This window comes from Astatotilapia calliptera, chromosome 6 (assembly GCF_900246225.1).
Source record: "Astatotilapia calliptera chromosome 6, fAstCal1.2, whole genome shotgun sequence".
In the NCBI taxonomy this organism is placed as follows: Eukaryota; Metazoa; Chordata; class Actinopteri; order Cichliformes; family Cichlidae; genus Astatotilapia; species Astatotilapia calliptera.
This window is the reverse complement of record NC_039307.1, coordinates 23422463-23494551: the sequence shown is the minus strand read 5'-3', so window position 1 is coordinate 23494551 and position 72089 is coordinate 23422463. Positions and strand designations below refer to the sequence as shown.

Sequence of the window (72089 nt, the reverse complement as noted above, 5' to 3'; positions counted from 1 at the left end):
CGCATCTAACCTCACTGCACTCTTTCCAGAATATATTCTTCTCTTTTTTTCCCCCACTTGTTGATAAAAGTGTCATAGTTTCATCATAGTTTTTCTCCTAGTGAATTCGTTTTTATTTACTTATGGTCTTGTTTTTGTCAACAACAAAAAAAGGTGTTGACAAAAGCATTGGTCAACAAAATTAACACTGATATTCTCTTTTTCATATTCCCTCTCAGCAAGTTTGCTGCATCTGACTTTATGCATAAAACCATGACTACAGTGTTTACTTGCTTTTCAAATAATTAATTAATTTATTGCTTAAAATGATGGATTTAGGAGACTCTGTTCTATAGATCTACTGCCATACTTTAGTTTAAAATGTTGTCGTAGCATTTTGGCCAGCTTGTTCCACTGTAAAGTATCACCAGTGTAATGCTTTTCTCAGCATTGCAGTTCAGTTTCAGTCTGCCCAAGTTCACATTTAAAACATCTCTTTTCTCTGCTCATGGAAATCAGTAATCCAGTGTCTTAAATTATTAGAAAATATTTTGTAAGATTAAAAAAACATTTTTACTATACATAAATGTCAACTTTTGAATAGTATGTTCATTCACACTCAGTACTTGGCTAGAGACTCGAATTACTGCATCACTGGCATGGAGATGATCAGCTTGAGGCATTGCTGAGGTCTTATCCAAGTCCAGATTGCTTTGGTAGAAACCTTCAGCTCATTTGTATTTTAGGGACAGATGTTTCTCATCTTCCTCTTCACAATATATCTGTAACGTTCAAGGTTCAGGTTAGGCAAGGTGGCTGACCAAGCTGATCAAGTACAGTAATAATATGGCCAGAAAACCATTTGGTATTAGTTTTGGTTCTGTGGCCAGGTGCTAGGTTCTGCTGGAAAAGAAAATCAGCATCACCATAAAGCTTATCATCGGATGGTTGTGTTGATAGATGGCTGTGTTGACACTGAGGTTGATAAACACAGTGGACCAACTAACCAACACCAGCAAATGACATGGCACCCCAAATCATCACAGACTGCAGAAACTTGTACTGGACTTCAAACATGTTAAATTCTGGGCATCTGCACTCTTCCTCTCGACTATAGGACCCTGAATTTCCAGTTCTTGACAGGAATTGTAGCCCCTTAGCTTGAGATGTGTGATGACGCTTGAGGCACTGATTCAGTTCGTTCCTTGTGAAACTCTCTTGAGTTCTTGAATAGACTTTTCTTGACAATCCTTCCAAGGTTGCAGTCATCCCCATTGTTGCTGTACCTTCTCCTATAACTTTTTTCCCTTTCATTCAACTTTTCATTATTTGCTCTAATACAGCAATCTGTGATCAGGCAGCCTTTTCACCAGTGACCTTGTCCTCTAGCTTACGTTCCTTGCAGAGGATGTCAGTGATCATCATCTAAACACCTGTCAATTAGCAGCCTTCTCCATGATTGTGGTTATGTGTACTGAACTACATGAAGAGATAAATGGCGTTTGTACAGTTTGACTAATAATTTACTCATACTCTGATTTTCATGAGCTGCAAGCTGTAATAATGAAAATGAAAACAAAAAAAGGATTCAGATGTTTCCACTTACCTGTGACGAATAAGACGAATAAGTTGTTTCCATTTCATTAGAGATGCTGAAAAGCAATAAATCATTTTTTAAAAAGTTTATACTACAAAGACAACATCTTTTTTTTAATATCAAACTATGCTTATGCCTTTTCTTTGTAACAAATTTAAGTTCTAATAACAAATTAGTTACATTGGGTATTTACAAATGATATGTATGGAGATATCATATCTGGGTGTATGGTAATTCGGGTGCACTAATGTTACTAGCCAGGTGTACCAGTTGTAATCTTCCAAATCGTGGATATAATTCACAACATACATAAACCAACAATATTACTAACAACACATCTGGTTTTATGATCACTCTACTTGTCTGGCTGGATATGTGGACATAATTAAACGGACAACAGATATAGACTTTATGTTAATAGCTGATGTAAATGTGGTCTTCATATCTATTAATACTTATTTAGGAACAAATACAATGTCAACACATTATTATTATTTTTAGAAATATTGTCATTTAATGGTAAAATCACTGCAGCAGTGGCGTCTGTGATATGACAGTGTCAACCAGATGTAGACACTTAAAAAAAGCAAAAAATCTGACAAACTGAGTCACATCCAGAATGTGACCTATGGGTTTAACTAGGTGTTTCTAAAAGATATTTGTGTTTGCTAAAGTTGTTTGTTCACCCTCGCTGACAGATGAGCAAGGCAACAATGTTTACACACATTAACTCAAAAGTAAAGGCATCCTGACAATTCCTTTTTATGAAAGGTGAAACTCCGAATTTGAATCACTTGTCAGTGAATGTATTTGTTAAATGTATGTAAGCATAGGCAGATATGAAGTTGGTTTGTTAGGTAGACAAGAAATGTATACATGTTCAGGGTATGAGAGGGTCAGTGAATCCACGGTAATGTGCAAAGCTCTTGACTAGCCCTTCATTTCATTAAATTTTCCTAGGGAAATTTGGAAATTGCTTCAGCAGTTTATTGAAACATGCCAACATTACATAGAAATATGGCATATAAAGCAAAAACATACGTTGTACAGTTCTAAGGACCTGAAGGGCAATATTTGGTATGGCCATCTTTACTGTTAAATGCTGTGTAGTCTCTCTTTCTTGTCTCTTTCAGGCTTTCTTGCATTTCTGCATTCATAATTGCATCGGTTTTAACAAGAACAACAACACTGACAACCTCAAACCATGACAGAGCCTCCACCGTGTTTACAAACACTGTTGTGCCTCTCTCCTGACCTCCTCGATACATACTGATGATCATTTCAACCAAAGATTTAAAATTCAGCGTCATCATCTTAATTTTCAGATCATTTCTTGTGTAATTTGGCATGCCTCAGTCTTTTCTTCCTGTTTCTTTTTTTTAAGAATGGCTTCTTGACAGCCACCCTTCCATTGACACCATTTCTGATGGGCTTCTGAAAACTCAAGACTTTTGGACAATAATTCAATTCAGTTCAGTTCAATTCACTTTTATTTATACAGCGCCAAATCACAACATAAGTCGCCTCACTTTATATTGTAAGGTAGACCCTACAATAACACATACAGAGAAAAACCCAACGATCAAATGACCAAGCACGAGCAAGGCAACAGTGGGAAGGAAAAACTCCCTTTTAATAGGAAGAGAACTCCGGCAGAACCAGGCTCAGGGAGGGGTGGCCATCTGCTGCAACCGGTTGGGGTGAGAGAAGCATGCTGTGGAAGACAGGCAGAGATTAATAACAAGTATGATTGAATGCAGAGAGGTCTATTAACACATGTTGACTGAGAAAGGTGACTGAAGAAGAAATACTCAATGCATCATGGGAATCCCCCAGCAGCCTACACCTATTGCAGCATAACTAAGGGAGTATACAGGGTCACCTGATCCAGCCCTAACTATATGCTTTAGCAAAAAGGAAAGTTTTAAGCCTAATCTTAAAAGTAGCGATAGTGTCTGTCTCCTGAATCCAAACTGGAAGTTAGTTCCATAGAAGAGGGGCATGAAAACTGAAGGCTCTCCCTCCGATTCTACTTTTAAATACTCTAGGAACAACATGCAAGCCTGCAGTGTGAGAGCGAAGTGCTCTATTGGGGTGATATGGTACTATACCCCACAAAGCAAAACTGGTATGGCCTGGATCTGGCCCACACAATGTGCTTACATATGGCCCACATACCACAAAGAATGATGGCCCTTTGGTGGCCCAGATCTGGTTTGCCAGAGGTGGCCCACACATGGGCCAGCACAAGGCCAGTTGCAGACACACTGGTGGTCCTGTGCTAGCCCATATGTGGATTACCTTTGGCAAACCTGATCTGGGCCACCAAAGGGCCATCATTTTTTGCGGTATGTGGGCCATGTGTAAGTTGTCTGCAGCCACGGGCCAGTTGCAGACACACCACTGGCCCTGTGCTGGCCCAGGACAGTTTCAGCTCTGGCCCCAGATGTCAGCCTAATGTGTACTTTAATCAAGCCATGTAATAACAACATGTGCCGGAACATAGTAGTGCAAAAATAAAATGACGAAAATCTGTTCAGACAGTGAATGGACCGATTCTTATATAGCGCTTTTCTACTCTCCCGGATTACTTAAAGTGCTCTATACAACATTCTATATTCACCCAATCGCACACTTTCTCTAAACTGAGTGCTTCCTAACTACATTCACATTCTTGACATGCAGACTGAAGGAGCCCGGGATCGAACCACTAACCTTCCAATCAGTAGGTGACCTGCTCTAACTCTGCTTTACCTCCAGTAAACCCTCACTAGGTTTTGAATAAAGTGTACACTCACAAACCTGTCAAACCTGCATTTGAAACATTGGCTACCATAGTTGTATAGTATTGCAACATGGCATTTGGGTCTTCTAACTAAAATAGGAAAATAGGAACATACATAGTGCCGTCATTGCCAGACCTGGCCCACATCTGGTTGACATGGTCTCTGCATTGACACCAGTCAGTCAGAAGTGCCAGCTTGATGCTGGATCTGGGGAAGACCTGTTTTCTATGAGCCTGGGCCTAGAAGTAATAAATGCATAAACTAGTTTTTCAGCATCACTCTGACACAGGATATTTCTAATTTTAGAAAGGAAGAAAGCAGTCCTCCATATTAGTTTAATATGTGTATTGAAGGACATATCCTGGTCCAAAATGACTCCAAGGTTCCTCACAGTAAAGCCCAAGGTAATGCCATTGAGAGTAAAAATTGTGTTACATACCATATTTCTAAGATTTTCAAGGCCAAGTACAATAAACTCAGTTTTATCTGAATTTAGAAGCAGAAAATTAGAGGTCATCCAGTTCTTCATGTCTTGAAGACATTCTTGTAGTTTAACTAATTGGTGTGTGTTATCTGACTTCATGGATAGATAAAGTTGGGCGTTATTTGTATAGCAGTGAAACTGTATCCTATCTCTCTAACTTCACGTCTCAGAACAGAATCGCCAATTACCGGAGTTTGATCCATGAACAGGTTAGACACATGAACAGGTTGGTGGTGTACCAGAGGCTTCTGTTCAGAACTACGCTTCGTCCTCACCGTCACCTAACCATCCTGTTTCCCCAGCTGCTAGGGACAGTCTGCTGGGAGACAGCTAGCGGGGCACCAGCTACAGGGACCCTGCTAGCTACGGGTTTTCGAGGGTGCAAAGCCAAGTCTCCAATTAGGTGATCCATGAAAGTGCAGGGGGGACAGGTGAAGAGGCCACGCTGCTAGCAAGTCGGCTATAAGCTAAGTTAAGATAGCAAAACCCTAAAGAAACAGTAAGTGAATACTTTGACTATACATTAGCGAGTGAATACACAGAGCGTGTGCTTTGGATGAAGCACGCGAAGATTACACAATGAAATAAGAAGTTATGTCTAAGTTTTTAATTAAATTGTTACGCAGATAAGATAAGCTACTCAAAAACACCAGTGTGTTGGACCAGGAAGTGATATTCTACCGCAGAGAGAGCGAACACCAAGTGACAGCGCCACCCCAGGAAAGACCAAATAAGCAAATGCTAAGCAAAGTTTAAAAAAAGAGAAAATATATATATATATTTTTTCAAAACTATTTCTCCGTTTCCTCAAAGCAACATCAAAGAGCCAAAGCAGTACATTAGACTGCCTCAAAACCAGTTGTTTTCCTATTTCCACCTCTGAAAATCTATGAAAGTTTCCTGTGGTATCTGGGACAGCATGATGCTACTTGCCGCATAAAGTGAGGCGGCACTGTCACAAATAGCAGCAGTATTTCACACCCTATTTCGAAGTTGTGTTTTGAACTTGGTTTTTACTTGCTTATTTGTTTGCTTATTTGTTTTTTACTCTTTATTCTAGTTGTTGGCCTGGTTCAAACACTAAAAGCTACTTTGTTAGTTTTAGGAAAATATGTTTTGGGTAAAAAAACAAAAAAAACCTGCTAATTCACAGCATTAAGCCTGCAATTTGAAAAATGGCACTTACCCTTGGGTTTAAAATGTGGTTCCAAGGGATCCTCTATGAACTTCCATATTTGACAACTTGGGAATGAGAGACCCATCTCACTGTCACCAAAAAACCCCCAGTGCATCATGGCACCGATGCCAAAGGACAGCTTGTGCTTAATTTGGAGATGCCAGAAGCTTTGACAAAGCTGCAGTAATTGATACCCTGGGAATGAGAACGGCAGAGGTGGGACCAAGTCATTGTTTTGCAAGTCTCAAGTAAGTCTCAAGTCTTTATCCTCAAGTCTCAAGTCAAGTCTCAAGTAATGTCAGGCAAGTCAGAGTCGAGTCTCAAGTCACTGGTGTAAAAGTCCGAGTCAAGTCACAAGTCTGAAATTTTGAATTTCAAGTCCTTTCGAGTCATTAAAAAAAACGAAAAAAAGCATGTTGCAGTTATGCTAAATGTAAATATTAGACCATGTAATTTTTAAATCTGTGTTTTTCTCAACACATGACAAAATAGTGAACTTAGAAAATATACACAAATTGTGAAATTGCACCTCTTTAAAATGCAGCTCAATTAAACCTAGCTCCAAGAATAATTTTCACTGACAGTTCTGAGATAAGCTGCATGTCATTCTTGGATGCGGTTGTAGGACCGGCTTTAAAATCGCATGACAAAAATATCATACACATTAAAAAAAAACTGTATCACCAACGTAGCCTGGACAACATTTGCTAGTTAGATGAAGTCAGCTATCTCATCGTAGCATATTTATATGCATATTTATAATCATACGGTTCTTGGAGTGAGTGCATACACTCATGAAGTTTAGTAACTTCAGGTCACTGCAACAAGCCCAGGTACAGTTTACCGCCAGATGGCTACAGGACCTTGAAATGCACCGTGTAGAACGAAAGACCATCGTACGTATCATAAGTTTACCAGTCTCACAAATCGTCTTCATAAATACACATTCCTTAACCGTTTATTAATAGGACCTTTGAGCTCAACGATAATTAATTAGTAGTGGAAATAATTTCTGGTACGCGTTACAGAAATGTAGCAGTGACAATAATATTGTATGCTGTAATCGTACTGGGCAATTAGTGATACAAAACAACTGTTTTACCCTGTGAATAAAAGTATATGTTTTTGTCAATGTACCATAATAACAGAAGCGAAACGCAATATTGTGTCAGGACAATTCACTATTTATGCACAATAAATAAAGGAGCATAGCGCCACAATTTCTGTTCAGCGCCAGACTTGCTTGTAACCTATATCACCAATTATGTTATGAAAATGACGTATTAACTACAACAGCAGACTGACCTTTGTGGAAATGCTTGGAGCAGACTAACCTGTGAGCTGGAGTGTTCTGTGACGTTAAATTTGATCTTTGAATGGCTGCAATCCAGGCCATCCGTCGCCTGTTTGTCACTTCGGAAACATGGCTCGAACAATTTCTCTTAAACGTCGTAATCCGATAACAACCGATCTCTTTACCCGTCGGCTTCCCGTGGCTGTCATGCGACCGGCTATTGCAGTTAATAATACAACAGCTTCTTGACATTTTTGTGTTTCTTTTTATCGCTGTGTAACTGATTTCAATTGAAAGCCTGCACGCGCTAGTACCTCTTGCCACGAGTTCCCAGAATCCTTTGCGGTTCTACCCGTGAATGACGTCACATTTTCAATCTCTATATAATATGCGTGTTAAATTTTATATTTGGGGTAAAATATCAAGTCTTTTCAAGTAAACCGGTTCAAGTCCAATTCAAGTCCCAAGTCATTGGTGTAAAAGTCCAAGTCAAGTCACAAGTCTTAGAACATTTTTTCAAGTCAAGTCTAAAGTCATAAAATTAATGACTCGAGTCTGACTCGAGTCCAAGTCATGTGACTCGAGTCCACACCTCTGGAGAACGGGCTGGTTGGAGTGGGTTAACACTGGCACTGTTCTGTAGCTATGCAGTCTCATATGCAGCTGCATGTGATGAACTACGTGTTGTAGCACTTTACGCTCATAACTATTGGTAAAGTATTCTGCAAGTTGTGTTCCTGTGGTTCCTGCCATTTTTAAGAAAGTTCTAAGCTCTAGCTCTAAAGATCTACAGCGTTGACCCCAAATTTTCATTCATGTAGGCTACATGAAGATATTCCTTTCCTCAGGTCTAAGCTGCGTTTTGTGTGGGAGTGATTGTGTGTAGATGCCATCACCTGTAGTAGACCGTGTGCTGGGAGTTTCTTTTCAGCACAATGAGGTGCGCTCTATACACTCCAATTAGCAGGTAATTGCAATGGGAGGTGGAATCGCTCAAATGCAACCCAAGGAAGCAGCGTAAAACAGTTAAATCACAGCAGAAGGCTAATGTGCAAAAGGTGAGGGCATCATATATTAAAGACTGCAGGAGGAAGTGAGGCTGCTTTCTGAATAAATGCTGCCAAGGTTGCTGCTACACTCTGGTGCATCACTGCCAAACCCATAATCTCCCACTGTTTATTTTCCCAAGTTGCTCTAGCCCTCTTTTTCTCTTAGTCTCTCTTCACTCTCTTTCCATCTGTGTCTGCGTCTTCATGCTTTGAAGGCCTCAAAGGAATGCTGTTTACCTTAACAGTCTGTGGGAGCCCATCAGAAACACCTCCAGAAGTTACAGTCAAGCTCCTCCCTCTTTCTGGTCAGACATTTTATTTCATCGGAGAAACAGTTGTGGCTCTGCTGTGGTTTTTCCTCACTTGCACACAAACATCATTACACCCTGAAAGCCTTTTGAGCCATCTAAAGCAAAACAGAAGTATAGAGCGTGTTTGAATTAACAAGCTCGGGTATGACGCAGTTACTCGCTTCCTATCATTATGTGGATCATTCCATGTCCACCAAAGCTTAATAATTTTCCTTTCTTGTGAAATATGTTTTGTTTGCATCATTTTTTTCTAATCTCGCGAGGCAAGAAAAGGAGGATGAATATGAGCGGGGTTCCTGTATGATCACTGCCTTTCCCCCCCCTCACAGATGTGAGCACGGAGCTCGGATCACATTGAAACGGATGAATCAATGGATACACACCATCAATCCTCAAACACCCATGTCTTACAACTTCACTCCTCCGTGATTCTGTTCCCATCGACCAAATGCAGGCTACATTTAAATCAGGGGGTCATGGTTATTAATTACTCCTCTGAGTTCAGTGGAAAGCTCAAGGAAACAGGGGGAGGAGCAGATGCATGGGAAGCAATGCCAGCAGCACACAGATAGGAACAAAGGCCTGCCACGAAGGTTCATGCCTCCCACTGCTAGAGACCCATACACTGCCGTGGCTCTGCAGACTGAGAGGTTAAGACCACCTAGGCAGATTTCCCTTGGGGGCTATTATCGCCAGGAAGATGAAATGATTTTCAGAGAGAGGAGCTTCCACACACAGATGCACAGTTTCTGATACCGATCTCACTTCAAGAGAGGTTCTTCTTCTTCTTCTTCTTCTTCTTCTTCTTCTTCTTTAAAGTAACTGTCAATCAAGTCTCATGTCTAAGAACAAAAGCTCTGATTGATCATTATTTTAGGCAAATGTCAAGACAAATTTATTCAGGATTTATCCTTTGCAAAAAAAAAACCAAAACTGTAAAATGCATTTTGTAGTCTCAAAACAGCATGTGGTACAGGGCGGTGTGAAAAGGACACCGCGCTACAGTGATCAAAACAAGAAAAAGAAAAACGATTTATAGAAATTGCATAAAACACACATTACGATGAATATGAAGGAGGCTGTGGAAATCTTTTCTTTAATTTTTTCGGTTGTATCTATCACGGGGCTACACAAAGCCAGGCAGACCTTCAATGGTAGGGATCTATAAGTAAGCAAAGTGGGAAAAGAAATATAACAGCTGGTGTGATTTTTTTGTTGTGTGTGTTATGTCTCCAGTTTGAATTTGAAGTAATCATTTTTAAAGATTTTTGTGTTTTCTTCATTTACATAAGTTTAAAACTAATGTTACATGCAGAGTGTATTTGAGCATTTACACGGATTCATGATGATCTGTCTGTGAAGAACTCTGAAGCATTCATTTCCTTGGATTTCATTTCATGATTGCAAAGCCTTTACATGCTGCACAACATTTACATAACATAACATCATGGCCACCTGCCTAGCATTGTGCTGGTTCCTATTTTTCCTGACCCATTGAGGCATGGACTCCACTAGACCCCCGAAGGTGTGCTGTGGTATCTGTAACAAGATCAACCAACAGATGCCTGATTGGATTGAGATTTGGGAAACTTGGAGGCCAAGTCAACACCTGGAACTTGTTGTTGTGCTCCTCAAACCATTTCTAAATCATTTTTTGCTTCGTGCCAGGGTTCATTATCTTGATGCTAACTGCTGCATCGTCTGTTCGATCGGACCATACAGGCCAGCTTCGCTGTCCATGTGTGTCAGTGAATCTTGGTTGTCCATGACCCTGTCACTGGTTTGCCAGTGTTCTTTCCTTGGATCACTTCTGCTAAATACTGATCACTGCAGACCAGGAACACGTAACAAGATCTCCAGTTCTGGAGAGACCCAGTCATCCAGCCATCACAATTTGGCCCTTGACAACTCAAATCCTTGACTTCACCTGTCAGTGGGCGTAATGTTTGTGTATATGAGCAAACATCTGAGTTTATTAATTTGTTGTGCAATAATAACTGACAGAGCAAACGCAGTGGTCAAATTTTTTTTTTCTATTTAGAGATGGAAAAGAGTGAACAACGTATAAAAGTAGCCTCAGCTTAAAGATGACAGTTGAGTGTGAGACTGTTGATACTAAACTTCACTACTCCAGACCCAAACAAACCAATCTCTGACTTCCTAATCACATATACACGCACACTTAACCACACATATTAACACTTTTGTTGATACACCTACCAATTTTCCTAAACATGCCCATGCACCACTGCTTCTACTCACTGCTGGGACATAATAAGTTTAATACAGTGCTCTGAGGAAGACAATCTCTTGCTTATGCTCCTTATTTACATTCTCTGTCTTCTTTCTCCTAACTCATCACATCAGCTGACTGAGAGTGCACTTTCCTCAGTTAAACCAATCAAATTTTGCCTTAACCTCTGACTGGGAGCCAGTAATTTTACAGCTCTCAGTTTTTTTAATGGTCTCTCTGCTGCTGTCAGCTGTTATTTCAGTGTAAGATCGATTCATCCCTCCTCTGTCACTTTTACCTCCAGTTTTTCACACACATGATGCCAAGTTCATAGGTAGTATATACGGTTCTATGTCAGATTAATCCTTCAGGTCTTTCAGCATTGCTCCTTTCCCCCACACCACCAGCGCTGAGTGACTTCATCGGTGCATGACTGTATAGCTTGTGGCATAACAACCCCCTTAAAATGATGATGTCACAATAGGATTTTAATATTACAGCTCTCATAACTGTGCACATCATGCCAAGGCTGTTTTCCTCCTCTAAGTCTGTCGGGAAAGCTCTGGTACACATCCTGAGTTATTCCAAACAAATCATTGTGCCCATTATGACTGACTAGCAATGACTTCACAGAGGTGAAGGGTTAAAGGTGAAGGTGAAGGTTTGTCAGGTCAGACCTTTTTTAGGCACAAAGGGTTTCTTGTAGACAGAGAGGTTTGTCAGGTACAAAACAAAAACAAAGGAAAGACTTACACCCAAATCAGTTGTTACGTCATGGAGCTTCATCAGTAAATTTGAGGTGAGGTGCATTTATCGTTATAGTTTGTGTTGCATATTCACTGCATTTTACCATTAAACTACAGTAAAACACAAATCTTTACCTTTTTCCTGATCAGTACTTTAAAATGTTGGAATACTCTTAAAGAATTATGTTTGAATTTGAAGAAATGACTTTTATAATCCAAATATCATTTCTGAACAAAGTTTAAAAGATGTTTACATAAAATTGTACAACCCTTATCACAGAAGTTTGCGCTTCTTCCTCGTCCTCTCTATTGCCACCTCTAAACACAGTCATCAAAGCGTCGCCTTTAGCAGCCCATAGGCCTGCGCCGCACAGCTCACCTGGAAGATTATGGCTTAGAAATGTGTCAGTGCAGCTGTCACTGTGTTTACTCACACATAAGCGTGCTTTAAAAGTAGAAGCGACGCAGGGACTGTGTATTCCTCTGCGACATAATGCCATTTTGCAGCGGAGTCGAAATGATTGATCGTCTCACCGATTGACAGAAAATCAGCTTGTAGAAACTCAGATAATGAATCGTATCAACAAAAACACGAGAAAGTTGGTGGTTTGTTTTTCCATTTTTTTGTCTCAAGTATCAACATTTGTTGTTTTGTTTTTTCTAATGACTGTAAATTGAATATATTTGGGGTTTGGGATCTTTAGTGAAACAAAACAAGAAATAGATGCTGTCACATCAGTCTCTGAATTTCTGATGATTAACTCAGGAAATGTCGTGCAACTTAAGAGAACATGAAAAATGGTAAGATTTGGGCCCTATTATGAATTAAATGATTATTGTTATGATTGCCATATTCTATACTGAGCTGAAAAACTAAGGAAATTTGTGTTCAGTAGATTATTTCTTTGTTGTAACAAAGCTTCTTGGTACTAAATAATGTATTCATAAGATTGTATATAAAATTTTTATTTATGTTTGTTTAAGTGTAACACTGAGGTCTTTGGGAGCACTGCAATTTCAAATTCCTGTGTTTGATCTCTACATATTGTTTTTGACAATAAAGTTGACTTTGATATTATACTGTTGGTAAACCTGTTTATTTCCCCTTAAATGCTCAACCCGAAAATGCATTTTCGGGTTGAGCAGCAGGGGTGAGTATGTTGCTTGCACCATGAAATACTTGCCAGGAAACCTGCCATGAATGCGCTTTATCATCAGACCTATTTGCTCTGGTGTTGGCAACATGTCCGCTGGAACCTGAACATGTGGAGGAACATTATGTTAAGCGATGAGCCCAGAGACTACCTCAAGTTTGGGAGTGGAGATTACAGGTGACTGCCTGCATTCCTGAACTCAACCCCACTGACCTCTTGTTGTGCAGTTCGAGCACAATTTACCAAAAAAAAACCCCAAAAAACCCCCACACTGGCTAATTTTTGCTACAAATTCTGGTGAATGTGATGTCATCCAACAGCAGTGTGTGACCAAGCTGGTGACCAGTATGGGGAGGAGGAGCCAGGCTGTGTACGGTTCTTCCACATGCTGCTGAGGCTCCTGCTTGTTAAATGAATAAATTGTTAAATTCCTAATATGCTTCTGTTTCTTCAGACTTCAATCATCCAATCCAATAAAATAAAACAAAAGTCGATAGCAAAATAAGCTGTTTAGTACTGGCAGAGATGATCTGGCAAGTTTGTCATGAGCGTAACCCACAAATGCATTTTCCTTACAAAAAATCAACCAAACACAAATTTCCTAATTTTTGGTGATAAGTTTATATCTTATTCACCTTCTGTTTTATTGAAACAGTAAAGACAAACATTGTGTATTGTATTTGTTTTTTCTCTATAATGCAAAGTACCGTAAAACCAAGAATGGGATTAAAAAGGTGAAGGTCCCATCATAACCTGATCGGACGGGACTGCCACACACTGGGACTCATGGTGTAAAATGTGCCAGGCAAGATCCTTTTGTCAACGGGAAGTGTGTAGGCATGGGTGGTGAGCAGGCAGGACTTACAATGTGATGAATCCTCGAGGTCTTGGTAATTATGGCGGTCGATGGACGGGGGGAGGGTTGGTGGAGGCATTTTATCTTAATCACAGCTCAGCTCCATTCAAATTAATTTGACAAGTTACCCCAACTCTTATTAAAAGACGCGTCCCCCCCCCCCCCCCTCTAAATGTGACATTATTAAAGAAGTATATTAAAAATATTTTTGTCAAAATAAAGGGGTGAAAGAGGACACCACGAGGGTTGAAGACGCAGAAATTTGCCGTAGATATTTTCTCCCTGTAGGGCGCCCTGAGCCATCCATCCCTCCCACCTCCCGAGTGTTTCTATAGTAATTTCCAGCCAATGATCAGTAGGTGTCCACATCCCTGCTTCCTCACCTCAGCACCAATCAGCCACACACAGCGACAGGAGACACGGGCTGAACTGAGACCAGGCAGACACACACAATACAGCCTCCGGATCAAGAAGAGAGGAAACACCTAACCACCTCTGCGATTTCCGCTTCCCCCTTCTCTCTCTTTTTCGTCCGACACCTTTTGGCTTATTTATGCACTTTTCAACCTCCCCCCCCCCTAGCGTGTCCAGAAAGTCGATAAAAATGATCCTTTTGTTTTGAGCGTTCTCAGCACACACACATACATACACACACACACACACACACACACAGTCTCCCTGTTCTCCTCCGGCAGCCTATGTCTGTGCGTCTTCTCGCGTCTTTGCATTATTTCCCCCCCGCGTATCCCTTCGCAGTGATGTGCCGTTACACGGTCTCCGGCTGGTAGCATCTTGGGAGCTCTTCTCAACAGGAACCTGGTAGGTGATGCTCTCTCCCTCTCTCCCTTCTTCTCTCTCTCTCGCTCTCTCTCTCTCTCAAGCTTTCCATCTCGCTCCGAGTGTTTGTCCATCCTTATTTTGGCGTCCGGTTGCATGTGTTTTACCCTCCCGTTTTGCTGTCCCGATTTGTGTCCGTGTGGCTGCCAAGTGATCCGGCCAGTGTCAGATTATTTTTATGGGGCTTTTATTCGCACTGTTACACCGCACTCCCTCTCCGGATTATCTATGCATGACCTTTGATCTGGATGTCTAGCTCAGACCAGGCTGGGTGTAATTAATGGCATCATTGTGCAGCACAGCAGAGGTACAGCTGCTGATCACCGGACGTGTTTTGTTTATTTATTTATTTACTTTTCTTTCTTCGGTCTCCCTTTCGCACTCTCCACCTTTCTCTGGTTATCTTTCTCCTCTCCCCCTCTTTCTCTCTCTGTCTCTCCAGCTTCGAGTATTGAACATTTCTGTCTCTCTAAACTTTGTTTACAGGCTGAAAATCAATGTCCGTGACTTGATTGCCTTTGGGCTGCGTATTTCGCTCCAGGGGTGAATTGATTAAGTAATAATGACCCTGAGGAGGGCTGATCATTAAGCCAAGGAGGTTTTGTTTACGGGTGGCTGGCGGTTGTTTCAGATGCCACACTGACATTGAACTTCCAGATTTGGAGACTATGGTGGAGAAAACTCGTCTTCTCACATTTGCTTTGTGAAAATTAAAAGTGTAAAGTGTACCGAGACCTCAAGAATTGCTGGAAAGAGAGAAAAAAATATATCTATATAAAACCGTATGGAACATTATTTAGATTTTATTCTCCTGATAATCTGGTGTCAGGTTAACGGGACAAATGCTTGACTCTTTGGGCATGTTTAGTAGTGGATACACTTTAGTATATTGAGGACTTTGATAATGCCACCCAGTGTGATACCTCTTGTTCTGTGTGTGCATATTTATAATTCATTCTTTTCAAGACAGCTGCTGGGTAGCACCATGGAAGTGATTTGAAATGCTTTAGTGTTCTAGCAATGGATCAGCTTTGGCAATTAAGAGAGAAAGCCCAGAAAAAGGTAATGGAAGTAGGGGAGATGTGTCTAATGGGCTTTTATCTGTGGAAACCAAATCCAGACACACTGGGGGAGAGAGAGAGTGAGAGAGGAAATGGAGCACCCGCACCCCCCACAAACACACACACACATGGACACACACATGCATGCGTCCCGTCCTGAGGCAGCTGACACTGTAGTTGGTCTGGTCCATGATCTGGTTGGAAATTCACCAGTGGCTATCACTGAGCGCTGTCACAGAGTAAATGTAATCGAGCTGGCCATGAATGAATACCACTTGCTGCTCAGGCTGGTCAGAGTCTTGTTTACAGGGATGGGCCAGCTTTGCAATTACTGTTACTACAGGCGAAAATCAAGAGATTTGAAAATGTTTAACTCTGTAAATCCTCACATCCAAGCCAGATTATTTTTAAGAACCTCCTGCAGGAATTTTGTGCACGTCTTCACATGACATGAGGCTCTCTTCTAACTTTCCCAAAATAATATGATTTTGGATAGAATATTTAAATTTTCATGTTTTTATTAAATGCACTACTGCATATCCAGATGTTTGTGTTTATTCTGTGAAGCAGCAGATTGAGTTTTCTTGAAAATAAGTAAGAAGACCCTGGCAAGAGAATCTTTTAAAATAAACATGCAAAATTTTTTCTCTCAATAATAATAATGACATGTTGGTCTGTCACAGCCATCACGTTATTGTCACTTGATGACTTTTTGTGATTATACTGTCAGAGTATAAACACTGTGCCAGAGGATTCTTCACAATATCAGCCTCTCTTTTTCAGAGAAAAGTTGAAATTGAGAAGTGGAAAGTGATCAGGATGAAAGTATTTGTCTCTTTCGTGTGTAACTGTTGTTTTCTTCTCATTTGTTTTGTTTTCTTTTTCTTTTTAGCTCTGGAGGAGACAAACCAGGATGGTAACTCGTTGTTCGTAACCAGCTTCACTTTGACGAAGGCCGCTGTAACCTCAATCTCTTCTCCTAAACACTGACTAGCGTTCCTCAGCCATGTCTAACATAAACAATGCACTTTGCATTGAAAATGGACAGAATGCAGATGTGTCTCTGCTACAAAAGGATAATCTTCAGGATGGTGGATTAAGTCAGCTTTTGGATTATAATGCAGAAATGGAAAGGTACAGGTCTTTTGCAAACTTTTATAAAACCAATGGGGCATTTCCACAGACTGCTAAGATTGCCCGCATCACGACGCCCATTTTTCCCAGTGCTAGAATTGGTATGTCCCCTTGGAACTGTGATAACGCCATGCTCTGGGGAAGGAAATCAGCGGCAATAAACCCTAATAGGACCAGCATGCATAGAAATGACTCCCAGAGGCCGGGGAAGCCTGGCGTGCCGCCAGAGACGCTGCAAATGGCAAATAATAATTTCCTCTCTACCTTATCCCCCGAACACTGCAGACCTTTAGCAGGAGAATGCATGAACAAGCTGAAATGCGGCGCTGCTGAAGCAGAGATAATGAATCTCCCAGAACGCGTTGGAACTTTTTCCGCTATTCCGGCTTTAGGGGGCATCTCATTACCTCCCGGGGTCATCGTCATGACAGCCCTTCACTCCCCCGCAGCCTCAGCAGCCGTTACAGACAGTGCGTTTCAAATTGCCAATCTGGCAGACTGCCCACAGAATAATTCCTCAGCATCCAGTGGAAACCCAGCAAAGAAGAAAAGGAAAAGGTGTGGGGTCTGTGCACCCTGCAGGCGGCTAATCAACTGTGGTGTCTGCAGCAGTTGTCGGAACCGCAAAACGGGCCACCAGATCTGCAAATTTAGGAAATGTGAGGAGCTGAAAAAGAAGCCAGGCTCATCGCTGGAGGTGAGAACCGGGGCTCTGCTTCCCCTTCTTTTGTTATTATCCCCTTGCACTCCAAAGCATTAACCTTTTCATCCAGTCACGTTCTAAGCCCTTGAAAATTGTTTCCATGCCCACCCATGCCTGAACATCCCCCCGGTTTCTCAAATCTGCCTACCCGCCTAGCCTAATTGGCAGTAATTAGGGATGTTTGTGCGGAGCGCAAGCTGAGCTTGGCTCAGACACCCCTAATTGCTGCCAGTCAGGCTGGGGCTGGAACGCATCCGAACAACCCCGAGCTTGGCTCAGCTCCAAGCAGGGCTGGGAAATGGTTTTCAGCAGAGAGCCATCTCTCTCTGCACCCGGTCATTTTAACCAATTATGGAAACCGTCTCTGGATGGGGAGAATCAATATCTCACAAAGCCTCAGCCTCCGACCACCAAGAGATGGCGAGAGTGATGGCAGAGCTGCTGATGGCGTTTCTCAAAACATCCCCCAAGTTTTATTTGGGGAGGGGAATAAAGCACCCAGACGGATCCCTTCACACTTATCCTGTATGAATTGATTGTGCATATCACAGTGGGGTGGAGATAAAGTCATTTTACATTATATGTACGCCATTATGGGCAATTATGCATCAGTCTGGGGCATGATGCATAAAAAAATAATAATAATCTGGTCCACTTAGGAAAGGGAAAAACATATTAGGAATCGGCTTAACTGAGAGCTAGCAAGAGGCTTCATTAGGACACAGGGCTGAATTGTTTTTAAAGATTTGTTTTAATTGATCTATTTACCTGCTGACATTTGATTATCAGGTGCAAAGGCGGAATACGAATGTTGAGTTGCAAATATGGTTCTGATTATCCTGAGGTTATGACTTAACATGCGCCTGGATGAGTTTCCACCAAATGCAGCCCGAGTGCCAGATAATTTGTTCTCTAATCAGGAGATTACACAGGGAGGATAACAAGGTTAATTCTGAAATATTACCTAATCTTTGAGGAAAAACACCATATATGGATGTATGCTTTGCTAAATCTGAAGTCAAGTCAAGACATCCGTTTGTCTGATTCTTGTTTGGTTCTCACACGTGTTCAGTAATACAATGTTGACTCCACCAATGCCCAAGTCTGTGATGTAACGTTTTGTTATTTATCATAAATGTCACTTTTGTTTGCCACATAGAGATTTTCCATCAATTCAGTCACAGCCTGGCAACATTAGCACCTTGTAATCAATTTCTCCAGTCCAGAACCTCCAAAGCTTTGCTTCTTGGTCAACGACACAGTAATCTACATGTCTGTTTTACTCAACTTAATCCCTTAAAATGATCAGCTGTTACACGCAAGCTCTGAAGGCACACCATCAAAGTTTATTGTTTAAATTCTGCATTATTTCAGAAGTTATAAATTTATTGCATGGCATGTGTACGAAGTGCATGTTTGTGCATTCACCCTTTCTCAGGGTGAACGAATCTCTCAGTGAAGTGGGAGGATTTCAACCTTTTTGGAAGAGAAATCAAGATTTCAATAAATAAATAAATACATCCATAACAATAGTGGGTGTCTATGAACTGAGATGGTTTGCTCTCAGGCAAGTAGAAATAATGTCACAGTGGGGATAAAGACAATGATTTTAAAGGACAGACATTACAAATATAAAAAGCGACTGTTTAGCAAAGAGACTTTCGAGGCTTGCATTTTAAATATTTTTAAATGTTTGGTGGCGTCATGCAGAATCAAATGTGTCAGGTTTGGATGTTTCTCTTAAAACATGCTGAAGCTTAGATTTAGAAAACAGTAGTGGGATCATACTGCACGCATGACTTGTCATACAGTGTACAAGACTCTGCTATTAAGGGGCAAAAAAATTAAGGTTTAAGAGTTTAATTAAATGGGCCATTAAGGAGGTTATTGAGTATGAGCTGGATGTGGATATTGCCGAGGTGTCAGTCTGAAGCTCATCGGATGCTGACTCTATAGATGATGTACTAACAGGTGTTCCAAACAGGTGTCCAGGAAGCTGGGCCCGAGCTCATAATCCATGGGTAGCATCACTTTTTGGAAAACATCCATTTGCAAAGAAGGTTAGAATTACCGAGGGTGTGAAGCCCCCCAAACAAATCCTAACTTGGATTTAAAAGCTTTTTCTCTTAGTTCAGTAATTCCTAGTATGGACTTCTCCAGCGCTAATTGTTATTTTTGACTCTGGAACTGTAATTACAGGTGCGCCTTCTGCAGTGTAAATGGGCTTGCATTTAAAGGCATCTCAGAGGTGTGAAGTTGTGCAGTTTTATGTACGTTGGCACTGAGTGGGTGTCTTTTCGCCTTGTTGACGACGCTCGGGGTTCGTTGGGATTTTATTAAAAAGTGTGAGGAGTCAAATGGTGCACGCAATATGCGCAGCATCACATGTTGTAACACGTAGTTGCACTCTGCGTGTCACCTTTTCTTCTTCTTCCTCTTTTTCTCTCGCACACACAAGATGTACGCAAACACACACGCACACACAATCTAGCATCTAACTACGCAGTCACAAACGCACACACTGAACATGAGCCAAGTCTACCTTTTGCCTTGGAAGAGACGATAAGCTACTGGCAGCCAGTTAGATTTGGCTGTCAGTGTTTTCCACATGGGAATCACCCTGAACTAATTATATCTTAAGCAGCGGTGGAAATGCAAATCAGAATTTTACTCACACCCCTGAAATCGGAGAGCCAATTTAATCTAATACCCCCTTTAATTTAGCGCGCTAATGCAAGGCCCTAGAGAATTGCCCTCTGTCACCGCTGTGCTGTTCTGCAGCAGATTCTGCTCTCTGTCTGCTCCGTCTCTGTGCTGCTCTCAGGCTCCAGGATGGATTAGTCTGGCAGAGGAATCTCATCTAACCTAACATTTCCTGAGCAGTTACCTTTGCATAGCTTTAGCTCAGATGGCTCAGAGGTCCTTCATTAACTTTCAAATGCTATACTTGTATGAGGGTAAGCTGCATCTTCACCTCTGTTTACCTCACCTGTCTGCCTCACTCCAGCTCTTATTTCTGCATAGTCTTATTTTAAATTTCTTAATGTTTGCCAGTGAAGATACAGTACAAACTGTGCTGCACCGAACAAAACAATTAAAGTACGTAAAAATGTATACGTATGTATCAATTTCACTCTTTGTAGTTATGCTTACTCCCCACCCCCCCAAATACAGCGTTTGGCCTTGTGGTGAACATAGCCTCATCTTTCTGCTAATAGTTCTCAAAATTACCATTATGTTACCAGGATGCTGCTATGACTCACCTGCTTAGACTGTCAACCCAAACCAAAGGTGCTGCAGAGGCGCGGGTGTCAAATAAAGGCCAAAATCACATCTTATATTACTTACTACTAGAATATTATGTTTACACATATGTTGTGTATATTTTGGTGTTTTCTGTTTGCTTTCCATTTATTTTAACCCTTCGGGTTTATGTCAGAGCACTGAGCCCATGTTTGAGAAATATTATCTCTAAGGTGGCGTACAACAAGTGGTTCAAAGATCTAAATACATTCAGTTTATTGGGAATCGTTGGTGCTTCTGTTCATGATCATGTGGATGTTCATAAACAATTCTGCGTGTGAACTGAATGTGTCTCAGAAAAGCTTTAAAACATTTATTTTTCTGAGAAATCTTTGGACTCTGTCCTTACACTTTATAATTTATCAGTTCAGTTGTCATAGATTTTATTATACATAGCATGGCACTAGACGGTGAAGCAATCCAGGCTGAATCCTGACCATCCTGACCAGTTCCTGCGAGATATTCTAGCTATGCTACAAATTCAGCTGTTGAATTTTACATAATTGTTGACACTGCATTTATAATGTATGTTTTTTTCCCGATGACTCTCACTATTAAAGACTGTAAATCGGTGATTTAATGCCTACCATGCCTTCTGCAAATATATAATTCAACAGAAACTTCCTTTTAATTCCAAATGGAAGTTCAGCTTCAGCAGGAAGTATACCGGCAGGAACAATTTTACTTAAAGAGTGCTTCTGTAGGTTTTGTTTTTTATATTAATAAAATAGTAATGACAAAGAAATCTACTTGAAATAACATCCTGAGAGGCTGCTATTTTAATAGCAACATAACACTGGAGAAAAAAAAAGCAGGAAAGGACAAAGCCAAGTCCCGCTGAACAGATTCCTCTTTCAATTAACAAATGTCAAAGGGCAGCATCAAGTCATGTGCAGGAAAACAGCATCCCAGCGTACAGAGATGTTCGCTCGCTCGCTCCCTCGCTCCCTCCCTCCTTCTGTTCTTTGTGCTGTGTTGATACGACTACATGAAATGGGTGAGATGAAAAGGTGGCATGGCTGCCTGGAAACCTTTACTATTGTGATAAAAGACAAGGCCCGAAATGGTAGGAAGCAGGACCTTGAGTAAAATAGCTTGGATTCAGCCCCTTAATGAGAGTGCGGGAGCCAAATAAGCAACGGTAGCCAGGTCTAATTTGTTTTAGGTGTCCTCAGAATAGATAAGGACAAATCTGTGGCCTTCACCCCCCTCCCACCAACCTTTGCCTCCCTGGAGATAACACCGAGTGCTTCCAGTCAATCTCCATGGGCAAAGGAAAGGAGGGAATGAAATTTAAAAAAAAAAAAAAAGCATAGAAAGAAAAAGCCCGAGGGACGCGCAGCCTTTAGATCTGCAGATCTCTAACTTACTGGATTTATTCAAGCTTTAAAACTGCAGATTAATTTGGTCGCAGAGGTCTAAGGGGGGGGGGGTGCGAAAGAAAAAAAAGGGAAGGAAAAATGAGACCGTACGCTGCTGCGCATCTCCACCTAAAGGGCAACAGTAAGCTCCTGTCAAGACAATGGGATTTTGCCATCTGAACCACAACGCAGACCGCTTAATTATACACATCTTTCCTGCAAGGTACCCTCAGCTACTTAAGAGCCCGGGCCCCTTTAGTCATTGTCATGCCCTTTTTCCCCAAGATTGGTTGTGCCATGTGGCTTTTCTGTCAGCTTCCATTTGCAGAGAGTAGCTGTCCTCCTCAGGTCTTCGCTGCGCGCGGAAAGGCACAACCGCACAAGACTGTTAAAGAATTCATCGCCGCTGCCACTGTCACCAATTAAGGCCAAAGCGTAATTGGAGGCGTCCGGACGATGCCCTTACATTATGTGGTCTGTCGCCTCCTCTGCCCCTGCTTGATTTAACATCCCTAGTTCGGCGGTAAAAGAGAAGTCGTTGTCATTGTCTTTATTATAGTGAGAGGAGAGCGAGAGAAAGAGAGAGAGAGAGGGAGACGAGGATGGGGGTAAAACAGCGGCTCAGCAGAGGGTGGACAGCGTGAAAGAGCAGGTGCTGGAGGACGTTAATGTGTGGCACTTTAAATTTTAAACAGATGAGAATACATTATTGATGATGACTCTAGCTGAGAAGTTAAAAGGTATCTCGTCATTACTGAGAGCGTGTACCAAAAAGTGTGAGAGAAAAAGTCTTCAGTAATTGCATCAGGGGACTTCACTGAGCAGAGAGCAACAACGTGTTATTATGATGCCGTGTTCTTGACTTTTTTCTTTTTTTTTTTTGCATAATGCCCTGATTCAGTGGATAAAATGAACGATTAGACATGCTGTTCCTCTGTTCCAGTGAGCTATTCCTCAATACCTATAACCAGCTTCTTTGTGGTTATATCAAACATGTAATAGGTAGCTGTATTATTACATTGTCCTTATAAGGAGAGTGAACTACACAGGAAAATGATCATTTGTGGACTGGAACAGAAGTTCTAACTTAGTGGCTACCTTCTGACAAAAAACAAACCTCACCACATTTAATCACTTTAATCACTCGCCTATACTCTTCATTTTATTTCATTCATTAAACATTTCAGTCGTAGTGCAGTTCTGGCCAATGTCACGGTTTCATACTGACTTTGACCTTTTTGTCATTTAAATCCAAATTAAGCACCTTGAAATAAATCTAAGTCAAAGCTAGCAATTTAAACAATTGAGGATGTGTGCAGAAGGAATAAAGATCTAATATTTCTGCAAAAAAAAGTCTTTATGACTTTTATGACCAAAGACCTTCTTGCAGCAGAGTAGCCTAAACCTGTCCCTTCACTTTTTTTTCTTTTTTTTTGAGGCTGAAAGAGCTGCAGCACTGACAAGTTGAAAGGTTGATTCAATCCGCTGTTATCCACTGTGACTTTACAGACATATATAAAATGATGGCAAGGACATAGGTGATGATGGTAGCCTGTGACATTGTAAAATTATGTGGCACCGCCACAATAAAAAAAAGCCAGTGGAGCTTTGCTTGAATCAGATGAAGGACTCATTCAGGAGATTTCAGTGTGAGATGTCTAGCATGTCGCATTGATCACGGTTACTTTCTTCTTATAACCAGCTTCATATAAAATCTCATTCTTTTTCAGAAAGAGGCATCATGCTGTATTTTAAGTGTACAATTTTGTGTGGTGCTGATCAGTCAGATATGCTAGTAAAAGTTGTGTGTGTAAAAAAGTAGTGTTGAGATACAGGTTAACTGTGTTTTGGCTCAAACCCAATCAGCATAGTCAGATATAACATGCACAAGAGTAGGCCTGAAGCATAAAAGCACTCTTTGAGTTGCATTAATCATCATCACATGACCCGTTACCTGTCTTTTGTTGACACAGAAAGTCTGCAGAATAAATGAGGAACTTGTTCAGTCCTGTGGGTGCAGGATGCACGAGTAAGTATCGCAGACACGCCATGTAACTGTCGTGTATGAGAAGAAGTGTGCTGTAACAAAGAGGTGTTAAAGTTTATATGTAGTTGGCACAGTTGCACAAAGCTCCAGAAAACCAGACGCTTTCAAGAATTTTGTGTCAGAATTTGTATGAAAATGTATTATAGAGGAAAACAGCATTGAGTTTCCATAAATCTCAAACTTTATTCATAACTGAATATACTGTTACACAGTTTTCACTAACTGAGACTCAGGCTTGTAAGCTTACCTTGTATGTGTCCCTGTATCTAGTGGCTATCGCTAAACATCAGCTATGATAAAATTGTTATTTAATACTTTAATATAAAGTGACAATAACACAGACATGAGCCCTATGGCTGTCCACTTTGTTTGGGTTTCATAGAACATGTCAGTGAATCAGCTCTGTTCACATCCTAAACCTTTAACCATTTCATCTCTTCCCTGTGATCCGTTCATCATCCCTCTGAATACGCTGCACTGTCATTCCAAATACAACGTTCCTTCATTTCCTCAGGATAGAGTAGACAATTTAAATACTAAAGCTATTGACCACGTTACCCTGGTACAAAAACTAAAGACAAGCGACCGTGTAGGAAAAATGACTCCTCAATGGCCTGATCCATGCAAAATAAACTGCCATCTTTAAACCAGTAAATGGCTTGGTTCTATCATCTGTCCAGCATGGCTAACACATGGTAGATCAAACATTTTGACTTTCCTGGCATCAAAGGCATAAGACACTAAGAGGCAGCCTTTATTAATTACCACCGTGGCTTTGGTTGCCATCCTGATATCAAGGGGTTTTTGTTTGTAGGCCAGTGAATGAAGATCCTGCAAAGAATTATTTCATCTGGAGTACAGATGCTTTCTGTGTAAACAGACAAGAAGGAAAGTGATATGAATTCACTTAAATGTCGTCTAAGGAGCCTGGAAACAAAAGCATCCGGACTTCTTTTAGTTGCTTGAGGACGTTTCATCCGAGAAGCTTCTTCAGTTCTAGGGTCAAATGGTGGAGAGTCCCAGCTTTAAGCCTGTGGGAGTGTCCCCCCAAGAGGGACAATGGACCCCCTAATGATCCTCTACACGAGCCAAGGTGTGAAAATGAGTGTAGGTAACAATCAGCCAAGGTTTCGGGTGAGCTCACTGTGAAACCTAACCCCAACCTATCATGTCCTGAGGTCAGATGGCCCAGGATGTGAGTGGGCATTAAGGCGTCTTTATATGTCAAACAAATCATATAAGAAATTTCTTAAAGGATCTCTTCTACAATGCCCATCTCATTTGGCCTATACTTCCAGAAATGGAAGCACTACTACTACGGATGTGACCAGAACTGAAACTGCATGGTATTTACCTTTTAGTACCAAAATTCTAATGCAGCAAAAGCACACGAAACACAACAGAAGTGTTTCTGAGGAGACACTAATATGACAGAAACACGATTCATACGATATTGTATATAAAAATTTGGTATTAGCCGTTTATTGTTAGCTTGAAACTTCGTAGATGGTCCATCGCCTTACTGTATCCACATAAAATACTTCCCTTGTCTTGTGTGAGTTATATATTTATTTAATTTGTTTTTATGTGAGATTTTGTGGCATTTTAAAAAAAAAACGTTTTGTTTTATTTATCTTCTGCTGTGCTTTGTGTGTGTTTAAAGCATTTTTTCTAGTTGCTAGTGTTTTATTAAGTTGCAGTGCATTTGCCACCGTACAGCTAAATTAGCTATGTTCCATAGGCTAAAATATTTCCAATGGCTAACATTATTTAAATGCTAACGCTAACATGGAAGTGCCTTGAACCCGCATTTCTATATGAAGGCCACCAGATGGAAATAGTTGTGGTTGCAAACCAGATTTCTGGTGCTTTCCCGAGTTTTTGGGCTCAGTTACTCGTTTTGGTGTAAACGTTCACCTCAAAGGCTTCCAGTGGTGGCACACAAAAACACTGAGTGGCAGTAAATACGTCCAACTTTTACACTTTCTGTGATTATTCAAATTGGGTATCAAGAATGTCGTAACTCTAACGAGTTACTAAATTTCTGGTATCATAACATATCCAGCTACTGCTACCTTTTCATGCTCTGCGGCGCCTTTTATTTATAACAGTGTTATTTAATTAACACTGTTAGATTAAAAAAATTTATACGTCAAAAAAATTTATGACGTATAAATTTTTTATGTAAACATTTATGACGTATACAAAACTTAAACCGCATCCAAAAATATGAAGTATTTGAGTTTAATTGTAAGTGGGGGGTTTTGAGACACATTCACATTTTGGTTTGCTGAGTTTGTCTTTTATGATTTCTCTACCGAAAACACAAACCTGAGAATGTCCAGGTTATACAAGTATAGCTGTATGGCTTAAAGCATAAGGATCCAGGATGTTAAAAAAAAAAAAAGCAATGCAGCTGGACAGATGCACTAAAGTGTTTATGCGTATAAGTTAAAAGGCATCAAATGACAGATGGCCTTGTGCCATTCATCCGAGAAAAACTGACGTGAAAGTGAATTTGTGAGTGACAACTTGTGATGGGAGAAATCGGTCAATGTGGTTTAAGCATCTCAGTTTCTGCAAGTCAAATCCGCGCATGCTGCCACCTCCTCTATTGTGGCTCTGCTCTCAGATTATGAATATTTCATGCCGAGCATCTGACACCGTGCCCAGAAAGATATTTCAAGTTTTTTTCCTTGTCAGAAACCCTGGGGTTAGAGAGTGTCACAGAGGTGTGAAGTCAGTTTCTAGTCCCCAGGCAAAGGATAGGATTTATGATGCACTTGCTGATGACATCAGGTGGATATTTTTTTTTACCGCTGAGCCCCTTTGTCCTCCATGACTGATAAACCATTGAGCTGTTGACGGTTTTGTGTCACTCCTTAAAAGATCTGTCTGTGGCGTGGTGTTGAGTAGAGAAATGAGTGCAAGCTGCATTTTGACAAACTGTGACCAGTTGCACCGTCTGATCAGCACGGAGCTGGGATGACTAAGCCGGTGGGAGTGTGCTTGGATTAGCCCTGACTTATTACCTGCCCACTAATGATATCTGCCTTGTTTTTATCTTTGTCAACTTTCACAAATCCAGTTTTAACTAAAGCTTCCTTATATAATTCCTCATTTTAGTTTGCTTCAGGTGGAATATTAGTCATTGGACTCTTAACTAGATGACTTTAATCCTCAGAAGGGAGGTTTTCTCCACATGCAGAGACCATCAAACTTTTATTGTATGTGTGTCTCAGCTAAATTCAATTAAACCAAATTAAGTCTTCTTATACATGCAGCCTCGCTGTTTTTTTTTCAGCAGTATATATAAATGCAGCAGTGCAGCGGTTTCCAACCTTTGTGGCGTGTGACTTCTTAAGTTGGAATTATGCGCGCCCACGCAGAGAATCCTGTGATGGGTATGGCTCAACTCCCAAATCTCAAGCATGCATTGTGCAAACCTGTGCATTAAGGATTGGATTGGTTCTTTCAGCTGTAATGAGGAGGAAGGTTTTAAACAAATGTAAATGTCCTGCATACAGTTATGTAGAGGGAACAACCACAGAAATGCAACCCCTTTGTCTGTGGTTGGTTGAACGCGCCAAACCGAAGCTTGTTTTCTGCTTTCTAGCTTTTTCACAAGCAATAACGTGACTGAATGGAGAAGAAGTACATCGCTGGGTTTGCTTCTTACCACTGTTCCCTGGTTTTTTTGTAATAGCAGGCCTTCATGCGTGCTATGATCACCATTTGAAATTATCTTACCTTGTCTTGTTTTTTTTCCTCATTCACTTTTGTTTGGAGGAAGCACGAATCAAAGCCGTTCCAAAGCTCTGCTGTCACAGTTCTTTAATCTGAAAAAATTTCAAACTAATACACACATTTTTGTGGCTGTTGTTGTTGTTGTCGTCTGGATATTTCTAATGCAGATCAGTTCGCACTAATGTCAACCTGAAATTTTCCACAGACAAAGCAAAAGGAACTTTCTTTACTATTCACTTCAAATCCTTTGATCACCTCTTGTTGGTTTTTGGACACATTTTAAAATAACAGTAACTTTTCATGTGTTGACTTTTTTGACGCTGTACTAGTTACGTTCGCTCGGTGCCAACATCTTGCTTAAAAATGTGTAAAAAGAAAAAGCAAAAAAAGGCATGAGCAGCACATTACAAGTATAAGCAGTACATTTTACTTACGACAACTGATTATTAAAAAAAAAATCTGATTTACTGAAGTGAAATGTATTTTTACTTGCTGAATTTGATGAACAGATTGATTTGACTCCCAGTTACCTGAGCAAAATTAAAGATTCATCTTCAGCTGTCTGTATTTTCTAATCCTAACCTAAATATTATGTTGATTTGCTGTAAATATGCAGAGCTCTGCGTATGGACCTTCTAAGTTTAAGGGCTCCCACACAGATGCTGTGAAATCTGCTCAAAACAAGAAGGCCTGCTCCTACTTTGCATTTCAATTTAACATTTCAGAGAACTGGCAGCATGTTGCCTCGCTTAGCCCTCGCTTCGTTACACCCACATGGCTTCTCGTCGTGCTAGCTGACGTCTTTCGCTGTTCAAAGGGCTGCAACTTGGCTGAGAAATTGGGGATTTCCATACCAGATCCCTCAGGTATCTGCACACTCAAAACGCGTGTCCTGTTCATCTTCTCCTCCTCCCCCGCTCCCATCCTTCAGCGCCTGCCCTTCTCGCTTCTCACACTGCCCTGATTTCCTGTCTTGGAGCTCAATTGACCTCTCCGCTGCATCTCTTTGTTTTGTTTTCCTGAAATCTCAGCAGCACCTGAAAGCCTGTTCACTGTCTCATATATAGGGGTATGCTCACAGACAGGAGTTAGCTTTGTTGGAGCCCTGTATGAAATTGGCTTACTTGGGCGAGGGTGCTAAGGTAAAGCTAATTGAAATGGAAGCTAGCATACATAGCTGCGGGAAGTTGATCCTGGCTACGGATGCAGCCTCTGACCTTAAGGTGAGCCCTCGTTTTTTGCGCGGAGTTTTTCTCAGAGGGCTGGCTTAGCCTCCGTCTGTGTGGGCATGGATTTTCAATGCACGATGAAGGGAAGAGGCACAGCATCTGAGAAATATTTCAGCAGCATAAAGTTGCTCCCGTTTTGCCCTAGATATCTCTCACACAGCATGAGTCCATTGTGTGTGATGTATTCTGTGATGTAGCGTGAGACGTTTTAGCAATGGAACAGGTGCTACTGGACAACGTCAGAATACCAAACCTAAATTTTTGGCTTGAAGGCTGAGTTTTTGCCCGTCTTCCTTATTCTGCATATTCTACGATGCTGACGTCTGAATGAAGAAAATACTGAACTAGCACAAGCTAGCACTTATTGAAGAATTGAAATGAAAAAGTATGGATATATCTAACCATCATTTAAAGTAACAGATCTGATCAGAGAAACTTTATTAATCCCAGAGGGAAATTAAGTTGTCATAGCCACATATACACAACAGACAACAAAGCAACTGTATAAAACGAAGAGATAAATGCATAAACATAAAAAGACACAAGTATTAACACCAGTGTTTCTGAAATATTAACAGGTATAAGGTGCTGGTAGGTGTGCAAATATATGTCGTACAGTGTGGTGTGTTTAGTCCGGTTCAGTACGTGTCGGCCTGATCTAATCAGATTAAGTAAAGAGTCTGAGTCTGTGTTGTTCCTTCAGAGATCGAGGTTGAAAGAATCTGGTGCTGAAACTGCTCTGTCTCCATCCATCTATATTCTTCACTCCTTACCATGCTGTTTTATCCTATCCTTCTTGATATGCCTGTAGGGATGGGGCCCATCCCAGCTGAAATTAGGTAAGATGTGTGTTACACACTGGGCAGGTCACCAGCAGAGCTACCACAAAGACAACTATTCTCTCATCACATCTACACCAATTTAGAATCACCAGTTAATGTGGCCTGCCTGTCTTTGGACTGTAAGAAGATTCAAACCAGCATAAACGATAAACATTGCCTCTTGGTTTGAAAAGTGAGACCAAAGCAGAGGTTCCTTAAATCTGCATTCATTTTAAAGGCCATCAGATGGCGATAGCTGTGGTTGCAAAGGCTTCCAGTTTATACAAGTTTGTTGGAAAAAAATTTTTCTGACATGACCTCTGTAAATGCTTTCCTGTTATGGGCTCACCTATTTCAGGTCAAACTATATAAAACATTAGGTTTATTTGGTAAATTTTGGTTATAAGTCTCAGAAAGATCATGATTAATTGATTGAGTGATAATACTATATTCATCAGGAGGGAAATTGGGTTAATGCTGCCCAATTTCCCTCGGGAAAGTGTTAGGGTTAGACATATCTAGCATATGTTCACTGTCTACGAACTTGCGATTGACAAGTCAGTACACAAAAAGCCAAGATGGTGATGGTGAAAATACTTTTCTCAAGGCTTCAAACCAGAACTTCACAAAAAAGTGTGTGACATCACGACATCTACATCCATCTTTTTTACTATCAAATCCAAACTCTTCTTTATGTGAAGAACATTGCTAACTACTGGGCCACTGTGCATTTACACAAAACTGATTCACCAATTTTTTCACCAAATTTATCATCAAGTATGAAATCTTGATATCGTGCAGAAATGGGATCAGGATATGTGTTTGAGCATCAAGCCATCAAATAAAGTTCTTGAGAGTGATGTAAATTTTTCACTGTTCTTCAAAGCTCACGCCCAACACCACCAAGCACGCTGCTCTCAAATGATTATGCCTGGTTGGGGCATGCTAGCTTTACATGGTTACATCAGCACTGGGCCCCATTTTGATTCATTGCTTTGTTGATGCCATGCAACACTTTCATGACTGTATCAGCATCTAATTTCAACACACTTTTCATGTTTTAATGGTCTGAACTCTTTTTATTGTTTAATAGTCGTCATCAAATAACTTCTAAGTGCATTACTACCAGAAATATCTTAATTCCTCGTAGCATGGATTCAACAAGAAATAATTGCATCGCAGTTGCTGCAGATTTGTTGGCTGTACATCCATGATCCAAATCTGCTGTTCCACCAAATCACAAAGGTGCTCTGTTGGATTGAGATCCAACAGAGGTGACTGTGGAGGTCATTTGAGTAAAGTGAACCTATTGTCATGTTCAAGAAACTAGTTTGTGATCATTTGAGCTTCTTGACACAGCGCGTTGAAAACAGCCATTAGAAGATGGGTACACTCTGGTCTTAAGGGGTGCAGATTCAGACCCTATCATCCATATTTTTGCACAGGAGTGACCCCAGGTGTGCTCTTTTTTTAAGTTTTGATGGGTTGTGCGTTCATAAATGCTCTTCTGCATACCTCAGCTGTAACAAATAGCTATTTGAGTTACCAGTGGCTTCAGCTTGAAGCAGTCTGGCCATTCACCTGTGTGTTCTGGCATCAACAAGGTATTTTCAGTCTGAGAACTGCCGTTCACTGGATATTTTCTCTTGATTGGCCCATTTTCTGTAACCCTTTGAAATGTTTGTATGGAAAAATCCCTGAAGATCAGCAGATTCTGAAATATTCACACCAGCCCATCTGGCCCAAACAGCCGTACCACATTTCTTCATCTTGTTGCTCAGTTTGACCTTCAGAAAGTCATCTTGACCATGTCAACATGGCTAAATGCACTGAGTTGCTGCCATGTGATTGGCTAACTATATATTTGTGTTAATGAGCAGCTGAACAGGTGTACCTAATGAAGTGGTCATTGAGCGTGAACACTAACAGATAGCTATATACTGCTCAAAATAATGAAAAAAACTTAAATCAAACATTGGATTGTGACAAATATTGAAAATATTTGTCGATATATGAGGACAAAATGACGGAAAAGCAGTCACTGGAAACAAGAATCGTCAAACAGTTCAGTTTTTTTAAATAGCACAACCACTATTTGAATATTTAAAAATGCCACCAATCCGCAGTTTTTGACACTGAAGTTTTCGTACTGCGTCTCGTGTGATTTTAGAGATACGTCTACTCACAAGGTGTAGCATGAGAAGCTCGTGAGCAGAGCAGCAGAAGCACATCCAGCCACTCTCTTAAGGCTAGGGAGAGATTGACGTTTTGGTAAATATTGAAATTCAACACTTCCCATCTGTTGTTTTGCCATTGATTGGCAGGAGGACATTTTAAAGGGAAAAACAGGTGAAATGAGTTGAACATTTGCGATTGTATTTTTAAAACACAATAAATACTGTATATGAACATTTACAAACATATACGGTAAATTTAAACATGTCCTTGTTATACTAATTTTTAAAAAAAGTAGAACTATTAGCAAAAAAGACATAAATTGTCATTTACAGCTGGCTTATCCTTTAAAAGTCAAGGTAGTTATTTGATTTTCATACACTATCAAATAGTGTATCAAAACCTTAGATCCTCTATGTTTATATAAGCTATGGATACTAGTACATCCAAAGATATTTATTAATTATTGAAGGCATGTGATTCCATTAAACTTAAGGCTGAACACCCACTTAAAGAAAACTCAAGTTGTATCTCTCTTACCATATTTCACAGCTGTTTCTAACTGCCCGTTTCAAAAGAAGGCACGGGAAAAAAATGTAAATTCTCCACTGTGCACTTCACATTGCTTCCTTCATTCTCACATATCTTGTGAGAATGAAGGAAGTGCTTGAGTTCTGTTTCTGTATCCAAAGTTGACTAACATCTCAAGATTTAAAGGGCGAAATCAGAGTTTCTTTGCTTCACTACCATCTCTGGTTTGCATCGTTTGAAGCATCCTGCGCTTCCAGTCGAGCCTCCGTCAGCGACGTCACTGGCTCAGCAGGTGTTTTGCCGTTGGCAGCTGATTGAAAACATCTGCCGTGACATCGCTGACTGGGGAGCTTTCAGAGGAGAGCCGCAGTCTCAAGTTCCGCAAACTCTCCTTCGATTTACCTGTTTGACTGTGGGCGTTTTTCATTTTCATCAACATACACTGACTTCCTCGTAAAGAGACACATCGCTGTGCCGCCTCGGGAGCGGTGGGCCTGTTCCATTTCGCTGTCCACTCAATGGCTCCTTCGCAGTTTGATAAAAGAAAGGCGTTTTTCTGTTGTTTATTTCCTGAAGCCACTGAGGCCTGGCCCGTCTCTCAGAAAATCCACTCCTATGGAGGGCTCGTAAAATATACATCCTACAGGAATACTGCACTGTAATTACATTCGCCCATTAGCATACGGAGGTTTGGAGTCACACTGCACTCAGCCTCCAGCAGCACTTTGCCATATGGTCCGTCTGTGCTTCCCGGGCCATATTTGGCAAGACTCGCGCAGAAGGTCAAATATCAAGTCAGAGGACTGTGCCAGAATTGCATCTATGCTAATTGCTCTCTCTCTTTCCCTGCTTCCTCATCCATCTCATGCTCCTCTGCGCCGCTCCTTCTTTTTCATCCCTCTCTTCCTCTCCCACTGAAGTAAGTAATCTGCTTTAGGATGTTTCTGAGATGGAGATGGATTTGGTTTTCCTTCGCTGCCCCTCAGCCTAATCTCCCCCCTGTGACCACCCCGCCTCCTGCAGGCACAGCTCTTAAGCACACCATCATACATCCCCCTCCATCGCCCCCCTTTTGCCCCCAGTCCATACACGCCTAGTCAGCGAAAAACTCCCAAATTCCTCATTACTCACAAACATCCGCAATACACTTAGCCTGATTTGCTCGAATGGATGCCTAGTGCAAGGCTGGACCTTGACTTAAAAGATTGTAGCCGCATTTCTGTGTTGGAGTGCTATCACCATTCTGGTGTACTCTGGTTCTTGTCTGTGTGCCATGAGCATATTTGAGTAGGGTCAACTGAAAACATATGCTGTTTAGAGAGGGAAAAAGGTTATACCATTCTACTTCATTTGCTTCTATCTCTAATTTTGAGCCCTCCTTGTATAATCACATAAACTATAGCGCTGAAATCTCTGTGACCAGAAACATTTTTTGATAAACGTCTGCAGGTGGGGACAGCATACCACAGAATTCACAGTTAACCTTTTCTTCTGTTGGTGCATCAATATAAAGGTCCCCGCTCAAGGGTTAATTTGCACCTGTATGGTCCTATGATAGTCATATAACCAAACATATACGCAAAATTCATAAAACAATGACAGCTGAAATGACAGCTTAACATCCTGAACAAAAATAAGGGTATTTCCTAGCCTGCATTAAAATATTATGTTTTGATGTAACTTATTGAACAACATCTGCAAAACCCAGATTTATGCGTGATGTATTCACATTATTCATGTTATTTTATTATAGTCCCAACTTCTCTACTTATTGCCGCCGATGCTGAATATAAGAAAGTATTTGCAATATTTGAGGTCTAAGCTCTGTGTCTGCTCATGTTGCGGCGTGGCGATGCGGCACCGGGCGCAGCGGTGTGTGGATACCTAGATGAGTGGTCTGTCCGTAATAGCGGCCTTGGAGAGGTAGTTTTTATAAGCAGCACTGGGTGGCTAGAATATTGGCTACAAGCCCTAAGATGAGATTTCAGCCCCCACCTTCCTAACAGCGGTAACGTTGCAGGTGATGGATTGCTATACCTTCCAGGTCTGAGCTTGGCAACGCCCCAATATTTCTCCAGAATAAAGTGACAGGCAATATATAACACATCAGTTAAGGCTGACTGGATTCCTAAAACCCCACCAACATCACCACCACCACCCAGCCTGGAGATGGTTCTGAGTGTTTTGGATGGATCTCAAAGTCGTCCTTCCTCGACTCTGATGAAAGGACATTTCTTTTGCTTTTAGCCCACCTCACTACTGGGGTTAAAATAATCAAGGCAGACTGTTGTTTTATTTTGAAAGGTTTGTTTTTTCTGACTGTAGTTTGGAGGTGTTAGATGTATTAGGTGCGAGGTGTTTGTAGGCATGAGAAAGACGAGTGTTTGCAATTATACATCTGAATGGATCTGAAAAGTCAGTGTGAAGGAAAAATAAAGCAGAATTAAGAAAAGTTTGTATATTTGTGTATGTTTTGTTTGCAGCCTGTTAGAGCTCCATGCAAAGGATTGTGGTCATGAAGTACGGCCTGGTTCCCGGCCCGTATCTTAATAAATAATGGGTATTGTCAGGGTAACATATGGGCGTGTGCTGATGTGTTATAATGAGCATTTGGAAACACATCAGCACACTCCCACAACCTGCCCGATGCCTCTACCTGAAATTCCCTCTTCCGCTCTGTCTTTCTGTCTCCCACATATCTCCATCTCACTTCCCCCTTTCTATTCATTCTACCTCTTCTCTGATTTTTCTCTCCCTGCCTTTTTTAAAATCTTTCTTGTTCTCTGCTCTGTCATCTGTAGAGTACAAGCAGATTCTTGAGATTTCCTAGAAAGAAAAAGTGAGGGCGGGAAGGCGAGTTTATAGTTGGAGAAAAAAAAAATCCACCCGTAATTGCGGTGAATTAAAACTTTTATGATGTTGCGCGCGCTTGTGTGTGTGTGAGCCTTGAATGTGTGTTGGTGGGAGTGAGAGGAGTGAAGCGGTCGTGGTGGTGGCGGGGCAGGGGGGGCCTCTGTGACAAGGCTGGCTGGGAGCAGAGAGCTGAGGGTTAGTGCCAGACATGTCTCAAGAGAAACCGGGGCACATTTGCAATCACCCCGAGTTCAAAAGGGTAATTTATTCACAGTCTGTGGTTAAAGTAGGGCTGCTCAGAATGCCAGTGGAATAGTGCTCGGAAGCAGAGCAGTAAAGACACATTATTTTAATTTTTCTCTCTCCTCTTCTCCTCTTTCTTTCTTTCTTTCTTTCTTTCTTTCACTATCTCTCTCCCCTCCTCTTGCTCCCCCCCCCCCCCCCCCCCCATTGCCCTCTTCATCTCCTGTTGTTGTTTCTGCGAGCCCTGTGTGGCGTCTTTTAACACACGCCGGCGAGCATATTTCACTTTTACACTCATCCGCATTGACGTCTGGGCGCTGATTGAATTTTGAGGCGCTGTGGCGTCTGCCATTATCATCCTCATCGTCTTGAGTGGTTTATCTCTGCCCCCAGCTCAGTGTGACGCCAAGGCTGCAGGGGAGAGGAGGAGCAGCGCAGGGGTGGGCTTGGGGGTGGGGGGAGTATTTGTGCGTTTCCAGTATTTGTGTGGAAAAGATAGGGATCCTGGATTTTTAAGATTCCGGATGGAGGTTTTTGTCACCTTTGCACGCATGTGGCTCTGCAGAGGTCGGAGTTCGGCTTGGTTTGGTCCAACTGGTTTGATTTCCACCACCTTGTTTTAATCAGCTGACGATGTGGCTTCAACGTTTACTGCGCCTGCCAGGTCCAGTTAAGATCACATGCTGCCCTGAGACCTTACACTGCCTCACCAGAATCAGCAGAGAATTATTCCACTACATGTCAGTTTTACTGTGTTGTTATCACCCAAAGCCACCAGCAGACAGTCAGAATACCCTGCCTACTGTGCTGGTGTGGTGGGGTTAATTTGAGGTCTGGAGAAATGTCTTCCTCCTCCTTCAGCCAGTTCAATACTCTGTTGTGTGCATTCATTGCCGGAGCGGGAAATTGTCTTTCCCTTCAGTCTGTCGTTGCAGCCAGGTTGTTATGTATGCTCTGCTGCAGAGGCAGCAGCGTTGATGCGAGCTGAGCTGCTGCCACAGCGTCTTGATTTGAGGTGAAACCTTGGCGTTGCTCCCTTGTCCCTGGTGTAGCACTATCAGCTCGTACCTTCTCCTCACCCTGTCTTTATCGCCCTCTCTTTCGCTTGTCTCCGTATTCTTGTGTCGTCCCCCCCAGCTCTTCCTGCCAGTCGACTTTGAAGGCACATGCAGGTGGGGGACCAGATGACACAGAGCTGTACTAATTGAGCCTTCTTTGTGCCTGGTCACAGCAGTGTGCCGAGGCACGGAGACCTGGGAGGGAATCCAAGCAGCACTCGAGAGCCCAACTGGATCGATAACGTGGGAACTTAACAAAACAGAGACATGCCGAGTGCCCAGATTAGGGTCATTATTGTCTCTGGTGAGCCGCACTTCCACCAGGGATTAATCAATGTGAGAATATGGATCAAGATAAACATTCTCACCTCTCGTCTTTTCTTCAGCTCCAAGAGCATCACAGTATAGGCAAAGAGAAAGAACAGGACATGAATGTCCTCCTGTGGATGCGCAGATGTGTTCACAACATCCACAGCATTGTAAAGTTTGTTCAGTCCTCTGAAAGAAATGTTGATATTGTCCAGTCGAGTCACAGAGATCTGTGTTTGTTGTTAAAGTCTGGTGATACGACAGCTGTTAGCAATTAGCCGACAGCCACATAAGCGATCTGCTAAGTTGTCATTAAGCTAATGAAGCCATAACAATTATTTGTGTCTAAAAGGTGTTGTTTTTCTTAAAGTCCAGATTGAAGCTGAGAAAAGTCTACGAACTACTAGACAGAAACACTAGCAACGAACTTTACCAACTCTGATTATCAATGGAAACATAAGGCCTAAAGCACGGCACTACGGCGCTTTTGTTTTTATGTATGTTTGCTTTACCGAAGAGAATCTTAAAATATATACTTTTTTTTTTTTTTTTACATTTTTATCTTTTTTATATAAAAATGGTACTAAGTGTTGAGTATTAACCGAGGGTTAATACTCGTGTAAGTTTTGGTAAGTGATTTGGCATTTATATAGCAGTGTGATATTCTTTTTGTCCACTCAGATGTTACACTGCAAGCCACAAAAATTAAGTTCTTTGCTTCCATCCTTTTGTCTCAAATGGAAATTTAAAGCAAAACATTGGCTGTAAGTGATGAATGTTCATATCAAGAAAACTAGGAAAAGTACTAATAACTGAGAAGTGTTTATGTCTTGTCTTTTTGGATTTTTTTTCAAGGGAATGGTTTAGAAAAGCAATCATTTATACTCTCAAATGTTGAACCTATGTTCACATTGCGCAGAATCCCAATATGAAGTAAATAAACACTAAATTGATTTTCTACTATATTTTCCAGGGGACTTTTATGCTCAGCATAACTTTGATTAAGCCTTTCATTGTTCTCTAAAAATACATTTTGAAACAAAAATCACATAAAAAACATGCATTTTTAGAAACAGCAAAACTGCTTTCAAAAAATGAAAAAGTGCAATTAATGGACTGCAGCGATACAACAATCAGCTCGTGGCAATTAGGTAAAAAAAACTAGATGTGTGAACACATCTTGACCCTTAAAAACATGATCGCATTTCATTTCCTCCACGTTTAAATTGGTGATGATGGTATCCTGCTGCTCTGGGTTCCACCATTACTCACTCAGAAGGATAATAGTAATTGCTTAATGTGGTGTGAAAAAATGGTAAATGGTTGCTACAGACGAGGAATGCATGCATCCAAATCAGGTGGGGTGATGAGCCAGTACCTGTACAGCTGACTCTGTTTAGGAGATCACAGGAAGAATATCCTAAAATGTAGGAAAAGCCACATCTACTGCATTACACCTGATGAGTGAATATTTGTGATCCACAGCTAGTGTGAATGAGAGCCCAGAGATGTGTTGCACTGGTGTTAATCCATTAGTTCTCACCCCAGCCAGTCAGGGCAGATGGCTATTCTCTATATGCCGGTCAGAGGTTTCTTACTATTAAGTTTGGTACCAATACTGCAATGTGTTTGCCCAAAGGAAATATATCTGTACCTTACTCTGTAAATTGTTTAAAAGGCCTTGTGCCAGACATGTCTCAAGAAAAACCAGAGCACATTTGCAATCACCTCGAGTTATTTGTCGCTATATAAATAAACGTTAATTTAATAACATAGGTGGCTCTGAAAAGCCTCATCAGATGATGGGTTTGCAGACTCATCTGTTTATGGCATGTTTATTCTTTTTTCATTATAAAGATTATTTATGTGGGTTTCTAAATAAAGTTTGTCTTTTAATTCTAAACTTGTGATAGCAGAAGACATTAAAGTCCTTATCGCAGTGTCAGTGTAGCCATCGTAAGCACTAGTTAAAAAGTTGGGCTTATGACCTTCTCATTGATGTCAGTCAAGTAATAGTTTTGGTTACTTGAAAGTGAAAAGGCTATAATTCGTGCTGGACACACATTGTACACATACATATAAAAAGGATGTCACAATACAGTACAGTAAATTAGCAGTGAGTACCAATGGAAGTACATGATTCACAATACCAAATTCATACCAAAACAAAATGATTATCTCCTGTACTTAAACATAAAATCCTTTATTATAAAGTCGTTTTAAATCACTGACATTGTGGTGGGAGACAGTTTATTTTTAAAATGTTATGATTACATTTTATTGACAGAACACTGGAAAAATGAGGGTGGTTGTCAAGTAGCATGCTACTTTTACTACAAGGTATCGATTCTGTACGTTAGCTTATGCATGTAAATCACTTTAGCTATTGCTAACATTTTAGCCTACAATGTATCGCTGATTTCACAACAGTGGTCTCAAACAACATGGAAATGTGTATTTCAGGATAATATAGGGACTATAACACTTCAGATATTATCAGGTTGAACCAAAACCAAACCAAACCAACTTGGAGATTAACTCTTTGTTCCACATGTAGTTTTTCTTGTGCGTTATGCAGCCCCCTTCAGTTCTGGAAGAACTGGTGCAAGTACTATCACATTTTCAGAATTTAGGTATGAAAAGAAACCACAAGTGTGGGCTCAGGTGACCTCCCTGCATATATGGGGACTAATATCTGATAATTAAGAAATCTATTGTTACACATAATGTTGCACAGTGCACTCTACACACATTTAAATGATGTAATTTCTTGTTTATTCTGATATGAAACAAATTGCCAATGTATTGCACTTGTTCTTCAGTCTGATACTAGTGCAACTGGAGTTTTCTTGAATGAAAAATCACTACAGACCAGCATATGCATGCAGTGTCTAATGACATTAAAAGTCAATGTAAACACACTGGCTTTGGTTTTAGTTTAATAAGTTAAGTGAAGTAAAAGCTGTTCAGCTTGTTACTCCACTTGTCACTGAGCAGCCTCTTTGGTGGAGAAAACAAGCTAATTTAGGCTGCTTAAATATCCATTTTGCAATGCACTGCATGACAAATAACAACAGCATTAATCCCGCCTACTGCATTGACTGCATAAATGTTACTCCTCCTGCAGCAATTATCAGGCAAATTCATTGTTTATCGAAAAAAGGGAAAAAAACAGTGTTTTGTATCATGATGCCAGACAATTAATAATTACAAATGGTTGGAATCCTTTTGGGTAATACAATTTAAATATAAACTATTATCAGCGCCCGTTGTACACTGTAGGTTTTACATGTGGTCAATAACCGGTATAAGCTTGAGAGCATGCGCCTGTCTGGTGCTAACATACTCATCAGCATGCCTTTAAGAAGCTGCCAATGACACTTGGTATTAAAATGTCAAATTGCTCTCCACTCAGACTAAAGTGATTTTAGTTGTGATTATGCACCATTTCCCCCGTCAACAGGGGGAAAAAAAATCAAAAAAAATGTGCTAATTGGTCATGGGGATTGGTTGGAGACTCCAGTATTTTATGTCTCTGACTTCCAAATGAGTTTCGGAAAGAAGAGGCTGTCACTCTGGCGTAGAGGTTTCGGGGAGAAGAAGGAGGGGCGGCTGCTGGCGCGGGCTCAAATTGAAACGATGCACTGTTCCCCCTCACTGCGGCTAGAGCTCACAGTAATTAAATGCCTCATTGTTGCTTCTTGGGAATTTGTATTGAATATTTCATACAGCGTAATGATTATTTGGGTGTGGGTGGGACGTGGATGTAATCACCTTGGCTGGCTCTTTGATGAAATACTTGATTTGGTGGTTGTGCTTTCTGGCCATTTTAAGTGCCCTTCTGGGATTTTTACTTTACTTAATGTCCATGCTGTTTCTAGCCAATTCTACCCAACTGCTCCTTACATTGCGGGTTATTGCCATCTGTGATTTTTGAACGTGAATTTTGTTTTGTTTTATTTTCAAGAGGTTGCCAGTGACATCACCATGAAACCTGTGAAATAAAATGTGTCCTTCACATTTTGTCTCCCACAGAGGACGCCGGTCAACAACGGCGAAGCTTTTCGGTGGTTCTTTTAGAAAGAAAGCCGTGGCCACCCCATCCACCAGTTAGGAGGGCAGGTGGGACTCTTGACTCTCTGCCAGGAGCACTTCATGGGTTCACAGAACCCATCACGCCCGAAACATTTGGAGAGGATGAAAGAAGAAAACGTGGACAGACAAAAAGATAAAAGATAACATAATGGTGTTGTTTTAACTCTGTAATTTCCTTTTCTGTGTAATTATTGTACCTTTTGACAGTATCATAATGTATATTTTTGGTGTCTATGAATGTGTTTTCAGTGTCGTGGCTGTAGGTTCACAGCCAATCCTGTGTAAAGGACTCAAACAGACAATCATACAGTCACCCTGAATCCATCAAACAGGAAGAGGCCACAAGGATCGAGGATATACAAACCCAACACACTTCACCGCGGAGCAATAATCTATTCTTGTGATTATTCTTCAACCTTTTATATATATTTTTTACTTCAATTATTATATCAAACTGAGTCCTATTCAGTTTTTTGTTCTTTTTTAATGTAATCTGCAATCCACATGCTCATGTTTAGACCATTGCTGGCAGTGTGATATGTTTGCGAACGATAGCAGCAGCGCTCCCGTGATGGGTTTGTTGATGTGCTTCCTGGTTTGAGTGGACATAGAGCAGAACGGCCCACATTGTCCTGTGTGGTGAGCTACACTTCTTTAAGCTCTAATTGGGCGTCATTTGATTGTGGCAGCGCCAGATGTTTGAGTCAGACTGCTGTCTGAGGGGTCATATTCTCAAAGAAAATCCTTTTTTTTCCCTTACAGAACTACATAGGTCATTGTGTCTTTTTCTTTTTCTCCTTTCAGTTTGGATCACTAAAGGTTGTAACTGTCAAAAAGGTAGAAAGTAATGCCAGTAAAGAGTTGTAGGTCATGTTGAAAACATTCAAATTTTGAATTAATTACAGACCACTACACATATTTGACATGCCAGATGTTGTTCTGGAGAGAAGAGATCGATGAAACTCCTCCTTCAGCGTAAACAGCAGTCCCTCCAGCAAAATAATGTTGAGACATTCCAAAAACACGATTATTCAATAAGTTACTCATTGTCTTAAACCCTATTGTTGCATGTGTAAATGTGTTTTGGTTTTAAAGATTACTAAGAATTTGTATATTGTTGTTGTGATGCTTTTATGTGTTAAAATAAAAAAAAATGACTTCAGTAAAAGAAATGCTGGTAGAACCGTTTTTGTGCAGAAACCATGGACAGAGAGAAAAATAAATGCCCCGATATACAAACATATATAAAAAAGGGAAAAATCAGTAATCACTTTTGATCACCTGATAAGTATTACCTTTCTTGCCTGTTTTTAAAGCCTCAACAGAAATAACAACCTGGAGGAGATGGGAGACATATAACTGCATTGGTTGCCTCCCTGGTCACGTATTCCCTAGAATACTAAAATGTTGCATGAAGAAGAGTGGTTCCCAGAGGCAGCAGACTTTAAAGGACTAGTGAAATCCCATGTGGTTTGTCATGCTGGAATGCACTGGGGGGGCACAGGGGTGGAGGGATGCAGGGAAGTAGAAGAAGGGAGGATGGGGAGGTTGGAGGGGGGGAGGCGAAGCGAGACAGGCTCCTGAGATAACTTGAGCGACTGAATGATTGCCGGGTCTTTTGGTTTCTGGGGTAGGTAGGGCGCGGGAATAGGAATGCTGCGGAGGTGGGTGGGGGGCAGGCAGCGGGAGGCAAAGGGAGGACATAGGCGCATTTGGACGATAGCTGAGATGGGGGAAGAGGGGTGTCAGTGCAGAGGAGAACGAGCAGAAAAAGGAGGAAATCATCCGGGACTGACTTCTCCCCTGACTGAGCACGCTTGCCATCACCCAAATTGAGCTGCTGACTGTTTAGGGACGGCCTGGAAGATGGCTTGAAGTGCTCTGCAGCAGCAGTGTTGGTGGCAATGTGGCATCTAAGGCGCCCGTTCTCCCCCTCACCCGCCCTCACTGGTCATCAGAGGTTGATAATGTGCACTGGGAGTGCGCCGGCTCGCTCACTCCCTGGACGGTGAGATTAAATAACATCAGAGACACTTCTCTCTAATCCTTCTTTCCCTCCACCTCCTACTCTGCTCGGGAACTAGGATTTAAAGTCTTCAGGCCCAAGTGCTAATGTTCAGCTTTCTGCTTTGGCAGGGAGAGGCAGAGACAGAGACTGAGAAGGTAGCAGGAGGATGTTAGCAAGATAGCTGGGTGGTGGCGATATGTGACAAGCTATCCCATTCTCAGTCATGGGCCGCTTTGTCAGAGCCGCCGACGTCCAAGAGACAGAAGGTGTCCTTGGGTGTCAGTGCTCTGTCTCATGGCAGTGATGAGACTGGGCTGAGTCTTAACAGGTCACATATAGACTCCAGACAAAAACTCTTTGGTGTCACATTTAAACACAGTGGATAGCCTCAAATGTCATTTTTCAACATGTTAAAGGTACTCAATGTAACACAAGCCAACTTAAACCATAACAAGTAGCTGTGCTGCCACTCTCACTGTCACCAAATGCATCAAAATGCAAAAGTAAAATCATCTTTAAAAAATCAGTGAGTGAAAACATACAAAACCCCAAAACTTGCAAATAGGACTGACAAACTTCTGACATCAAGCATCCACCACTCCTTCAGATTTTATTTCTCCAAAAAACAGGGCCATTAGTGTCTCTATCAAACCTTGCCTGTGATGCCAGCAGCTTATTAAAACATGATAGCATTTTTATAGCACATTAGCCTTCGGTCCCCAGTGTAGCACCACATTCTTAAGGAGTGTTAAGACTGGAAGAAACTAACAGCCGTAAACCATGGAAAGTCAGCCGACTGAAGTGAAGTACACGCCTGACGTCTCACGGAGGGGACTTCTTCCTCATCTGTTCTGGTTGACAACACTTTTAAACTGAAAAGAAAGTTCGATCGTGTATAGCAAGCAACAGCTTAATCAGATGTCTGTAGCTAACGAGCAAGTTGTTTCATGTCAGCTATATTCAATCTGTTTTAAAACAGTCACAATAAGAGGCACAGCACTCACATCCCCGAACTGGGATCCACTGTTTACAAAAGATAAACTACATGTAAAGTGTGTTAGTGAGCATTTAAAAGCTGTGCAAGCTAAATAGCTCCCACATGACTATTTTAATGGACAGATGTGAAGGTTGTCATCCTGTTAATACAGGAACAATGAAATCATTCATTGTGAAACATCACATTCTTCTTTTTCTGTGTGTTTTGCATCCACATTGTTGGAGAATTATTAATACAACAGTTAACCAGATCCTCTTTAAATAACACTTTCAGTTAATATTGTGCACCAAGATATACTGTAAAAAAGAAAAAAAGAACGATAAAAATCTGTAAAAACAATACAGTACGATGAATGTTTTAAAATGAATTTCCTTATTTTCTTAACCATCCAAAACCACCCATTTACTATTTATTCAAACATGCATTGAAATGGAGGGAACAAAGGATTAATAAATTACCATTTTCCATTTTTTATAGAATTTTCTTTTTACAGTGTAAAGTTTAATATTTTACAGTTAGGCAGTGCTTGGACCTTGCAGCGCAATCTGAAACAGCCGAAGATGCAATTTCTTCTTAAAAGAAAACTAGAAGTTCACGCTCTTGAAAAGCATTTCACGGTATACAAGTTTCCAGTTTTGCATAGTCAGACTTAACACGATTTAGCACCATGAAAAGTGTAAGATCATTTCCGTAAGAAGAAGACAATAAACGTCTGGTTTACATTAATTGACGGTCCCTTAAAGCTTTGGTTCTGATTTATTTCAACTTGGCCATCAAAGTTTAAGCTTTGGCGTTTGTATCTATTAGCAGTACACAATGTACAAGATCTGCACTTGTGTGAATTTAAAACTAAGGTCTGTTTAATTCTTTCTGACCACCGGAGTCAATGTGAGCATGTGAACATGCACACGAGGTCTAGAAGGAATACCGGCTGAGTTACACATGTGAAGTGGGTGATGCAAGGAACAAAAAAAGGGGTCTTACATGCAACAGCGGTCTCTTTTTCAACTTGCCTTCATGCACAGGATGCATGCATGTTGCAAGCGAGGCCACTGCTTACTGCTTATGTGCAATCCTCCAGATGCTGCACAGCCTCTGCTTGACCAAGAAGCATTAAACCTTTCCAGGTAAGTAGCAACCTGTAATTTCCAGGTACCTGTTGTGTTCTTACCTTGTTAAAGCAGCAGCTATTTCATGAAACCATTTTTCAAAAGCTGGAAATACAAGCTAGTAAAGCTTTAAAAGTTTACTTTCAGTATTTAGTAGCCTTATTTTTCTTAGATTTTTCAATATTCCATAAATTCCCTTCTGTGAAACACTTTGTAACCTTGTTAGGAAAAGTGCCTTATAAATCCAATATATAATTTCCAAAATGACAACTAAAACCTAACCTAATGCATTAGTGTCTAAAACTACCTAAGCAGTGCAAGCAAAAAAACAAAACACAAAAAAGAAGCAAAAAACTTCCTAAAAACTTCCAAATGGGACAAAAGTCAGAAGTTTGTCTCCTGCCAGACAAACTTCTGACTTCACCACCACCTCCCCAACCTTCTAATGCAGACTTTCTTGTTCCTTAACACTTTCCCCGCCAGAGTATTGTTCTGAACTTCCCAGTGACTCATGAATCATTAATCACTCAAGACCTCCAGGATAATTTTTAGAGTTTTACATTTTTAATGCTATTGCATGATGTGAGAAAGGCGATTGCTGGAATATTTCGTCATTGGCAGGGATAGTGTTAAACTGTTCTCTCGCTTTCTATGTATGCAGCGACATCTGGCAAAACATGCTGTGCGTACATGCAGGATGCTTCTTTTTTCTCCTTTCAGCTGCTCCCTTTAGGGGCCGCCGCAGTAATCATTCGTCTCCATCTCATCCTATCCCTTGAATCCTCCTCTGTCACACCAACCCTCTGCATGTCCTTCTTCACTACATCCACAAATCTTCTCTGAGGTCTTCCTCTTTTTCCCCTGCCTGGCAGCTCCATCCTCGACATCCTGTTGTTCAGTATATCTAGTGTCCCTCCTCTGCACGTGCCCAATCAGCCTTTCCGCTCTAACTGTTTTTTTTTAAAGTTAAACACTGAGGTTTGATTTAAAACCCATAGTAGGCAAACTAAATGAAACATCAGCCATCAGTCTATAATATTTTGTTGTCTGTTCTTCAGACACAGATCAACTACGCTTTTATGTCCACCAACTCCTGTCAAAGACATCTGGGTCATTGAAGATGATTTTAAATGTGACTTCCTTTAATAGTGTGTCTTTCGTCATTGTTGGGAAGAATCATTGAAATCAGCTTTTATTTGTGTTGAAAATGATATCATAGACTTCTCAATTTCACCCGATTGCTTAATTTTTGTTTCCTAATGCTGATAACAGTGGGAAGGCTGGCCTGCAACAATGTGCATTTTACTTCTTTGTATTTATTTTTTCGAAGCATGAATTAAAAAGCCAATTGCAAAACATTATCCAAGACAAACGCTGCAGCATATGTGGAACTGAAGTCATTTGATAAACTGGATGGCATGAATGTTTAGACAACTAAATATTAATTAAGTGTGGATGTCATTACAGCATCAACATAAACGTTTTACGGGACTGGAGTGATGAAGGGATGAAGATGTAGGATTTTCTCACAAGGGCTGCATGGTTGCTGAACTGTACCCGGAATGCTATGAGTGAAGAGGGTGACTGTAAATCACCTGCCATCTAAATAAATACTGACGTGTATGCGGGCCCCTCTGATGCCAGTCTTGCCACTGGGTACCAGGGGTTAGTGGGCCAATCAGATGTGCTTACCCTCTCTGTATCCTCCACAGAAATGCAGAGTGTCTGTGATAATTCCTTCAGGGATTTTGACTGAAAATGCTCCTGCGCTGCACTACTGGCATACTTACATCTTGCCACCAGGAAGAAAAACTTCCAAAGACCTTCCTGAGGTGAGGAAGTGCTAAGAAAGGGCAGCCCTGATTGGAATACTGGATGATAGAAATGAATATGCTATTTCAAGGAAGTCAAAATGAATGCTCTTGATGTTCTAATTTCAAGGTTAGTGCCATCTTTAAAAGCTTTATGGCAGTCGTCAGTGCCTTCAAACATTTCAGGAGTGTTTGTGTAATAAATCCTATAATTTTATTTCCGTCTCCGACTTAAAAGGAAAACTGTACGGCTGCAGATGCTTGCGATGCACGTAGGTACCTTCGCACAATGCACACAGCACTTTCCCACAGTGAGTCACTCGCACGCACACACAGAGGACAGAGAAAGAGACCAAGAGAGAACGACACAAGAGAGCCCCCACCCTTCCTCCTCCTCCTCCCTACCTTGTCTTTCATTATTTATTTACTGTCTGCAGTTTTTCCATTGCACGCATATTGATGCAGAGAAAGCAGGGTGTGAGTGCGTGTCAGAATCATTTCCTGACGAGGGAGACAAGGTGGAAGTAATCAGCAGTGCGCTGATGCAATATGACAGCCCCTAGAACCGCTGGTACACTGTTAAGAGCAGGAGGGAGGAGAAGAAGAAGAAGAAGGAAGGGAAAAAAAATCTTCCCCACTGAAGGAAGCGGCAAGATTTGCACAAGCAACATTTGGGTGGAAAGTAGATTTGCAAAGTTCTGAAAGTTTAGGGGAGAAGGAAATCAGATTCTGGGGCTGTTTTGTCTCAGCTCATCTCTGAAAATTTCTGCTGAAGTATTACCCCCCCCAAAAAAATGCAGTAAAAAGGTGGCATTTTGTTTTAAATATATTTCACTATAAGCTAAATAAGCTATCCATTTAAAATAATTTCACTTCCTCCACTTGACTTCACTCTGGTTGCACCCCCAAGGAATTTGAGTAATTGGGAAAAAATATGAAGTGACTAAGTGTTGGGTTCTACAAGCATGACTAATATCTGTGTTTTTTTTAGACACACACACACAATGAAAAGCGTCATAAATAGTTTTATTTCCCTTTTCCAAGGAAATGTAATCAAACGTATTAATACATAAGTTTATCTTAAAAGCCTGGAAAAAATAGCACACAAACAGGATCTGCAGTGAAGCCAGCACTGTGCACGGCTGACATGATCTCTCTCCGCTAATCTTGTCTGAGTGTTCCTTCTCCTCCGCGCTCTCTCCCTCTCTGAGGCAGGTACAGATTGATTAGTTATCCTGCAGCCATCACCAGGCGCAGTGAGACGGTCGAGCACACCGGTCCTCCTCCCGTGTAACACACCTGTGCATATCTCCCTCACACATCTGTACATCTCTGTCTCATACATTTCCATCTCTGTCTCTGTCATCACCTTTCTCTGTTTCTCACATGCGTACCGACACCTTCACCCTGCCTTACTCACCCACAGACACACACTCGCACACCATCTGCTCCTCCTGACAGACACAACACACCCGCGTGCGGTAATTGATGAATGTGAAAGGCGATGCTTTCAGGGTCTCTGTGCGTCTCCTTTTTTACATGCTGACCTGGAAGAGCAAATGGGTGAATACTGTGCTCAAACACACACACACACACACACACACACACACTGCTGATTGATTGATTGATTGATTGCTACAATCTGTATCATGATTGGTTGGTGACATTTCTCCACATCATGTCAAATCCTCTGGCAGCTGGAGTCTCACAGTAATCTCCAAGGAATTAGGTAATCTTTGTCCGAACGGCTGGAATCCACAGTTTATGTCCATGGTTGACACAAAGGGACAGTTCGTTCGTTTCATGATAAATAATTAAAAACATGAGACTGGGCACAGTTATTTAAAAAAACAAATCTGAAATCACTTTTAGACCTCAAACAAAAGTTTTTTTCTCAAATGAAAAGATGGAAATTAGGAGATACCCCACCATAGTCACAATATCCTCCTCATCCCACACTTTGCCTTTACTCAATTCCCAATATGTTTTAATTGGCTAAAATGTAACTAATGGAAGCAGGAGAAAAACATCATCTTATTACCTTTTATTTTCAACACAAAACCTCCCATCCTGACTTAATACAACATCTGTATAATTCCATATCATTCAGTTACTTTATAGATACACCTTGCTGGTCTTGGGCCGTATACCCTTTTGTCTTTAGACCTGCCTTAATTCTTCATGACATATATTTAACAGAGTGCTGGAAACACTCAGAGATTTCGGTCCATATTGGCACGACAGCATCACACAGTCGCTGCAGACTGTGGGATGTGAACCTCCCATTCCATCACATTCCCAAGGAGCTGTACTGGAAAGAGAATGTTACTGGTGACTGTGGTGGCCATCTGAGTACAGTGAATTCAGTTAAACCAGTTTGAGATGATCTGAGCTTTGTGACATTGTGTCACATGGAGCCATGCTTTCATATTCTAATTCAGTTTTGATCATACTGTCTGAATGCTGCAGAAGAATTCGAGTCCCATCAGACCATCAACATTTTTCCAATCTTCTACCGTCCAGTTTTGGTGAGTCTGTGCAAATTGTAGCCTTAGTTTCCCGTTCTTACCTGACAGGGCTGGCACTTAGTGTGCTCTTCTGCTGACAGAGCAAATCTGCTTTAAGGTTTAACATGTTATGCATTCAGAGATGCTCTTCTGAATACCTTGGTTGCCAGAAGGTTATTTGAGTTACTGTTACCATACCATCACTTGGAAGCAGCCTAGCCCCACCAGCAACAATGCCTCATTCAGAGTCACTTAAATCATCTTTCTTTCCCATTCTGACACTCACTTTGAACTTCAGCAGGTCCTCTTAATCATGTCTATACGCCTAAATGTGTTGAGTTGCTGCTGTGTGATTGGCTGAGTAGATATTTGTGTTAAAAAGCAGTTGCTTCTAATAAAGTGTGTTGGTGAGTTTATATACTAGCAGACATACGACCGTACATATTCTGCTAAAAAAACAATAAATAAATTAAGAAAGACTTAAATCACACACTGGATCTAAATGAAAGAAATATCCAAAGTGTTCTCTGATTTATCATTGTAACAGAATTTTCAACCACCTTGGACAGTATGTGATGTAGGAGTGAGAGTGTAGTATATAAATACATTTGATGACTGCTTTTGCATGCTAGCAAGACCTTGATGATGAAGATGGGACATCAGCTCCTGCCATGTCTGGTTTACTAAAACAGGCAGGTTGAACAGATACAGGCTCCAGTAGCACTTTCAGGTTAGCATCTATGAGAAATAACTTGGTGGGGGGACATTGTTGGACATTGCTCAAGTCTTTTAATTCAGTTATAACCAGAGATGGGCAGTAACGCGTTACTTGTAAAGCGTTACTGTAATCTGATTACTTTTTTCAGGTAACGAGTAAAGTAAGGGATTACTATTGCAAAAACTGTAATTAGATTACCATTACTTTCCTGTAGGAACGCTGCGTTACTGCGTTACTAAAACCGTGATTTTTTTGCAAGAATGTCTCATGACAGTGACGTAAGCGAGTGCGACGTTCGTGACAACAGCTGTGTGCAGATCAACAGTGGATCATGTATCGAGTGTGGGAGAGAGTATGAGCGTGCAGCGTTTAAAGCGTGGAAGTACTGACCTTACTTTGAGTTTGATTCCATAAAAAGTGACAAAAACATTAGCGTCCGTTGTGCGTGGGAAGAAAACTTCTTTTTACAGCGAAAAAAAACCCTAAACTTCCAAGCGAGCACTGAGTGCGCAACGATGTAATGGGAAACTCACAGAGAAACTCGCGGATTCTTCCAGTGACCGCTGCGGCACACCTGCACCAGGGTAAACCTCCGCCTGCCCCACTCCTGCTTTACAGGTGAAAATAGAGCAACAGGACCGCCAATCTTTGATGTTATTTATTTTCTGCTGTGTTCTACTTGCATCTATTTGAAAGAGTGTAAACACACAAAAAATATATATTTTATGTGCTGGAATGTGCAGAAAATAAGTTTAAATGTTAAACAAATTTCTTCCAGTCAGAGAATGTTGCATATAATTTACTTTTTGCTTGATGCATAAAGTTAAAAGATTAAAACTAATAAAACAAGTAAAAAAAGAGACTTTTCCATTTGATTACATTTTGTATGATGGATTATGCAGAAAAAGTAGAATTGGGCTGAAAGATCTATCACTTTATTACCTCTTCAGGTTGTAAATCGTGTTTTTAAAAAGTAACTAAGTAACTAAGTAATTAATTACTTTTGAAGATAAGTCATCAGTAAAGTAACGGGATTACTTTTTTGGGGGAGTAATCGGTAATTAGCTACTGATTACTTTTTTCAAGTAACTTGACCAACACTGGTTATAACTGCTTTTGTTAAGTTACTTAATATGTTTTTTTTAATGAAGCTGTTTTACTGAGCCCATTTAAAGCTTTAATACAAAAATGTGTATAGTAGGATTTCAACTGCGGTAATGAAAGAATTTCCCAGATATGAGAAAAGGAATCTCTCAAAATCTAATTTCATCATCTTCATCTTCATCTTATTGGGACTTACTTACACACCCCTCGTCCAAAGGCAGCCTGTCACAACGCGCTCCATCCGGAGATGGACCCCAGAAAAGGAGGATGCTCTGAGGGACTGTTATGACACCACAGACTGGGATGTGCTCCTGAGCCCACATGGTGAGGACATAGAGGGGGCGACACACTGTCTTACAGACTACCTCAACTTTTGTGTGGACACGGTCGCCCCTGCTAAGACGGTACGGTGTTATCCTAATAACAAACCGTGGGTAACACAGGAAGTCAAAGCTGTCCTCAACATGAAGAAGAAGGCTTTCAGGAGCAAAGTGAAGGAGGAGATGAAAGCAGCACAGCGGGAGGTGAAACGCTGCCTGAGGGAAGCAAAGGACACCTACAGGAGGAAGGTGGAGCAGAAGTTGGAGAGGAACAATATGAGGGAGGTCTGGAATGGTGTGAAAACCATCACAGGCCACAACACCAAGAAAAGCACAGTGGGGGGGACTGTGGAGAAGGCAAACGAACTCAACAACTTCTTCAACAGGTTTGACCAGCCCACAACCCCCCCACCCTCACCCTCACCTTCACTACAGAGTCCTCTCCCCACTCTCCTACCTCCCTCGCTTCCCCCCCTTCCTGACACCATGACACCCCCCTCCTCCAATCCCTCTCTCAGCAGCAAGACATCTCCCCCCCTCCCCTCCTCCCAAACATCTCCCAGTGTCACAGTGGATCAGGTCAGGAGGCAACTGAGGAAGCTTCGCCCCAGAAAGGCAGCAGGCCCAGACAAGGTGTGTCCTAGGATGCTTAAGGCGTGTGCTGCTGAACTTGGGGAGCCGCTACAACGAGTCTTCAATCTCAGTCTGCAACTGGGGAGAGTGCCCGCCCTATGGAAGACATCCTGCATCGTCCCGGTCCCCAAAAGGAACCGGCCCAATGAGCTGAATGACTTCCGACCGGTGGCACTGACGTCACATCTTATGAAGACTCTAGAGCGGCTCTTCCTCAACCTCCTCCGACCACAGGTACAACATGCCCAGGACCCACTACAGTTTGCATACAAGGCGGGTGTCGGAGTGGAGGATGCCATCCTGTACCTCCTACACAGAGCCCACTCACACCTGGATGGGGGAAAAGGCACGGTCAGGATCCTGTTTCTTGACTTTTCCAGTGCCTTTATTACCATCCGGCCCTGTATGCTTCAGGAAAAACTGAACAGGATGGAGGTGGACCCCTGCCTGGTGGCTTGGATCTCCGACTACCTCACCGACAGACCACAGTACGTCAGGCTGAAGGACATCACGTCTGACACTGTGGTCAGCAGCACAGGAGCACCACAGGGAACTGTGCTGTCCCCTCTTCTCTTCACCCTGTACACCTCTGACTTCTGCTACAACTCTGAATTATGCCACATTCAGAAGTTTGCAGACGACACAGCCATCATGGGGTGTATCTGGGATGATCAGGAAGAGGAGTACAGAAGTCTGGTGAGGAACTTTGTTGCATGGAGTCACACAAACCACCTGCAACTCAACACCTCAAAGACTAAGGAACTGGTTGTGGACTTCGGGAGGTCCAGAGAAGGTCCACTGCCGGTTCAGATAGAGGGGGAGGAGGTGGAGGTGGTCAACAAGTACAAGTACCTCGGGCTGTGGGTGGACAATAAACTGGACTGGTCATGCAACACAGAGCACCTGTATAAAAAAGCCCAAAGCCGACTGTACTTCCTCAGGAGGCTGAGGTCTTTTAACATCTACAGGAAGCTCCTGAGGATGTTTTACCAGTCGGTGGTTGCTGGAGTACTTTTCTATGCTGTGGTGTGCTGGGGGAGCAGCACAGCAAAGAAGGACTCATCCAGGCTGGAGAAACTGATCAGGAAGGCTAGCTCTGTGGTCGGCATGAAGCTGGACACTCTGGTGACAGTGGCAGAGAAAAGGACATTAAAGAAACTGATGGACATTATGAACAATGCCAGACATCCTCTGCACACGGCCATTAACCCTTTACAGCCGATCGGAGCGGGCACACTCTGTTTTGCGTAACTATTTTTAAATCCCGGTAGTTCTGCAACCACGTAAGCTAGCGCAATCATTTTTTTTGCATATGAAACTGGAGGAGTTGTACTTACATCTTATGCCATCAGCTTGTCCTAGGTCACAGTTTCCTTCCACATATAGCTTTGCAAAAACTGCATAAAAATCACTTGCAGCAACAAAAACATGATATTCCAGAAACACGCTTCGCCGATCCGATCAGCTGTTTGTAACACTTCCTATGTCTATCAGCGCGAACTATCACATGACCGCATGACCTGCCCGAAACCGGAAGTGACGTCATTTTGCGGAAATGTAGTTTTTTTTACGATCGGGGCCTTATGAGCCTATACTTGTGTTTTAAAAAGTTATGTTTGACTTTATGACTTTCTGTGTCGTTTCTGGGATGCTTAGGACTCATATTGCACTGCTGGAAATAGTTTATTTTGATGCATATGCTGTTATTTTGCAAATTTGCACTATAATATTTATTTTCGTTTTTCCTGCAGTATATAAAAATTGGTGTATTTCAAAAATAAAACTATGAAGACACTCAAAATAAATTTCCTGTGGTGGGAAACTAGTTTGTGCAACTTTTTTGTATTTACAGTTTTGAGGGATAAGCCTCTTAAATTTCTCTAACTAGAAATATATGTTAAAAAAACAAAAACGATTTTCAATTTTTTTGTAGTTTATTGCACTTTTTTGCAATTTATGTAATTACTATGCACCTAATGCATGCATATTATTAAAGTTTGGGCTATAATGGTTGTATTGATGTATAGCAACTTGAAATGCTCCCAAAAATGGCTCCACAGCATGTAAAAATATAATATAAGCTCTGGCGGACTTGGTTCTATGGTAGGTCTTAAAGGGTTAACAACCAGAAGAGTCTGTTCAGTGACAGGTTGCTTCTCCCCAAGACAAGAACTAACAGACTTAAAAACTCCTTTGTCCCACACGCCATCAAACTGTTTAACTCCTCTCTGGAGGGGAAACAGGAGGACAAAGGAGGGGGGAACAACTAAGCTGTAGTGCCTCTTCACCTCACTGTACAATACCTTGTGCAATACTTTTTGTAAATAGTCAACAGTGCAATAGACTCAATACTTGAAATGTGCAATTCACTTGTATTTTTATTTTTATTCCTATTTATTCTATTTATCCCCTTCGTATATTTTTTTATATTTGTCTCTGTATTTATATATGTGTGTGTGTGTGTGTATGTGTGTGTGTGTATATATATATATATAATATTCTGTAACTGTAACTTCTGTCGGTGCTGTGCTTTTTTGGAAATCGAATTTCCCAGAGGAACCCACCCGAGGGATTAATAAAGTTCTATCTTATCTTATCTTATCTCTCTTACTTGCTTTTTTAGGGAACCCCTAGTGGCCATATAAGGAGCTGCAGGTTTAGGCAAGAGTTGTTTTAACTGTCTTAAAATAAAGTCGATGTTAGCACAGAGCGCTAGCCTTATCAGCTGCTTCTCAGTTAATCCAGAGGATCTTTAGTTCCTCAGATACTAGAGTGCACAAAATAGACCTCCACTAGTGCTGAAATTTGAAGCAGGGACCAGCACAAAAGGTGTGCTAACAGCTAAAACTACTTGAAGACTCTTGGCTGAGGATTTTTTGTTTGTTTGTTTGTTTGTTTGTTTGTTTGTTTGTTTGTTTGTTTGTTTGTTTGTTTGTTTGTTTTGCCTGTTTCTTTGTTGTTGTTTTTTGGTAACTTTAGTAAACTTCTTGACTTTTTTCCCCAGGTTTTATTTTGTTGTGTCAGTTATTTTAGTTTAGCTGATGACAGCATAGCTGCTTTTCAGTATACAAAGTTTCACAAAATTAAACGTTATTTTGAAAAAAAAATTCGGTAGTTTATTTTCTGACCTTGACCCTTTTCTGCATAAAAGTAGTAAACATTTTCCTGTCTCCACATCAGGCTTTTCTTCTTGACCCTAACCCTGACTAAATAAATTTGTTAAATAGATATTCTATTCATATTGTTAATAGACTCATGCAGCGCAGCTTAGTTGTATGGATGATAAAAGGTTATAAGAATCAAGGAAGAAGCATGTCATCAGGATACAAGGAAATTACCAGTGCACTTTATCTCTAAAGTGGCTTTCATTCTCTTATCTCCCATGTATCACTCATCTTTCAATCCATCCACCGAGGTTTTCATCCATGCATCGACCCCTCTATTCATCATCTACCCATCCATCTATCAGCTGCAGCACCAGTCCTGCCATACATCCGCCTGCCTAGTTTAACCAAGTGATTCAATGAACCCATTACTTCCTCTCAAAAAAACAAAGATGCCACTTGGCCAAAGAGTCATCGCTGCAACATCAACCTATGCAGACACCATAAGCATGTTGCTGCACAAGCCCAATATTGGGAAGAGGAGATGGACCAATGAGGAGAAAGGACAGGGAGGGTCCAAATGTCAGGTCCCATTGAGGTCAGACGGTAGCGGCTACATTTACCAAAGCAAACAGAACAGAGGAGCAGAGTACTTCACCTGTCGGTGTGGATTACTACATTATCACATTTGCCAGTCTCACAGTGTCCCATTCCAACCACTCACAATTCAAAATTCATACACCATGCAGAATGGTGGGTGCTATTAAATGTTAAACTACGGGAAGGTTACAATTTTCAGAAAGGTATTGAGTTATTGAGAACTTAACTCTCTGAGTAATCACATGTGAAACTACTGTAGAAGAAGACGACCTGGAACAGAGAAGCACAATTTTTTTTCACAATATATTTAAATATATGAGTGGATCTTTAAGGTTTACTTACAGCTTTAATATGAGTTGTATGCATGTAAAGAAATATTTGCTAAAACAACTCGTGCAAATATGTTTACAATATTTAATATAAATGGGAAATAAATGAGTAGCTTCTTTGATGGAGGTTCACATCCAACCCCACAATTTTTCCTGATATTTGTCTATATATGAAAATTTATGTGTACACAGAAAACTGTGTACACATAAATAAAGGACAAAACTAAACTGAAACTGATGGGCCAAAATAAATAAATAAAATAATAATAATAATAATAGAGCATCAGTTACTGATGATAAAATATAAAAATTCTTAAATATTAATGCAATATAGTGAGAATTAGAATTAAAATTAGGTTTGCATACATAACAATTTCTGTTACTGTTCTTCTCTTGCTAATAAATAAGTTAAGTTCTTCTGCATTTCAGCACAATTTCTGGACTGTAGCCCTGCAGGTATTCACTGGAGGTGAACTTCGTTGCACTGTACTTTTACCCTGCAGCAATACAGAATGCCAAGGCACTTATAATACCTCTGTGGTTTAGCTAGGCAGCAAATAGAACACTGGAAATGGCACAAAAGACATATCCAGGGTAAAGAGCCATCCCTGGAGAGAAGAGTGACACCAAGGAGTCCCTCTTCTCCTTCTCAGCAGAGTGATTAATAACCTCTGTGCCCCATAATCTCTCCATCATCTATCTATGTAAATGCCCCCAGACCTGCAGCGCCAACACACTTTGACTGATGGCTGTTCCGCAGCACTGGGCTCTGTGAGCTTGTATGTCAGAGCGCATGTGTGTGTGTGTGTGTGTGTGTGTGTGTGTGTGTGTGTGTGTGTGTGTGTGTGTGTGTGTGTGTGTGTGTCGGGGGGGCTTTTTTTTTGTGCATATGCAGGCTGGAATGTGTCTGTGTGTGTGAGGTGCTGTGCAAGTTTTTGTGACGGGAATGAAAAAGATGAGCAGACCAGCTCAGCTATAAGCTTACCTCCTGTTTTATCTGCTCCAAACACACAAATAAGAAACGAGAGATCAAATTAGATTTGGGCAAACAGTTTAATAAAGTCTTGTTTTAGCTCATTTTTCGGCCGTGGCAGCTTCAATAAATGTGTTAAATTGGATTCATTTGGCGTCTCAATATAACATATTACATTTTTACATAAATTATTAGTGTATATTGTTTTAATCAATAAAGGTGTGTCTCACAGGTAAGTGAGTGCTGCCACTGCCCCACTGAAACCAACCAAGAAGTATTTGAGCACCAAGGAAATGAAAACAGGACAATGTCTCTTCATTTCCCAAATATTTCTCAGTGCTGATGATGGTTCATGTGGGAGTTTCAATAACCTATTTTTCACTGACACGTTGCCAGTTCTGCTTTGGTGTCTTTTGAGACTCACCCCACATGTGGAAACAGTTTGGGAACAAACTGTTATGTAGTGTTACTGTTGGGGAAGTTGTAGAAGTTGGGGTGAGTTTCAAGAGAAGAAAATAATGCACGGAACTGGTTCTAGATCAGGCAGCAGCACCACGTAACTGAAAAAGGGATAAACGTATGCCTTTTTGGAAAACTTTTGGGGAGAACCACTACCTGTCCTTTTCCCCATCGTGTCCGTGCCACCTGAATAGTCAGGTGCAGCTTTTAATTGCAGAGAAATGAGAGCAGAGAGTAGAAAAGCTTTAAGTCTTTGCTTAAACTTATCTTTGTGAAATAAACACTGATTGCATAATCTCTTGTTTGTAGAATAAAGACACCAAGAATTTAGATTTGCTAAATACAGTCTTTGTTTTCAATGTGACATTCTGTCTGACACTGAGTACAAAATCTGGCTCCCTGCAAACAAAGGGGCTTGTTTTCCTGTGGAGATGTATACTGCCACTTTAATCATTAGGCATGATGTAAACTCTGTAAACTGTAAGTCCAAGGCACTCCCAGAATTTCACCTCTTTGCAGCAACTTGGTGTTAGATATTTGCACTGCGGTACTTGAAATCACATCATTTTGTCTCTTTCTGGCCAACTTTGTGATTCCGATGCTGTTTTACAAAAGATAAAAAGCATTGCAAACACTCCCTGCAACTCCTCCCACTATTACAGTGCTTACACTTCAACTTTGTCAGTACTTTTTGGACTAAAAACAAGCCACTAACGTATCATCCATGCAAAAATAGCTCCACAAATGTCAGTGCAGATCTTTATTTGATACATTTTTTTTAATGACTGCTATTTTACAACCTCTAATGTAACAGTTGTGTAAGCCATTTTATTTGATTACAAATTTTAACAGCTGCTAAGCTGTGGGCTGTTGAACTAATGATTTTTACCATTTAAATTTAACAAACGGCTGCTTTAAGGTAATAAGCCAATCCATACTTTCACAAAGTTATTTTGGGATATTGATTTAAAAATGCAGAACCATCAACGTGATCGGCTACAGAGACGTCATGCTCCATTAGAAACAGCATATGACTGAAAACTGGGAGACGAGATTTAAGACTTTTGCATGTGTATTTTTTTAAACGGCTGTCCTGACAATGGGGGATGGTGAGCTCTGATGCAGACCAGGAGGATGCTCTGTGTTTTTTAACCGTCATATCCCTCAGGCTGTTCTGGGCACAAAGACCAATAACAAGAGAGTTATGAAAAGGTCAAAGAGTTACACTGTGTTAATGGGCAACTGACTCTGGGGACAGATGAGGAAAATCAGAGGGGAAATCTGACTTGGCTGCGGTGATTTTTGGGGGCGGTAATGTGTTTATCTTTTCTTAAATATATCACTAAATCTCCATATCTTTGCCTCATGTCTCAACTACTGACCTATGAACAACACATTGCATTTAGTTTCCTATTTATTCATAGATAAAATATCTGCATCATCAAAAGATGTTGTGGACTGCTTTCGTTTGCTTCCATTATTCTTTCAGCCCACTGGCAGATGTTTGTTGGATGATGCACACATGTGGATTTCTGAGGTTGTTATTGCAACTAACAAGAACCTAACATCTTGACCTAATTCTGGCTTTAAAAGTCAATCTCAATAAAAACTCAATAAAGCCATCTCGACTTTGTAATTGATAATTACAGTTGACTTATTGCTGGATAATTACAATGCAACTCCAATGAAAATAGGCATGTATTGATTAAATGGCATCTCGAGATCTGTTACTTTCATAGCATCACACCATCTGCAGTGTATTGGTAAATCTAAGGTGTTATGTGAAAAAATTATCTTGAGGTCTAGAATATTATTTAAAAATTCAAACTCTTCAATTTTTCTATCACCCATCATCTCTGGGTTTGATGTGGATGCTTTTGGGGAAACTGTAGTTTTAAGAGCTACTTCCTGCAATTAAATTGTAATTTGCTACCACGTGCCCTACTGCACATCTGCCTTTGAATGTACTGGCTCTACCTCTGCTACCCTCATGACAGCTTTATTATTCACAAATGGCAAACATTTGTAACAGTTGCCAATCTTCCCCGAAATGGACAACCCAGGAAATTTATCTCAAGACCACACCTTGCAATCGTTAGAGAGACTAGAAAAAAAAACCCCAAAGTGGTACATCTTAGACTCTACAGGCCACAGTTAGGACGTCAAATATTAAAGTTAGTGATAGATTTAGCCTTAACACGTATGGCTTGTTTGGAAGGGCTACCAAGAAAAAATCAAAACACAAGACTTCTGGAACAATAACCTTTGAGCAGGTGAGACCAAAGTGGAGATGTTTGGCCATAATGCACAGCATTTGACAAAAACAAACACCTCATCACAAATGTCAAGCATGGTGGTGGAGGAGTGACGCACGAGAAAAAGAGGAAGAAAGGCTCGGGGAAAGAGAGACGGGGAGAGAGACTTTGACTTCAGTCAAGCTGAAGTCAAAGTCCAGACTTCAGGTGGCTGAAATGCTGTGGTAGGACCTTAGTGTGTACAATATGTTACGTGTTGTTTTTATTCTAAGATTGTATTTACCTAATTTTAAAACCTGGTAAGATGTAGATAATTTTTTATCAACTCCTGATTTAAAACCTTAAAATTGATTGCTTTCTTTTTACCATGACTGTGAAAAGACAGATGTGGTCAGTGACATCACTCGCTGGTTAGTGCACAAATTATTCCAAACCATCGCAATTTGGGGGCCAATTTGGACATTTGGACTGAGAAATTGTGTGACACTACACACTCATGTCATTCAGAAGGTAGGGCTTCCCTGAAGCTTTATAATCCTTTTGACTCTTGAGGTTGCCGATAGACGGTGTGGATGCTAAACAAACAAACAGATGCTCTGTGCAGCCATGTTTCTGTGGGACATACTTGATGAAATATCAAGTAACCACTGAAGGTCTGTAGGCTATTTTTTACATTTCAAACTGAAATGTAAAAAATAGTTATTCGTTCCATATTTTGGAACGAATAGCTGACAAAGTGTGTGGTGAAACCAAACAGCCTATGGAAAAGAGGGGAAAGGGACTGGAGTACATTTTGAAAAACAGTAAGTCTCCTTATTTGTATCATCAGGGTTTAGTGAGACTGTAAATTGGAGAATAGGACAGCAGTATGAAAATGTATTAGTCAACACTGCTATTGATGCTTAGATAATGGTACATCCACTTTAGACATTTAGTCATAAAAGCAAATTTTTAAAACGTCTTTTAAAAAAGTGGCAGATACGGCCTGGTCCCAGTACAGGGAGCTCCAGGATGAAAGGTTTTACTCATTCAGCCTAATTTACCTTTTAAAATTGTTTGTTTTTGTTTTTTTTACAGTGAAAGTCCAGAGGGGTCTTTAAAGCTCCCCTCTGATTTTGCCTTTTACTTTTGCCTAAAAAATAATTATGTTTTTAGGCAGAATCTACAGCTAATGGCGAGGGCTAAACATTTGTTGTCGTCTGTATTAGAAAGACAAGATTAATCCCTGCTGACAGCCCCAATTAAATCATTCACACAACATTTAATTTTTTAAAAATCACATAGAGTTTACAGCTGAATATCAGGGGAACTTTTAGCAGATCACGACTTCCTGTCACTTATCACTCCGAGAACTAAAGTCTGAGTTTTTCTAATGACTTTACAGGAAGAAAAATCCTGGATGCAAACCCCCAAAGGTTATCGTTTTCACATCTTTCATGGGCACAGAGAGATCTGATGATGATTGCCTTGATTTAAATGTAAAAGAAAATGACTCACTCTGGTTTTGCTTATGTGTTTACAAGTAAGTTTCAATTACCGAGTCTCTCACGAGAGGAAAGGGGGAGATAAGTATCTACAAACCAGCAACTTTCCCAAAAACCTTCACTGCTTTAACTGAATATCTCAGTACCCAGAGGAGAGTTGGCATCCTGCAGCCCACACTCCAAAGCACCTTTTTCAGTGAGCCGCCCTCACACAGCTCTTCAGAGGGGAGACATGTTGTTAATAATTAAGGCTGTGGCTGGAGGCACAGGGAGGCTAAACTTCCTCTAACAAGTGGCTCTCTGACAGCACAGACATATGGCTCTCGCTTCCCCATATTCTCCTCAGCCCCTCCAGACTTGTGCATTTTACACACGTCCAAGGCGGGGGTGAGAAACCTCCATCCTGACTGCCAAAGAACAATAAATCAAATTCCTAATGGTCGGCAACAATCAGATAATTATGAGTGTGGCCGCGTGGCATGAAAGGGAATTTTCTCCTTCAAATCCAGTTAACCATTTTTGCTTGATTTCCTGCCAGCGTTCACAACATTCGCTACAATAGGCCATTCTGTCTTTTATTTGAAAGCGGCCTCTGAGATGCTGAAAATATAACATTTGTGCCTGCCAAATTTTTCACACAGTCTAGGAAAAAACCACCAAGAAAGTGGCTGTTTAAGCAAATTTGTTCCACTGACCATGTTAGCTCCTTTGTACAAAAGATCAGATTTGAGATCTATGACTTAGAGGTTTAGCTGACACTCAGGTGCTTCGATTTCCTTTTTGGGGCTTGCTTTAGTAAATCCCCTTGCAGGATCTGTTAAGCCGCAGCACTGTGCAGAAGTCTCGAGCCACCTATTTTTTTATATTTTGCTGGGTAATTGGGGAAAGTGGGTAATAGGCGCAGAGAATTATTGAAAGCTGTGCAAACATACATGGGAATACAGTAAATAAAGCAACGACAGTGCAATTGTAACAAGCTTGACAGTCAATGGTATGATCACTTTTATTTTTCGATACAGCCTGAAAGCTCTTAGTTAAGCTTGCTTGTCATTTCTTTAAGTAGTCTTCAGGACTAGTTCTCCAGACGTCTTGAAGAACGTTCAAAGCTCTTCTTTGGATGTTGGGTGCCTTTCCTTCTGTTCTCTGCCAAGACAATCTCACACTGCTTCAGTAAAATGATGTCCGGGATCTAGGGAGGCCAATCCATGACTGATGGTGTTTCATTGTGTGTTTTTCTACCTTTACTGCACTGTTGGCGCAGATGGTATTGGATGTTGGATGAAAACCCAAATGGACAATGCACGTTTTCAGCTTTCACTCCATAACATGCATTCACACGGATTTCAACCCAATTATTGTATAATTTGCCAAACCTCAGCCTTTTCTCTCTGTTTCTTTAAGAATGGCTTCTTGACAGCCACGCTTCCACTGAGACCATTTCTGATGAGGCTTCAGTGAACAGTAGATGGAGTAGCTCAAGGTCCAGATGCATCTATCAGGTCCTGTGTCAGGTCTTTGTGGGTCTTTTGCTTATTTCCTGCTCCTTAAGGACACGACTTTAAGGTACTGATTGTCTGCTGGAGATTGCTTTTAGGCCTGCTACTTCTTTTGGTCCACACTTGTGCAGTTTTCTCAAATTTTTTAAGGACACTTTGCACACCATCCCAAGATACACCAGGTTTTTGGCTAATAGTTCTTTGGGAATCACCATGTTGGTGCAGAAATACTGTTTTATGTCAATTTGTGGTATTGTTGGCATTTTTTTTAAGAAATTCAGCAAGAGAAATTAATTTCTTGATATGTTGTCTGTTATGTGTCGACACAACATTGTTTCATTCATTGAGTTCAGTGACTGTTTTTATGCTCGAATGACTTAAAGTTTACAAATAGTCTGGTTTTAGGACAGGATTGAAAATGAGGGGAAAAGCAGCCGATGTCCAAAGAAAACCTTTGAAAGACCTCCGGAAAATTTGGAGAAGTATTGCTCAAGACCACTTTTTTAAAAATTACAAGAAAGTGTTGAAACCCACAGTGAATGTGCTGAGAAGCATTTATGTTTCTAGTTCTTTTGACTCATCTGGAGTTGGACATCTGCACTGAATCAACTCCATCCTGACTATGACTTTGCTCTGTAGAGACACGCCCCTCCCTCTGATTTGCATCTTTTAGAAGCAGCAGGGTAATGATGCCTCAAAGCCTTAAAAGACTGTCTAACCAAAGAAGACCAAGGACTGCTTCTACAGTCATCTGACCCCTGAACGTTTATGGAGCAGGTGAATGCTAAGAAGGCTAAGCACGCCTGCTCCTTTGAACAGTGTTAAATCGTACCTGAATAACACGAGTTGTCAGGTTTTGCACAAATTTGTGAGGTGCAGCTCAAGTGCTGCTCTCATTGAGACATGCCAGTGTTATGTTTTTAGAGGTTTCACGTTTTGAAGATTTTAAACATACAATAATAATTTGAGAATTTATTGAAAGACATGCAAAACAGAAGGATATTCATAGGCAGTGCTGGATGTTTGAACCTCACTGAATGGCAAACCCGTAGGCTGTACTGCAGTCTGAGTACTGGATGAGTATTGATGTTGTTTATTGACATTTGCATTTACAATGGAAGTAAAAATGACTTTGTCAAATGGTGCACACAAGCCGTACTACTTTTGAGGGCAATGTGAGCATTTGGCCAGTGAGAAGAATCATCATTTAACGTATTTCCTGCTCCCTCCTCTCTCCTTTTGCTGGATGGGGGAAGAAGGGGGGTACAAATCTTGTTTTGATACTGACGCTGTCAGGGGGCTAGCCGGAGAGGATAGTAAACACTGCCTTTGCAGAACATTTAAAATCAATCCTTCAGCCACAGGCCTCGATACTCCCTTCGCTTCTCTCTCCCCGTCTCTCTTTCCCCGAGCCTTTCTTCCTCTTTTTCTCTCTCCCCTCTCTGTAATGTGTCTGCTGCTCTCTGAGAATAGAGGCGGCACTTAAAAGCAGGGCGTCGAGGCTGAGTTTGGTGACAACAGCGGTGGCTTTTATTATCATGCTGAGATGTGCCCAGCAACGCCCACCATCACCACCAACCTCCAGCAAGCACTGATACCGACTTTCAACATAAACACATGTACACAGCCCCATATGTACACACTCATATCACCTTGATGAGCCAATAATCGTGTCATTAGCCTGTTCGCTTTCAAGGCAGTGGCTCATTTGCAGCTATCCAAGCCGTTACCTTTGCTCATGATGGCCACGAGATTAGTTGAAAATCATTTTGATTCCAGCAGTATTGCTTGATTAAGTCACCATTTGCCAGCCAATAGAAACAGTCAACAAATACCTCTACCAGATGACCGCAGATGCAGGAGCTGAATACCAATGATTGAAAGGCTACATTAATATACACTAACTTATACAAATTTCCTAAAACAAAATCTGGAACTCAAATTAAAAGCACTCGAACAGAGCTGAAAAAATTATGGCTTAGAAAGTTTCACAGTAAAGAATCTGTTATGTGGCCCTCTGCTGCAGTAACCGATCTCTTTCAAGATTCGACATGTGGTGTATTCAGAAACGGTTGTAATAAGTGCTTTGAGTTTTTTCTTTTTAGTTTATTGTCACTTTGCTATCAGCTCGGAGCAGTCGGGCCTTTCTCCTTTGACCCCTGGCATCAACGAGGCATTTTGGCTGCTCACTGGATGTTTTCTCGTTTTTGGACCAATAGTCTGCGAACCCTAGAGGTGGTTGTGTACCAGCAAGGTATCACCAACCATGCCATATTCAAATTCACTTACGTTACCTTTGTTCCCCACATCTATTGAAGATCAGATCGTCTGCATGAACGCATTGAGCTGTTGCCACAAAAAAATTGATATTTGTGCTAAAAAGCAGTTGAACAGGTGTACCTAATAAAGTGGCTAGTGAATGTTGTTTAAATGAGACACATTTGAGGATGATATTAAAAATGATATTTAATCTGTCTCAGGATGAAGTCATTGTATTCTACAGCACAGTCAGCATTAATATTAAGAAGAAGAAAGAGAAGAAAGGATTGTATCACAAAGATTTGTGTCCTGTTTATTTTCATCAAACAGAAAAATCCGGAAATAAAAGTTTAGCTTTAATACAACCCTGCCTCACATACACTCATATTATTAATTAACAGAATAAATGTGCTGTTTTTAAATAAGACCAAATGCAAAATTTTACACCAGGCCAGATTTCTTTCAACATGTCACCCGGGTTTGTCTCTGCATGCACCATTAGAGGACTGACCTCCACTGCAGTGTCGAGCAGCCGGTGAAGAGCATGTGAAATCTGACCCCAGAGAGGGTAAAGTGAAACCTGGTCCACAGAGACAGCACTCTCACACTGAGGCTTGTATGTGTTACCCACCGCCTCCTCTGCAGAGCATTTCATTCAATTTTCCTTTAGACACGGGATGACAGAAATTGCAGGGCTTTATTTCAGTGCACCACCATCCATGGAGACTGTCTTGTTGTACAATCTTCTGTTTGTCAGTTTCATGTGAGCGTTTCCATGCTTTTTTCATCTTTTTGTTTTGAAGAAAACAAATTGATTGGAAAATGTCATATATCAATGTTTCTTAAGTAGTGTCAGGTAGTGCTGTGCACTGCAGGACCTGAGCAACATAAAGTTACCACTTTAACCTCTATTAATGGAGATTTGTTCAAGGCAAAACCATGACAAATATGTCGATCCATGACCTGTAATTGCAAAAGCATCCTTTGGGCAATGAAGGTAATTTTAAAAAATGGTGGAATATAGTGATGACATTTATGGTATCATTTCTCTCTGTCAAATTACCCGTGGCTTGACAGTAAGTGTTGCAATAAAGGCAAAACACCACAAAATATCTTAAGGGCTAATTTTACTGTATTTACATGTGAAAATATTAGGCAACAACACTGGCGCTGATATGTAGTTGCAGTATAAAACTGACAGGAAAAATAGGAACATAAACAAGTGCAACATATACCAGTAAAATAAAATTGTAAAAACATGCTTTTGAGAGCAGGGTCAGCTTGTAAATTTTCTTAACCTATTTATCCCTTGAAAATCAAAACGCTCTTTTCACTGTTGACTGACTGCACATTACTGTAGATAGGGGCTGCTGGTGGTGGGGGTAGGAAGAGATTTCTGGTACAAACAGCCATCAAAGATGGGGGTGTGTCATGGGAGTAAAAGAAGCTGCAGCAAGGGCCAGCTTTCATACTTCACGAGCAAGGCTTACAGTGGAAGGTCCCCGAGGAGCAGTGTAGCAAAGACGGACACATTGTACCCTCCACACTGAAGACAGAAAAAGATTGTAAAACCACTGTCAGACAAAATCTGGAAGAGAGTTATGTGGAAATATAACCTGAATTGTTGAAATTATTTTTAAAAACTCACTGTAGATCTTTTGTTTGTTTGTTTGGTGTTAAATCAAAGAATTTCTGGTCTTTCATTACACCTGAGAAATGCTCATATCCTGATTTGGCTAAAGGAAAGATGGAAGAAACCCCTTTAGAGTCAGCTGCAAAGGTTAAAAATTGTATGTTGAGTGATAAAGTCCTTGGACAATATACTTTTGACAAATCTACATATTTCTACAGCTACATGGTTTCACTCTAATCTGAAACAGACCCACTGGGTATAATTCTGGGTGAAAGTGTTCTGTATATGGACAGCATGAACAGGACCTTAAAGGCTTTTCTGCCCATTAAACATGATCCCAATAAAGTGAAAATGTCTGAACTCATAAAAGACTTTGACAGTTCATTTGACAGGTGTAGAAATGAAACATATTTATGGTTCAAATTTACACAATGACGTTTTACAGATGATAAATACAGAAGTACCAGACATCTTTTTCGAGTCTAATTTAAGTCGATGCTAAATAAAGATCTGCTGTGGTCCAAGAAAGCATTTTTTTCTGATTCTAGCACAGCTTTAAGTGAATTGTTCATTTGGTTGGTTGGCTAGTTGGTTGATAAGTCATGTCCATGTGTTGTCCTGTTATAGCACCAAAGAGAACACAACCACTAGATTCAGATTTAAGAAATGTAGGCCACCCTTTGCAGCTACAACAGCTTCAACTCTTCTGGGAAGGCTTAGAAGTGTGTTTATGGGAATTTTTGACCATTCTTCCTGACGTGCATTTGTGAGGTCAGACTCTGATGTCGGACAAGAACATCAGGCTTGCAGTCTCTGCTCTAATTCATCCCGAGTGTGTTCTGTGGGTTTGGGGTCAGGACTGTGTGCAGGCCAGTCAAGTTCTTCCACACCAAACTTGTCTTTATGGACCTTACTTCATGCACTGGTGCACAGTCATGTTGGATGAGGAAGGAGCCCAAAACTGTTCCCTCAAAGTTGGAAATATGAAACTGCTGAAGATGTCTTGGTATGCTGAAGCATTGAGAGTTCCTTTCACTGGCAATAAGGGGCTGAGCCCAAATCCTGAAAAACAACCCCATAACTTGGTCTCCCCTCCACCAATATTTACACTTGGCACAGTAGTTAGATAAGTGTGGTTCTCATGGCAACCACCAAACACAGACTCATCAATCAGATTGCCAGATGGAGAAGCGTGAGTCGTCACTCCAGAGAACACGTCTCCATTGCTCTAGAGTCCAGTTGTGGCGTGCTTTACACCATAGCATTGTGCTTGGTGTTGCTCACCCATGAAAACCTATTCCTTCCTTCAGATTAGCTTCTTGAGCTAATCTGAAGGCCACATTAAGTTTGGAGGTCTGTAACGATGGACTGTGCAGAAAGTTGAAGACCTTTGCGCACTATGCACTTCAGCATCTGCTGACCCTGATCTTTGATTTTACATGGCCTAACACCTCATGGCTGTTGTTTCCAGTAACTTCCACTTTGTTATAATACCATTTACAGCTCACTGTGGAATATTTAGTAGCAAGGAAATTTCACAATTGGGCTTATTGCACAGGTGGCATCCTATCACAGTACCAGCGGGAATTCAGAACAACCCGTTCTTTCGCAGATGTTTGTAGGACCAGTCTGCATGCCTAGGTGCTTGATTTTATACACCTGTGGGCATTAAAGTGATTGGAACACCTGAATTCAATGATTTGTATGGGTGAGTGAATATTTTTGCCAATATAGAGTATTTTTCTTTTGTCAAAATGATTGCCTAAAGGCAACAAGCCAATTCAATCTTCATGTGCAGCCATCCTAAACAAAAAATGAGTTAAATGTATATAGTAAAGGAAATGTCACACAGGTGAAATGTGAAAAGTTGTTTTGCATCTTACTTTTTGGAAAGACGTGCCTCGCACCACAGGCTGATGCAGTCTTTATAGTCAGATTGTATTCTGAGGAATATACACACATTTGACACACAGCAGTACTGACAAGGGAGATGCGCAAACAACTGCCAATTAAGAGACATTTTATTTAAATTGAAGAAATAAACCACCAAGCAACTGAGCTTTAAGGACTTTTATAGAGCACTGCACACCGGGCATAGGTGTTGCCACTGCTGGCGACTGTGGACAGACCATGCCTCCTCTGCAGTACCTGCAGAAAAGAGCTGGGCAGGCAGACTGGAAGCAGGGGTGAAAAGGGTCATCACAGTATTTACAGGAAATGATTAATATTGTTGTCGCACCATACCAAGCTTGGTAATAAAGACACAGTGGATTGTGCTTTTAGTTTGGACAAAAGCAGAAATTATAGAATTTGTACCTGTGATAGTATCAGATCGAGGAAAGTATGTTTATATAAGCATCATAGTGAAGACGGTTGGATTTTGTATCTTTGAAGACGATAACCATAATTGTTTTTACCGACTAGCTTAAAGAATCAATACAAGGATTTCTGAAATTATGTACTATATAGGAGAGGTTTCACCTTAAAACAGGTGCAAAATCTATATCAGGGGGTAGATTTGGAGGTTTGTAGCATACATCTCACTTTTCAGCAAGAGTCTGGTCAGAGACTAAAAATTGTGTTACCTTTCTGTTGAGAGATTAGGGTTAGGGACGATGCTCATGATTTTTTGAATAAACCTTTCCACAGTGTTAAACAGCTTAGAGAGCCAACTTCTGCCCCATCTAAAGGTGACAACAAAACATCAAACATAATTTCTGATGAGACAGATGGAAGGTAAGCAATAATCTAGGCCTAAGACTCTGGTTTGTGTTCACTGAGTATCAGAAATGGCCCCCAGAGTGGGCAGATCTTCCTTAGGACCAATGACAGAGGGTGACAAAGATAGATGAAGGGAGGTGGGTCACGGAAACAAGAAAAAACAGGCAGGCATTTGTAGTTGTACATATATAGGAAGTGTATAAGGTTTGGTCGCATCCTGAACTTCATCCTGAGGCAGATAAAGTATCTCTATTTATATGCACGGTAGCTGGAACCCATTCCAGCCATCACAGGGCAAAATGTGCCAATCTATCACAGGCCTACAACAGAGAGACAAACATTCATGCTCACAGCTAGAGCCAGTTTTAGGATCACCAGTTGTGTGTAGGGGATTGTGAAAGGAAGTACTCGGAGAGAATATACAAACTTTACGCAGAAAGACCTCAGCCAGCCAGTGGATTCAAACCCAGGACCCAGGGGTAAGCAACACACCACCGTGCCACTGGAGATTAAAAACAGACATCCTAAAAAAAAATATTTGAATGAACCCACAGCCTTTGGTAGACTCCAAAGGATCCTGGACCTCAGAAACCTTTTGAAATGCAGCCGTTCAGGAGCCCCCGCTGACTTTGAGAGGCTCCTACAGAGAACAGTGCAGTTGCATATGCGAACCTATGTGACACAGAGTCAAAATAAACTGTAAGAGTGTATTTACACCTCAGCACAGTAAAAATCCATGCACGTTTTTGTGTCTCTGCGTGTTCACAAGCAGGTAAAACCAGTCATTTGAAATGCCTCTGCCAACTGAGATATTGAGGCAGTGGTACGCTGTGGGTGACTCTAAGCTAATTTCATTGTCAACACCTGTTTGTGCTGAAATCCTCACAGAAGCGATAGATCCCAAAGAGAAAGGCCATCTTCAAAAACCTCCATGAAATATGGAATTCTTTTTTTTTCCCTCAGATGAAGCTTTCTTCATGCATGGCTTCCATTCGCCGCACAGCGAAGAATGTTGTTACCAGGCAACAGGCATAACAATGACACAGGTGCTCTCTTTCTCCCTCTCTGTCTCTCTCTCATCCAGTGATCGTGGGTTTTGCACCCTCTCCTCAATAATGTTAAATGGCACTTGTTGTAAGTTCAGCATGAATTTGTTACACTATAGATACATATATATATATATATATATATATATATATATATATATATATATATATATATATATATATATATATATATGTATATATATTTACTCAGAGCATCCTGATCTGGTCTGAGTTTTCTTCTTTTGTCTTTAGCTTTGGGCTTTTTTGTGCTCTTCCTTCTTCTACGTCAAGAAAAACGACATGGTCCAGGAAAACAACAAGGTTTTTGCACCTGGATGTAAACACTTATAATTTAGTAAGATTATTTTTATGCAAAAAATTTGTGTAAAAGCAGATGAAGATTTTGGCCTAAAAAGCAAGAGAAATGACACTTTTTGGTGAAAATTCTTGCACTAAGACATACTGACATATTTTCAAACTTCTTTAAGGCGATTAAGACTTTAGCTATTGTCTTTTTAATGTGCTTGAAGGTGGGCATAAAGTGGATGATCAACAAGTTCTAGTTCTGTTTTCAGAGCCTATTGCCAAAATTTAACTCAACGCCCAATCACAAACAAAGAGGCAGAAGAGCGAGAGAAGCAAGTGCAGAGCTAACAGGCTGTTAACACCAGCCACGAGCTCGTCCCGATCTCCTCAACGTCTGCCTGTCTCCTTTCTTGCTGTTTTTCAGAGATGGCAGAGCCTTTGAGCTTCGTTAAATTGTTCCTTCTGCCCCTCCCCCTCCCCCTTTCTCTCTTGTCTCCTTTTTCTCTTTCCCCTTTTTCCTCTCCCCGTCTCTCACTCTCCCTCACTCTGGTTCTCTGTATCCTTCCTTTTCCTTCTCCTCCTCCTCCGCCCCCACCACCTCAGCCGGCAGTCGTTCGCCCTTAATCAGAAGGCTGCGGCTCCCCACGCTTCTGTGCCTCCTCCCTCTAGCCTCCTCATCGCCCCATCCTCCCCTCCTTCTTTCTATCCTTTCACCAGCAGCCACCACTTTCCTCCCACCACTCTCTCCTTCCTTTTCCTGTTTTTTTAAAAATTTGTATTTATTTATTTACTTGTTGCACCCCACCCCACCCACCACCACCACACAAACCCCTCCAACCTCCTTCTACACCTCTGCAGTTAGCACCTGCCAAAGGACGCTTCTGTTCATCACTCACCCGTGCACTTAGCAACAAAAGATGTGTGGTAATTTCCCAAAGCACGCGGCAGACCGCCGGGCCAGTCGCACCCCAGGGGCCGATGGAAGGAGGCGTCCACAGAGGCACTTCGCCTCACCGCTGGTTGCTCCTGACCTCCATGTCATGC

The 72089-nt window shown here is 41.1% G+C and overlaps 1 protein-coding gene across 2 annotated transcripts; it reads left to right on the top strand.

The window, feature by feature from the left end:
* Nucleotides 1-13999: 13999 nt before the first annotated feature.
* cxxc4 (CXXC finger 4) lies at nt 14000-42330 on the top strand. Of its 2 annotated transcripts, none has more exons than XM_026171203.1 (3): nt 14000-14485; nt 16457-17395; nt 41114-42330. In XM_026171203.1, exons 2-3 carry the CDS (start codon nt 16571-16573, stop codon nt 41156-41158), a joined length of 870 nt encoding a protein of 289 aa, XP_026026988.1. In that variant the 5' UTR covers nt 14000-14485; nt 16457-16570; the 3' UTR covers nt 41159-42330. The 2 variants fall into 2 exon arrangements, with proteins under 2 accessions (XP_026026988.1, XP_026026989.1); XM_026171204.1 differs by lacking the exon at nt 14000-14485 and adding an exon at nt 14550-14810.
* The last annotated feature ends 29759 nt before the right edge of the window (nt 42331-72089 follow it).

What these genes read in the sequence shown, in the direction of transcription:
- cxxc4 (XM_026171203.1), top strand. Translation starts at nt 16,571, where the DNA reads ATGTCTAACATAAACAATGCACTTTGCATTGAAAATGGACAGAATGCA. An exon ending in AGCCAGGCTCATCGCTGGAG is followed by an intron (nt 17,396 to 41,113) that starts GTGAGAACCGGG and finishes TGTCTCCCACAG; the next exon opens with AGGACGCCGGTCAACAACGG.